The sequence below is a fragment of the Pristiophorus japonicus genome, unplaced genomic scaffold, assembly GCF_044704955.1.
Source record: "Pristiophorus japonicus isolate sPriJap1 unplaced genomic scaffold, sPriJap1.hap1 HAP1_SCAFFOLD_433, whole genome shotgun sequence".
Lineage (NCBI taxonomy): Eukaryota > Metazoa > Chordata > Chondrichthyes > Pristiophoridae > Pristiophorus > Pristiophorus japonicus.
The window spans coordinates 444,420-515,997 of NW_027254235.1; the positions used below are offsets into that span (position 1 = coordinate 444,420).

Here is a 71,578-nt window from a genome sequence, read left to right on the forward strand (position 1 = left end):
CGTTGCCCACTACCAGGGTGGAAACGGCGCAGCCCGCAGACCGGCTCATTGTTATGGAAGTGCTAGAAAGCGAGGGGTCAACCATAACGGCTCCGCAGTTCAGGACCTGGACCAGGACCAGCCAGGATCCCATGTTACTGCCTGCCAACGGCGAACCGCTGGATGGGATGTTGCAGCTTATCCATCGCAAAGACGAATTGCTCATCCCATCAGATTGCCCCCTGTGGGGAAACTCTGCATCGTTGCAAAGAAAGGCAGGGAGGCTACACACAGTCGGTGGATCGGGGCCTCCATACCATGGCCCAGGATCCATGGGGATCACGCGGCCTCCCGCCACTACTGAAAGTCTCAAAGCCATATCGACCATCCTTGGCTTGCCAGACCTTCGGGTCAGCGACAATAGTCCGGAGCGGGCAGCCCAAATCATAAAGCCAAGCACCACACGTGTCACGGTAGACTCCCTACAGACCCGGCTATCCCGGGTGCTACGCAGTCACCGGACTGAATCGCTCAGAACCGAGCCTTCCAGAGAATGTACCATGATCGTACGGCTCCCCCCCGTGACATCAGAATAAATGATGTAGACCGTGTTCAGGGCCCCAGATGGGCTGCTAGCACTGTATTAGCCAAAGAGGGGAATGGAGTGTTTGTGATGAGTGTTTGTTGTGAAACCATGTATTGGGTAAACGCAGAAAGCATTTGGACCAGACCAAACTGCGAACTACAGATAACCAGGAATCACTGTGAAAGGACCTGGCCCGCAGTGACCCACTAACACAATCGACCTCGCTGTCTACCACGAGGATGAACCCACCATACCCATCAGACCAACGATCCGACCAACTCACCCATGCCAGGACTTCAACCCAGGCGATCGAACCGGGAACGCAGAGCGCCAGATCGCCTCAACTTGTACATAAGACTTTGGGGGGGGGGGCGGGGGGGGGAGTGATGTTATGTATGTATGTAAACCTCACCAATATGTAAGACTTGCCACCAGGGGGCACACCTGTGGGAGACTTAAGAGTCACCTGTGCACTCTGGGCAATTAGGTATAAAAGGTAATCCACCATGCTGCTCCCTCACTCTGGAGTCTGAATAAAGAGACCAAGGTCACAACAGTTTGAGCTTACAATACAGTCTTGTGGAGTTATTCTGAACATAACAAGAATACTCTGCTGTCACTACTGAATCTGGACTTTCAGTCTCTGACATGGTCATCACCACTCCCATCAGATCGGTTACTCAGCCTCCAGTCATAACTGACTCAGAATGATCGCCCAGAACTGGAGTTGAACTGAGACGATTAACTCGTGAGCAGAAAGCCCCAGACAGTCTTTAATTTGTAAAGAGACTGATACTAAGATCTTGAAGGGGGATGTTGTTATGTATTGATGCTTAGGGTCACTAGACACCAGGGGGCGCCACTCTTGGAGGTCATTGGGCTGTACGCGCGTGTGCACGGGCCCTGGTATATAAGTGTGAGTACTATGTCATCTGTGCACTTTGGGCACGAATACAGTTGAACCAGGTTTACACCTGAGTGAGTTTACAGTTACAAGTCTTTTGAGTTATATACATAACACAACCCTTGTGAATCTTTCTCTTACGCGTCCTTCTACAAGGTGCAACCCCTGTGGCTTCAGCAGATGTAGAGGCAGCTGCTCACCTCCCTGCTGCGACTGCAGACCCTTTTGGCGGTCGACCTCTGTGTTTTGGAGCCTGTGATGGCCCCGCCAAAGTCTGCTCCTCCTGCAACTGTACAGGGGTAGACTTGGCCATTGTGTGCTCTGACTCCCTCCACAAACATATGGAGGGAGTCATCGGAGAACCTGGGTGCAGCCCTCTGCCTCTGTGTAGCCCTCTGTCCAGCTGTTTGGAGCAATGAAAACCTCCTAAATGAACCTTGAAATGCAATGTGGTCAAGGTCCTTTTAAATATATCAACAGAAAACATGTCATGGATGACATCATCAGACCCGCACCATTTAATTGGGCCGGGTAACACGCAGGGCGGGCTTAATAGGCCCCATTATCACAAAGTCATTTCTGCAGTGGATGGAAGCAGCAACAGGATCACGACCCTCCCACCCGCATCCGACCCGCGCAGGTTCAGAAAATTCTGGCCAAACTCTGACTATGGGGAGTAATAAATGATTGGAATGTTTACGGGAAGCACGACTCCATTGAGAGGAATCTGCTCGATACCATTCGGAATTGAATAGCAAAACAAGTAAGGACGGGCAGATGCTTCTCAGCATAATAAAATCTCCCAAAGCGCTTCACAGGAGGGTTATTAAAAAAAATTGACACCGAGCCATGTAAGGAGATGTTACGGCAGATGGCCAAAAGTTAATCAAAGAGGTAGGTATGAAGGAGGAAAGAGAAGAAGAGAGACCGAGAGATCTAGGGATCGAATTCCAGAGCTTAGGACCTAGCCAGCTGAAGGCCGGCCACCGATGGTGGAGCGATTATAATCAGGGATGCTCAAGAGGGCAGAATTAGAGGAACGTAGACATCTCGGTGGGTGTAGAACTGGGTTTAAGCAATAGATTCTTGGATGAGTGTAAATTAAAATCGTTCAGTGGGAGGGGGTTTCCATGGACACTAAGTAAAACCAAGAGGCAGAAAACCTTAAAAATAAATACTTGCACTTATATTGCACATTTCACAATCTCAGGACGTCCCAAAGTGCTTCACAGCCAATGAAATGTAGCATAGTCATTGTTGGAATGTAGCAGCCAAATTGTTCACAGCAAGGTCCCACAAAGAGCAATGTAACAATGACCAGATAAATCTGCTTTTTAGTGATGCTATCTGAGAGATAAAATATTCCTTTGAAATACTGCCATGGAATCATTCATGTCTACCTGAGCGGGCAGAAGGGGCCTCGGTTTAGCGCCTCATCCAAAAGACGGATGCTGCAGCTATTAAGAGCCAAGACTGAACGTCTGTGCTGCAGAACTGGACAATACAGGTGACTATCTGTCCACAGGCAATGGGATAATACATACTGCGAGAGTTGACCGAAGTACATGTGTCATAGAAAGGGTATGAAATAGAATGCAAGTCATCTTCTGTGTAATACTTCTGATGAGGAATAGCTTGGATTGGCAATGCTCCTGGTCCACGATGGGTATCCTATTTGTAAGTATAAGAAACATATTTGCTTGCTTGTAATCAATAGATTTGAAAGTTAACGTCTTTAGTCCGAGCCTTTTAGGACTGGAGCACTTGTCCTAATTGATAACAGTCTAATGCATGCTTGTACAGAATTGGAGAGCGAGAAGCAGCATTTCAGGCTGTGGATCGGGCAGCAGATTCCCCAGTATGTGTGTGGTCCACGTTATGACCGGCCTCTTCCTGTCAGATCTCCTCAATAATGTGAAACACAGAAGAGCTCTTTTTGCTGTGTACACAGCAACATTCACCGCTTGAAGGAGTGACGGCCGAGTGTAAGAATATTGCAGCACTGTGTGAAAGCAGATAAAGCTCCCTATGGTGAGCATTTCCCATCTTCACCTCCAAGCTCATCCTCTCCCACCGGTTCCCCTGTGCTTACTGACCTACATTGGCTCCTGGTCTGGAAACACCTCCAATTTAAAATTTTAATCCTTCTCTTCAAATCCCTCCATGGTCTTGTCCCTCCCTATCTGTGTAATCTCCTCCAACGCTATAATCGTCAAGATCTCTGCACTCCTCCAATTCTGGCCTCTTGTACATTCTCGATTTCCATCGCTCCACCATTGGTGGCCGTGCCTTCAGCTGCCTGGGCCCTGGGCTCTGGAATATCCTTGCAAACCTCTCTATCTCTCTCTCCACTTTTAAAACACTCCTTAAAACCTACCTCTTTGATCCCTTTTCCTCACTTGTCCCAATATCTGCTTATGTGGCTTGGTGTCAGTTTTTATCCAATTAATACTCTTGGGAAGCGCCTTGGAACAGCTGTACTGCGTTGAAGATGCTATGTAAATACAAGTAGTTGTTGTCTGCCCACAATCTGTTCTGTTTCCTCTTTACAGGTGCTCAGGGTTCCCAGCATGACTGCTCCTCTCCCGATTGTAATTTTGTGACACTGGTCATGGAACAGCTTTTCCCTGGGAGGGAGAGAGAATAATGTGAAGGGACATGTGAGGGGCAGGGACATGTTCCCCACATATGAGGGGAATGCATCTGATGATACGAGACCTGATGGCTTGCATCCTAGGGCCTTAAAAGAAGTGGCTGCAGAGATAGTGCATGCATTGGTTGTAATCTACCAAAATTCCCTGGATTCTGGAGAGGTCCCAGAGGATTGGAAAACCACAAATGTAACCCCTCCTATTTAACAAAGGAGGGAGACAGAAAGCTATGGACCAGTTAGCCTACATCTGTCATTGAGAAAATGCTGGAGTCCTTTATTAAGGAAGTAGTAGCAGGACATTTGGAAAAGCATAATACAATCAAGCAGAGTCAGCATGGTTTTATGAAAGGGAAATCATGTTTGACAAATTAGCTGGAGTTCTTTGAGCATATAACGAGCAGGGTAGATAACGGGGAACCAGTAGATGCCATATATTCGGATTTCCAGAAGGCATTCGCTAAGGTGCCATATAAAAGGTTACTGCACAAGAGCTCACGGGGTTGGGGGTAATATATTAGCATGGATAGAGGATTGACTAACGAACAAAACACAGAGTCAGGATAAATGGGTCATTTTCAGGTTGGCAAACTAAAGCGTGGGGTGCCACAGGGATCAGTGCTGCGGCCTCAACTATTTATAATCTATATTAATGACTTGGATGAAGGGAGTGAGTGTAATGTTGCCAAATTTGCTGATGATACAAAGATAGGTGGGAAAGCAAGTCGAAAGGAGGACTCTAAAAGAATCTGCAAAGGGATTTGGCTAGGCTAAGTGAGTGGGCAAAAATTTGGCAGATGGAGTATAATGTGGGAAATGTGAGGTTATCCACTTTGGTAGGAAAAATAAAAAAGCAAATTATTTTTTAATGGGGCGAGATTACAAAATGCTGCGGTACCGAGGGATCTGGGGGTCCTTGTACATGAAACACAAAAGTTAGTATGCAGGTACAGCAAGTGATTAGGAAGGCAAATGGAATGTTGGCCTTTATTGCAAGGGGGATGGAGTATAAAGTGGGGAAGTCCTGCTACAACTGTACAGGGTATTGGTGAGACTACACCTGGCGTACTGCGTATAGTTTTGGCCTCCTTATTTAGGGAGGGATCTACTTGCATGGGAGGCAATTCAGAGAAGGTTCACGAGCTTGATTCCTGAGATGAAGGGGTTGTCTTATGAAGCAAGGTTGAGCAGGTTGGACCTATACTCATTAGAGCTTAGAAGAAGCAGAGGTGATCTTATTGAAATGTATAAGATTCTGAGGGGGCTTGACAGGGTAGATGCAGAAAGAATGTTTCCCCTCATGGAGGAATCTAGAACTAGGGTCATATTTTAAGAATAAGGGGTCGCTCATTTAAAACAGAGATGAGGAGGAATTTCTTCTCTCAGAGAGTCATGATTGTGTAATGAGAGAGGATTAATTAGCAATCTCGTTGTGCGAGGCTCCTTGGGGAAGAGTGACCATAATATGGTGGAATTCTGCATTAGGATGGAGAATGAAACAGTTAATTCAGAGACCATGGTCCAGAACTTAAAGAAGGGTAACTTTGAAGGTATGAGGCGTGAATTGGCTAGGATAGATTGGCGAATGATACTTAAGGGGTTGACTGTGGATGGGCAATGGCAGACATTTAGAGACCGCATGGATGAACTACAACAATTGTACATTCCTGTCTGGCGTAAAAATAAAAAAGGGAAGGTGGCTCAACCGTGGCTATCAAGGGAAATCAGGGATAGTATTAAAGCCAAGGAAGTGGCATACAAATTGGCCAGAAATAGCAGCGAACCCGGGGACTGGGAGAAATTTAGAACTCAGCAGAGGAGGACAAAGGGTTTGATTAGGGCAGGGAAAATGGAGTACGAGAAGAAGCTTGCAGGGAACATTAAGACGGATTGCAAAAGTTTCTATAGATATGTAAAGAGAAAAAGGTTAGTAAAGACAAACGTAGGTCCCCTGCAGTCAGGATCAGAGGAAGTCATAACGGGGAACAAAGAAATGGCAGACCAATTGAACAAGTACTTTGTTTCAGTATTCACTAAGGAGGACACAAACAACCTTCCGGATATAAAAGGGGTCAGAGGGTCTAGTAAGGAGGAGGAACTGAGGGAAATCCTTATTAGTCGGGAAATTGTGTTGGGGAAATTGATGGGATTGAAGGCCGATAAATCCCCAGGACTTGATGGACTGCATCCCAGAGTACTTAAGGAGGTGGCCTTGGAAATAGCGGATGCATTGACAGTCATTTTCCAACATTCCATTGACTCTGGATCAGTTCCTATCGAGGGAAGGATAGCCAATGTAACCCCACTTTTAAAAAAAGGAGGGAGAGAGAAAACAGGGTATTATAGGCCGGTCAGCCTGACCTCAGTAGTGGGTAAAATGATGGAATCAATTATTAAGGATGTCATAGCAGTGCATTTGGAAAGAGGTGACATGATAGGTCCAAGTCAGCATGGATTTGTGAAAGGGAAATCATGCTTGACAAATCTTCTGGAATTTTTTGAGGATGTTTCCAGTAGAGTGGACAAGGGAGAACCAGTTGATGTGGTATATTTGGACTTTCAGAAGGCTTTCGACAAGGTCCTACACAAGAGATTAATGTGCAAAGTTAAAGCACATGGGATTGGGGGTAGTGTGCTGACATGGATTGAGAACTGGTTGTCAGACAGGAAGCAAAGAGTAGGAGTAAATGGGTACTTTTCAGAATGGCAGGCAGTGACTAGTGGGGTACCGCAAGGTTCTGTGCTGGGGCCCCAGCTGTTTACACTGTACATTAATGATTTAGACGAGGGGATTAAATGTAGTATCTCCAAATTTGCGGATGACACTAAGTTGGGTGGCAGTGTGAGCTGCGAGGAGGATGCTATGAGGCTGCAGAGTGACTTGGATAGGTTAGGTGAATGGGCAAATGCATGGCAGATGAAGTATAATGTGGATAAATTTGAGGTTATCCACTTTGGTGGTAAAAACAGAGAGACAGACTATTATCTGAATGGTGACAGATTAGGAAAAGGGGAGGTGCAACGAGACCTGGGTGTCATGGTACATCAGTCATTGAAGGTTGGCATGCAGGTACAGCAGGCGGTTAAGAAAGCAAATGGCATATTGGCCTTCATAGCGAGGGGATTTGAGTACAGGGGCAGGGAGGTGTTGCTACAGTTGTACAGGGCCTTGGTGAGGCCACACCTGGAGTATTGTGTACAGTTTTGGTCTCCTAACTTGAGGAAGGACATTCTTGCTATTGAGGGAGTGCAGCGAAGGTTCACCAGACTGATTCCCGGGATGGCGGGACTGACCTATCAAGAAAGACTGGATCAACTGGGCTTGTATTCACTGGAGTTCAGAAGAATGAGACGGGACCTCATAGAAACGTTTAAAATTCTGACGGGTTTAGACAGGTTAGATGCAGGAAGAATGTTCCCAATGTTGGGGAAGTCCAGAACCAGGGGACACAGTCTAAGGATAAGGGGTAAGCCATTTAGGACCGAGATGAGGAGAGACTTCTTCACCCAGAGAGTGGTGAACCTGTGGAATTCTCTACCACAGAACGTTGTTGAGGCCAATTCACTAATATATTCAAAAAGGAGTTAGATGAAGTCCTTACTACTAGGGGGATCAAGGGGTATGGCGAGAAAGCAGGAATGGGGTACTGAAGTTGCATGTTCAGCCATGAACTCATTGAATGGCGGTGCAGGCCAGAGAGCTGTGGAGGCTGAGTCATTGAATATATTTAAGCTGGAGATAGACAGATCTTTGAGCGATAAGGGAGTGAAGGGTTATGGGGAGCGGGCAGGGAAGTGGAGCTGAGTCCATGATCAGATCAGCCATGATCTTATTAAATGGCGGAGCAGGCTCGAGGGGCCGAATGGCCGACTCCTGCTCCTATTTCTTCTGTTCTTATGAGATGTGGAGGTACATTGCCATTTTAAACAATTGTGCTTAATGATTTGCAGCGGGTTAGAAGTACAGATTCATTAAAATGGAAGTGGTGGCCTGTGTAATATAGCACAGAATTTTTGTGCAAGATGAACCTGATGCATCCCATACGCCTCTAAGCTGCCCCCCCCCCGAAGCTAGCGAAATGTGACCTAGAGAAATGATCATTTAGGAGAATAAAAATCAGGCTTGGTGGGACCATCTCATCACTAAAAGTAGCGACACTAGTTAATAAGGCCAAAAATAGCAAACAAAGGGGTTAATTTCGAGGGATAGAATTAAAAAGCAGAGACAATATGTTAACCTTGTGTAGAACCTTGGTTAGACCACACGGAGTACTGTGAACAGTTTTGGTCTGCATATTATAAAAAGGATATGGAAGCACTGGAGAAGGTGCAGCAAAGACTTACGAGAATGATACCAGAACTGAGAGGTTATACCTATCAGGAAAGGCTGAACAGGCTGGGGCTCTTCTACCTAGAAAAGGGATGGCTGAGGGGTGACCTGATATAGGTCTTTAAGTTTTTGAAAGGGTTTGATAGGGTAGATGGTTACCAGTTACGGGCGAGATCAGAACTAGGGACCATAAATATAAGATTGTTACTAATAAACCAATAGAGAATTCAGGAGAAACGTATTCACCAAGAGAGCGTTTAGAATGTGCAACTCGCTACCACAGGGAGTGGTTGAGGCGAAGAGCATTGATGCATTTAAGGGGCGGCTGGATAAACATGAGGGAGAAGGGAATGGAAGGATATGTTGATGGGGTCAAAAACAACAGTTTGACACTAAGCCACAGAAGGAGAAATTAGGGCTGATGACTAAAAGCTTGGTAAGAGGGGTAGTTTTTAAGGAACGTCTTAAAGGAGAAGAGCGAGGTAGAGAGGCTTAGGAAGGGAATTCCAGATCTTCGGGCCCAGGCAGCTGAAGGCACGACCACCGATGGTGGAGCGATTATAATCGAGGATGCTCAAGAGGCCAGAATTGGAGGAGCGCAAACATCTCGGGGGGTTATAGAGCTGGAGGAGATTACAGAGATAGGGAGGGGTGAGGCCATGGAGGGATTTGAAAGGAAGGATGAGATTTTGTTAATCAAGTTGTTGCTTAACCAGGAGCACAGGGGGATGGGTGAACAGGACTTGGTGTGAGTTAGGACTCGGGCAGCCGAGTTTTGGATCACCTCTAGTCTATGTAGGGTGGAAGGTGGGAGGCCAGCCAGGAATAATCAGGTCTAGAGGTAACAAAGGCATGGATGAGCTGAGACGGGTGATGTTAGGGAGATGAAAATAGACGATCTTAGTTATGCTGCGGATATGTGGTCGGAAGCTCATTTCAGGGTCAAATATGACACCAAGGTTGCGAACAGTCTGGTTCAGCCTCAGACAGATGGAGTCGGTGACTAGGGAATGGAATTCGTGGCAGGAACTAAAAACAATGGCTTCTGTCTTCCCAATATTTAATTGGAGGAAATTTCAGCTCATCCAGAACTTGATGTTGCACAAGCAATCTAACAATTTAGAGACCGTGGAGGAGTCGAAAGAATTGGGGGTGAGGTAGAGCTGGGTGTCATCAGCATATATGTGGAAACTGATGCTGTGTTTCCGGATGATATCGCCAAGGGGCAGTATACAGATGAGAAATTGGAGGGGGCCAAGGACAGATCCTTGGGGGGACACCAGAGGCAACAATGCGGGGGCGGGAAGAGAAGCCATTGCAGGTGATTCTCTGGCTACGATTAGATAGATAAGAATGGAACCAGGCGAGCGCAGTCCCACCCAGCTGGACGATGGTGGAGAAGCTTTGGAGGGGGATGGAGTGGTGAACTGTATCAAAGGCTGCAGACAGATCCAGAAGGACGAGGATGGATAGTTTACCTTTGTCACAGTCACATAAGATGTCATTTGTAACTTTGATGACAGCCGTTTCGGTACTGTGGCAGACATGGAAACCTGATTTGAAGAATTCAAACATTGAGATCCAGGAAAGATGGTCACGGATTTGTATGGCGACAACACGTTCAAGGACTTTGGAGATGAAAGGGAGGTTAGAGATGGGGTGGGAGTTTGCAAGGACCGAGGGGTGAAGGGTTATTTTTGAGGAGAGGGGTGATGATGACAGATTTGAAGGAGAGTAGGAACAGTACCTGAGGAGAGGGAACAGTACCCGAGGAGAGAGAACCGTTAACAATATCAGCTAACATGGGAGCCGGAAAAGGAAGTTAGGTGGTCAGAAGTTTTGTGGGAAGAGGGATTTCCAAAAAGCTTTTGACAAGGTACCGCATAAGAGGCTTCTCTGTAAGATAGGAGCCTCTGGTATTAGTGGAAATATATTGAGCTGGATTCAGAACTGGCTGGCAGGACGCAGGCCAAGCGTAGTTATAGATGGATTTGGATCTGTTTGGAGACCGGTCATCAGTGGTGTCCTGCAGGGATCAGTGTTGGGATCGTTGCTTTTTACTATTTTTATTAATGATCTGGATTCGGGGGATGGTGGCACAATTGGCAAATGATACCAAAATCTGTGCGAGTGCTAGAACCGAAGAAGAGGCTCATCTGATTCAGGCCGATCTTAATGTGTTGGGAGATTGGGCTCAAGACTGGAAAATGATGTACCACTTAGATAAGTGCAGTGTTATGCATGTGGGCAGGGCAAATGCTCAACATTCATACACCCTCCAGGGAAAGGCATTAAAGATGGTGGAGATAGAAAGAGATTTGGGCATTCTAGTGCATACATCCTTAAAGGTACACGAGCAATGCTGTGCAGTGATAGCTAGAGCAAATAGGGTGTTGGGGTGTATCCATAGGACAGTTGAGTATAAGACGAGATGTACTGTTTTGTCCTTGTACAAGACCTTAGTCAGGCCGCACTTGGAATACTGTGTCCAGTTGTGGTCTCCTCACGTGGTGGATGATATTGAAGCTCTGGAAAGGGTGCAGAAGAGGCCACTAGACTCATTCCAAATCTAAAGCATCTTAGTTATCAAGATAGGTTAAAAGAGTTGGGACTCTATACTTTAGAGCAGTGTAGATTTAGGGGGATATGATTGAGGTTTATAAGATAATGAAGGGAATACATAGTGTTCCAGCTGACAGTTTATTTCAATTAAATGGGTTAGGCAGGACCAGGGGCCACAAATTTGGGGTTCGAATTTGGTGAAGACTCTCACCCGCCCAAGTGCCGCCAAAAGGACCACTGATGGCCGCCGAGGACCCTAATGGTTCTTTGGGCAGGGTTTTCATCAGCAAAGTCCCTCGAAGGTCGGTGGGCAGCAAAGCAGCGACGTATACCGCCATTCTGGGCAGGAGCCAGTGGGAGCTCTCATTCTTGGCGGCAGAGGCGCTTGCCGCCCAAGTGCCGCCGAGAATAGTCAGGCCCGCGGAGGGTCAAACACCTAAAAATAGAAACCATCAAACAAAAACATCTGACGACCTTCAGGGGACCCCATACAGGTAAGTCCCTGTAAATAAATAAATAAATATCACGAACCTGTTTTCCTCCATCTTCACACTTACCGTTGAGGACAGAGCTGCCTGCACTCTGCGGTTCACCGCCGTCCTCCAGCCGACTCCCACCCACATGAATATGGCATCTAGGCGGGCGGGAGTCTACTTACGCGCATCGGCCGTCCGTTGACGTCGGCGGGCGCTTCTTGGCGGCTCTCCCCTCCCGCCTGCTCCAGGCCATGTCGAAAATGGCACTGGGCGGATTGAGCAGAGGAATGTCGGTGGCAGTGGGCGGTGAGTGCATCAATTTCGGGCCCTTAAGTTGTATAAGGCTAGATCTAGGTTAGACGTCAGGAGGTGGTTCTTTACCCAAAGAATAGTAGACTCCTGGAACGAGCTGCCATTTCATGTGGTGGATGCAGACTCACTGAACTCCTTCAACATAGAAACACAGAAATTTACAGCACAGAAGGAGGCCACTCCGACCCATCATGTCCACGCCGGCCGACAAAGAGCCACACGGCCCTTGGTCAGCAGCCCTAAAGGTTACATATAAACCTATAAACCTACAAACAATGACGGAAAGGCAAAGAGCACCCAGCCCAACCAGTCCGCCCCACACAACTGCGACACCCCTTATACTGAAACATTCTACACTCCACCCCAACCGGAGCCATGTGATCTCCTGGGAGAGGCAAAAACCAGATAAAAACCCAGGCCAATTTAGGGAGAAAAAAAAAATCAGGGAAAATTCCTCTCCAACCCATCCAGGTGATCGAAACTAGTCCAGGAGATCACCCTGGCCGTATTCTATTCCCTGCAGTACTTATCATTATATATGCTCCGTCTAACAAAAAGTCATCCAGTCTAATCCCAATTACCAGCTCTAGGTCTGTAACCCTGCAGGTTTAAGTGCCCATCCAACCATCTCTTAAAAGTGGTGAGGGTTTCTGCATCCACCACTCTTCCAGGCAGCTAGTTCCAGATCCCCACAACCCTCTGCGTAAAGAAGCCCCCCCTCAAATCCCCGCTAAACCTTCCACCAATCACCTTAAAACTATGCCCCCTCGTAATAGACACCCCCCACCAATAGAAATAGACCCTTACTATCCACTATGTCCAGGCCCCTCAATATTTTGTACATCTTAATGAGGTCTCCTCTCAACCTCCTCTGTTCCAATGAGAACAAACCCAGCCTATCCAATCTATGCTCATAACTAAGATTCTCCATTCCAGGCAGCATCCTAGTAAATCTCTGCACCTTCTCTAGTGCAATCACGTCCTTCCTATAATACGGTGACCAGAACTGCACGCAATACTCCAGCTGTGGCCTAACCAAAGTATTGTACAATTTAAACATAACCTCCTTGCTCTTATATTCTATGCCTTGGCCAATAAAGACAAGCATTCCATATGCCTTCTTAACCATCTTATCCACCTGGCCTGCTACTTTCAGGGATCTGTGGACAAGCACTCCAAGGTCCCTTTGTTAATCTACACTATTAAGTGGCCTACCGCTTAATATGTATACCCTTTCCTTATTAGCCCTCCCAAAGTGCATCACCTCATACTTCTCTGTATTAAATTCCATTTGCCACTGCTCTTCCCACCTGACCAGTAGATTGATATCCTCCTGCAGCCCATGACTTTCCTCTTCATTATTAACCACACAGCCAATTTTAGTGTCGGCTGCAAAACTTCTTAATCATACTCCCTATATTCAAATCTAAATCATTGATATATACCACAAGAAGCAAGGGACCCAGTACTGAGCCCTGCGTAACTCCACTGGAAACATCCTTCCAGTCACAAAAACACCCATCAACGATTACCCTTTGCTTCCTACCTCTAAGCCAATTTTGGATCCAACTTGACACTTTGCCCTGTATCCCATGGGCTTTAACCTTCATGACCAGTCTACCATATGGGATCTTATCAAAAGCTTTGCTAAAGCCAGATATACGACATCATGCGCAATACCTTCATCGACCCTCTTGGTTACCTCCTCAAAAAATTCAATCAGGTTAGTCAGACACGACCGTCCCTTAACAAATCCATGCTGACTGTCCCTAATTAATCCTTGCCTTTCAAAATGCAGATTTATCCTGTCTTTCAGGATTTTTTCCCAATAATTTTCCCACCACTGAGATTAGGCTGACAGGCCTGTAATTACTCGGCCTATCCCTTTCTCCCTTCTTAAACAAGGGCTCTACGTTAGCAGTCCTCCGGCACCATGCCCCGATCCAAAGAGGACTGGAAAATGATGGTCAAGGCCTCTGCTATTTCCTCTTTCCGATTTCCCAAGTGAAAGCTGGGTTTGTTTCTGTCTGCAGCGGAGATCACTTCTTACAGAAGGTCAGTACTACAGGAAATTTAATGGCCAGAGTGATCTCCTGGACTAGTTTCGATTACCTAGATGGGTCGGAGACGAATTGCCCAGATTTTGCCCCCCAAATTGGCCTGGGTTTTTACATTTTTTTTTGCCTCTCCCAGGATATCACCTGGATTTGGGTGGGGTGGAGTGTATATGTTGTGATATACAAGGTATCACAATATTGTGGGACAGACTTGATGGACCAGATGGTCTTTACCTGTCCGTCATTGTTCGTATGTTCTTCCCCTCCCCTCCCTTGTTGTGTGACGGAGGAAGTGGGGAAGTGAGAGTTCAGGAGCCGGGTGGAGGATGCTCGGTCTCCCCTACAGGAGGGAGCGGGGCAGGTGAGACAGCAGCTGGGACCGGGCGGGTGGGGGAGAGTCAGGGGGCTGTGTGGGGGAGTATCAGGGGGCTGTGTGGGGGAGTATCAGGGGGCCGTGTGGGGGAGAGTCAGGCAGCCGCACAGGGGAGAGTCCAGGGGGCTGCGCGGGGAGAGTCATGGGGCCGGGGGAGAATCTGGGGACCAGGGTGGGGGAGAGTCAGGGGGCGGGTGGGGGAGAGTCAGGGGGTCGTATGGGGGAGAGTCTGGAGGCCGCGCGAAGGAGAGTCCAGGGAGCCGCGCGGGGGAGAGTCAGGGGGCCCGGGTGGGGGAGAGTCAGGGGGCCGGGGCCGGGGTGGGGGACAGTCAGGTGGCCGGGGTGGGGGAGAGTCAGGGGGCCGGGGTGGGGGAGAGTCAGGGGGCCGGGGCCGGCGTGGGGGACAGTCAGGTGGCCGGGGTGGGGGAGAGTCAGGGGGCCGGGGTGGGGGACAGTCAGGGGGCCAGAGGCGATGGAGAGTCAGGGGGTGGGGCGGTTTGCGGGAGAGTCAGGGGGCCGGGCGGGTGAGAGTCAGGGGGCCTGGGCGATTTGGGTGAGAGTCGGGGCCGGGGTGGGACAGAGTCAGGATGCCGTGCGGGGGAGAGTCAGGGGGCGGGGGCAGAGTCAGGGGGCCGGGGTGGGGGAGAGTCAGGGGGTGGAGCGGTTTGCGGGAGAGTCAGGGGGCCGGGCGGGGGGAGAGTCAGGAGGCGGTTGAAGGAGGGGGGAGAGTCAGGGGGCGGGTGGGGGAGGGGGGAGAGTCAGGAGGCCGCGCGGGGGAGAGTCAGGGGGCCTGGGCGATTTGGGTGAGAGTCGGGGCCGGGGTGGGACAGAGTCAGGATGCCGTGCGGGGGAGAGTCAGGGGGCGGGGGGAGAGTCAGGGGGCCGGGGTGGGCGACAGTCAGGGGGCCGGGGTGGGGGAGAGTCAGGGGGCCAGGGGCGATGGAGAGTCAGGGGGTGGAGCGGTTTGCGGGAGAGTCAGGGGGCCGGGCGGGGGGAGAGTCAGGAGGCGGTTGAGGGAGGGGGGAGAGTCAGGGGGCGGGTGGGGGAGGGGGGAGAGTCAGGAGGCCGCGCGGGGGAGAGTCAGGGGGCCTGGGCGATTTGGGTGAGAGTCGGGGCCGGGGTGGGACAGAGTCAGGATGCCGTGAGGGGGAGAGTCAGGGGGCGGGGGGAGAGTCAGGGGGCTGGGGTGGGCGACAGTCAGGGGGCCGGGGTGGGGGAGAGTCAGGGGGCCAGGGGCGATGGAGAGTCAGGGGGTGGAGCGGTTTGCGGGAGAGTCAGGGGGCCGGGCGGGGGGAGAGTCAGGAGGCGGTTGGGGGAGGGGGGAGAGTCAGGGGGCGGGTGGGAGAGGGGGGAGGGGGGAGTGTCAGGAGGTCGCGCGGGGGAGCGTGCAGGGGGCCGCGCGGGGGAGCGTGCAGGGGGCCGCGCGGGTGAGCGTGCAGGGGGCCGCGCGGGGGAGCGTGCAGGGGGCCGCGCGGGGGAGCGTCCAGGGGGCCGCGCGGGGGAGCGTCCAGGGGGCCGCGCGGGGGAGCGTCCAGGGGGCCGCGCGGGGGATAGTCAGGGGGCCTGGGCGATTTGGGTGAGAGTCGGGGCCGGGGTGGGATAGAGTCAGGATGCCGTGCAGGGGAGAGTCAGGGGGCCGGGGTGGGGGAGAGTCAGGTGGCCGGGGTGGGGGAGAGTCAAGGGGCCGGGGTGGGGGAGAGTCAGGGGGCCAGGGTGGGGGACAGTCAGGGGGCCAGGGGCGATGGAGAGTCAGGGGGTGGGGCGGTTTGCGGGAGAGTCAGGGGGCCGGGCGGGGGGAGAGTCAGGAGGTGGTTGGGGGAGGGGGGAGAGTTAGGAGGCTGCGTGGGGGAGAGTCAGGGGGCCTGGGCGATTTGGGTGAGAGTCGGGGCCGGGGTGGGACAGAGTCAGGATGCCGTGCGGGGGAGAGTCAGGGGGCCGGGGGAGAGTCAGGGGGCCCGGGCGGGGGAGAGTCAGGGGGCCGGAGTGGGGGACAGTCAGGTAGCCGGGGTGGGGCAGAGTCATGGGGCCGGAGTGGGGGAGAGTCAGGGGGTCGGGGTGGGGGAGAGTCAGGTGGCTGCGCGGAGAAGAGTCGGGGGGCCAGGGCGGGTTGGGGAAGAGTCAGGGGGCCGTGCAGGGGAGAGTCAGGGGGCTGGGCTGACCTGGGGTGGGGGAGAGTCAGGGGCCCGGGGCGGGGAAAAGTCAGGGGGCCTGGGTGGGGGAGAGTCAGGGGGCGGGGCGAGAGAGAGTCAGGGGGCGGGGCGAGGGAGAGTCAGGGGGCGGGGCGAGGGAGAGTCAGGGGGCCAGGGTGGGGGAGAGTCAGGGGGCCTGGGCGGGCGGTGAGTCGGGGCCAGGGTTGGGGAGTGTCTGGGGACCACGCGGGGGAGAGTCGGGGGGCCACGCGGGAGAAGAGTTGGGGGGCGGGGTAGAGTCGGGAGGTTGGGGCAAGAGAGAGTCAGGGGGCCGGGGTGGGGGAAGAGACAGGGGGCCGGGGTGGGGGAGAATTGGGGGGCTGGAGAAGGGGAGAGTCAGGGGGCCTGGGTGGGGGGGGAGTCTGGGGTCCGGGGAGGGGGAGAGTCATGGGGCCTGGGTGGGTTGGGGGAGAGTCAGGGGGTAGATGGGGGAGGGGGTAGAGTCAGGGGGCCTGGGCAGGGGAGAGTCAGGGGTCATGGGCAGGGGAGAGTCAGGGGGCTGGGAGGGGGGCGGGGGGGGAGTCAGAGGGCTGGGCGGGGGAGAGTCCAGGGGCCACGCGGGGGAGAGTCCGGGGGCCTGGGTTGGAGTGTGTCGGGTGCCGGAGTGGGGGAGTATCTGGAGGCCGTGCGGGGGAGAGTCAGGAGGCCGCGCGGGGGAGAGTCAGGGGGCGGGTGGGGGAGGGCGGAGAGTCGGTGGGCCGGGGCGAGGGAGAGTTAGAGGGCCGGGGTGAGGGAGAGTCTGCAGGCCGCGCAGGGGTTGTGGAGGAGAGAGAGAGTCGGGGGCTGGTTGGGCGGGGACAGAGTCAGGGGGCCTGGGCAGGAGGGGATAGAGTCAGAGGGCCTGGGTGGGCCGGGGAGACTCAGGGGGCCGGGGTGGGCGGTGGGCGGGGGAGAGAGAGAGAGTCAGGGGATGCGCGGATTGGGGGAAGAGTCTAAGGGCCTGGGCCTCCGGGCATTGTATGCTTGAGACATTGTGAATACCCGCTCACATCCTGCTGTGTGCAGCCCCAGATTGTCCTGTTTCCAGCCATCAAACGGTGACCAGGATGAGACTCCTGTCCTGTCCTGTCCTGGCCTCCAGCAGGTGCTTTCTCCCTGCTCAATCTTCAGTCCATGACATGGAGAGACTCCAGTCACTTGCAACAGGCTCCTCTCCTTGGCCCAACTGAGCTGCTTGACCCAGAGCTGGGCTTCAAATCCAACATCCAATTCATCACCCAACATTTCTCACTTCCACTTTAGCAAAGATGCTCGCCTCACCCCATCGCCAAACTTAAGCAACTCCTCAATCCGCCCCCACAGACTCAATCCTTGCCTGCTTCTAAATGTTCATCCTCCATCATCTCCAACTTGCCCAAGACCCCGCCGTCTGCAACCTCTTCCCCCCTGCCAGTCACTCCCAGCCTCACTGGCCTGTACATCTCCCTGGCCACCAACTTTAACATTGATATCCTCCTCTACACATTCCTCCATGTCTTTACCTGGACATCCTCTGCCAGCTTCGCCTCTCTCCTTGCCCTCGCACTCTCACCTGTTGGGCATCTGCCCCTCCCTCTGTTGAGGTTTTTTTGCTTCTCTCAGGAGATTGCCAGGTTTTCGGGTGGGGTGGGCAGTGTCTATGTTGCAATGCATAAGGTATCGAAATAGTGTGGGACGGGCGGGATGGACCTCATGGTCTCCACCTGTCCCTCATTGTTCGTATCTTCCAACAGTATTGATTCAGCCTTCACCTGCTGGGCATCTCCCGCTCCCTTTGTTCCAACATTCATGATTCAGCCTTCAAAGCTGGCGGTAATTGAGAGGAAACTCCAGCCGTTCTCCCTCCCTCTCTCAGCTCAATGCACTTTCTGAAGTTCTGGAGCACAGAACCAGCTCCCGCTGTGGTGAATAATCAGCACATTCACATTTTTTTCACAGAGTCGCACACTGACACAAACATACAGCCTTTCATTTTTTTGTTCAAACATCATTCAATAGAAAATTCACCTCAACAAAACTTTTGAAATTTGTCCTCTACGTTTGGAAAGTAACTGAGCCTAAACTGCTAGAAGCTAAAGGAAAATATTGCATCAATGTAGCTGACTGAACGGTACTAATGCATCTTTGGCGATTAGATACACCTCACGTGCTTTTGGGCTTAACTGTGTCCTTCAACTAAAGTTTAACAAAAGCATTACATGACAGCAAAGGCCATTTGATTGATACATTTCATCATTTTATTATAAAATACATGTTCCTTTATTTTGTTTAAACACTCATTTTGGAAAGTATTAAGAAATGGCATTCCAAAACTTTTTAGAACGTATTTAAACGTATGCAAGCTGATATATGATTTTTACTAGGCTCCAGATGAAGAAAGAAGCTGAAAAATCCAGAGAATATGTCTGATGAACCAGGAATAAAAGACGTTCATGCAGGAGCCACTGAAGGAATACCTATCACGTCACAGGGAGAGACAGTTGCTCAAGAGGAGGCAAGTTTAATTTGGCCGTGCTACCATTTTCGGAACCATTTTACTGATACGACAGCACACAGTGGGGCTCATCACTGAGACGCATGTTGTTCATTCCTTCAACACCCAGCCTGTAGCCTAATTTTCTGGGGTCACACAATCCCAAAGAGATCCTCGGGCTGGTCTGAAACTGCAGCCTTCATTAGTTTTAATGGAGATGGGAACATCACACCGATAACAGAAAGTGAAAATACAGACATAGGGAGACTGTCGTTTGAAAAAGAGATTTTTGAACAAAAGGTTCTGCTGGTGGTGAAAGGGAAAAGTAACTGGAGACAGTTGGTGCTGCAGTAGAGAAGCCAGGAGGACAGCTTTGCTCTCCAGTGGGTGGTTTTGACAGAGAAGAGCAAAGCCCAATAGTGTTTGTTGTCATTCAGCCAGATCTGGTGATGGATGGTGAAACCGTTTGTGCACCAGCCAGGTACACTCACGTTTGTGACCCTTGTACTCAAGGGGGTAAAGATGGGGGCTGTACCAGGGTAATGGCCAAGGTGGGAGAGAGTCAACGTTTTACTGGGGACAAAGACATCAAAGATAGACGAGAGCGAGAGAGTGGCTGAGGTAATTGGACAGCTGCAGAAGTATCTAACTAGACAGGCCGAGTCACATGGATTTGTGAAAGGGACATCATGCTTGACAAATCTTCTGGAATTTTTTGAGGATGTTTCCAGTAGAGTGGACAAGGGAGAACCAGTTGATGTGGTATATTTGGACTTTCAGAAGGCTTTCGACAAGGTCTCACACAAGAGATTAATGTGCAAAGTTAAAGCACATGGGATTGGGGGTAGTGTGCTGACATGGATTGAGAACTGGTTGTCAGACAGGAAGCAAAGAGTAGGAGTAAATGGGGACTTTTCAGAATGGCAGGCAGTGACTAGTGGGGTACCGCAAGGTTCTGTGCTGGGGCCCCAGCTGTTTACATTGTACATTAATGACTTAGACGAGGGGGTTAAATGTAGTATCTCCAAATTTGCGGATGACACTAAGTTGGGTGGCAGTGTGAGCTGCGAGGAGGATGCTATGAGGCTGCAGAGCGACTTGGATAGGTTAGGTGAGTGGGCAAATGAATGGCAGATGAAGTATAATGTGGATAAATGTGAGGTTATCCACTTTGGTGGTAAAAACAGAGAGACAGACTATTATCTGAATGGTGACAGATTAGGAAAAGGGGAGGTGCAACGAGACCTGGGTGTCATGGTACATCAGTCATTGAAGGTTGGCATGCAGGTATAGCAGACGGTTAAGAAAGCAAATGGCATGTTGGCCTTCATAGCGAGGAGATTTGAGTACAGGGGCAGGGAGGTGTTGCTACAGTTGTACAGGGCCTTGGTGAGGCCACACCTGGAGTATTGTATACAGTTTTGGTCTCCTAACCTGAGGAAGGACATTCTTGCTATTGAGGGAGTGCAGCGAAGGTTCACCAGACTGATTCCCGGGATGGCGGGACTGACCTATCAAGAAAGACTGGATCAACTGGGCTTGTATTCATTGGAGTTCAGAAGAATGAGAGGGGACCTCATAGAAATGTTTAAAATTCTGACGGGGTTAGGCAGATTAGATGCAGGAAGAATGTTCCCAATGTTAGGGAACTCCAGAACCAGGGGTCACAGTCTAAGGATAAGGGGTAAGCCATTTAGGACCGAGATGAGGAGAGACTTCTTCACCCAGAGAGTGGTGAACCTGTGGAATTCTCTACCACAGGAAGTTGTTGAGCCCAATTCACTAAGTATATTCAAAAGGGAGTCAGATGAAGTCCTTACTACTAGAGGGATCAAGGGGTATGGCGAGAAAGCAGGAATGGGGTACTGAAGTTTCATGTTCAACCATGAACTCATTGAATGGCGGTGCAGGCTACAAGGGCCGAATGGCCTACTCCTGCACCTATTTTCTATGTTTCTATGTTTTTATGGGCCCAAGTTTCCACATGATTTGCGCCTGATTTTTAGGAACAACTGGTGGAGAACGGACTATCTTAGAATTCGCAATTCTCCACATTTTTTTTTCTGCAGTTCTAGTCAGGTAGAACAGTTCTACTTTGGAACAGAATTTTTTCTTCAAAAGGGAGCGTGTCCGGCCACTGACGCCTGATTTGAAAGTTTCCACAGTGAAAATGTACTCCAAACTAAAGTAGAATGGAGCAAGTGAAGATTTTTGTAGAACTGAAAAAACCTTGTCTACACATTAAAAAATCAGATGCAGGTTACAAATCAGGCGTCCAGAACGAGGGGGGGGGGGAAGGGAACTCATTAAATTCGACAATAAATCCTTATTTATACTTATACAAATATTATACAAATAAATCCAACCTGAATAAACATTTATAAGCAAAGAAAAGATTAAATAAACCATCTTCCTACCTGTGTGAAAGTGCTTCAGCCAGGGAGAATGGTGCAGCAAGCCTCACAAAACGAGGGAGCCGACCGAACGCAGGGGAGGGAGGGAGCCGACCGAACGCGGGCCGGGGGCAGGGGGAGGAGGGAGCCGACCGAACCGGGGGGGGGGGGGGGGAAAGGGAAGGGAAGGGAGCCGACGAATGTGGGGGGGGAAGGGAAGGGAGCCGACGAACGCGGGGGGGGAGTGGGAAGTGAAGGGAGCCGACCGAACGCGGGGGGGGGGGGGGAGGGGGGCGGAAGGGAGCCAATGAACGCGGGGGGGGGGGGGCGGAAGGGAAGGGAGCCGACGAATGCGGGGGGGGGGGGGGGGCCGGGAAGGGAAGGGAGCCGACCGAACGCAGGGGGGTGGGGGGGGGAAGGGAAGGGAGCCGACGAACGCGAGGGGGGGGGGGGGGAAGGGCGGGAGCCGACCGAACGCGGGGGGGGGGGGGTGGGGGGGCGGAAGGGAATGGAGCCGTTCCAGACGGCTGGCGGGAAAGAGAGAAGGCTGCAGGAAGCCTCAGAAATTGAGAAGCCATTTCCCGACGGCAAAAGGGGGAGGTCGTCGGGAAACGGCTGCCTCAACTTTCTGAGGCTTCCTGCACCCTTCTCACTGCTACAAGAAGCCTCTGTGCTGATGGCAATGTACTTTTATTAAAAAATGTTAAAAAACTAAACAGCTACAAAGAACTACAAAGAACTACAAAAATGGCCGAGTGCCAATGTTTTTTTCACACTGAGCATGTGCGAACGCTCCAACGCGCACGTGCAGCGTTGTCGGCAGGAAAAAAACTAATTTAAATAGTACCCGCCCCCTCCCATTTACAAAATCGGCGCGAGTGTAGGCTCCGCCCCCGTGGGCGCCGCGCCAAGCAGACATGGAGCTGCAAAGCGCTCCAGAAGCGCTCGTTTTTTTTCCGGTGCCGTTTTAGGCACGAAAAACAGGCGCCCAGCTCGGAGGGGCGCCCGTTTTTTATCATGTGGAAACTTGGGCCCTATGTATCTCCACAAACATCCCACCCAGTTCCCACTGGTCTACAGACAAACCAAACCAAAACAACCGGTTAATGAGCAGAAAACACTTATAGACCGCTCAAAAATATTTACCAGACTCTGTCACCACAGAGCATGCAGAGGAGATTTGGTACCAGGGATGAGGGACTTTAGTTACGTGGTGAGACTGGAGAAGCTGGAGTTGTTCTCCTTAGAGCAGAGAAGGTTAAGGGGAGATTTAGTAGAGGTGGTCAAAATGATGTGATATTTAGATAGAGTAAATAAAGAGAAACTGTTACCACTGGCAGGAGAGCACAGATTGAAGGTAATTGCCAAAAACCAAGGGGTGAATGGAGAGGAGGAGAATGTATTTTTACACAGCAAGTTGGAACGCGCTGCCTGAAAGGGCGGTGGAAGCAGATTCAATCGTAACTTTCAAAAGGAAATTGGATAAATACTTGAAAAGGAAAAGGAGGAAAAAGAGCAGGAAGGAGTGGGACTAATTGGATCGTCCTTTCAAAGAGCCGGCATGGGCTTGATGGGCGGAATGACCTCCCTCTGTGCTGTAGGATTCTATGACTACATCTGCCATAAACGTGCATAGAATGGAAGTGTAAATACATCAGACCCTCACATACCAACCACTCCAAAACTGATTGTCTACTTTCAAACCCTAAATTAGAAGATAAAGGATTCTTATGTTGGGATCTTTAAAGTGGACTAAGCCAGCTACATGATACAGAAATAGGATTGATTACACTGTTACGGTTACAGACTTGGAGTACTGTGAACAATTCTGATCTCCATATTAGAAAAAGTAGCACTGGAGGTAGTGTAAATAAGATTCACAAGGATGATACCAGAACTGAGAGGTTATACCTATCAGGAAAGATGGAACAGGCTGGGGTTCTTTGCTCTAGAAAAGAGAAGGCTGAGGGGTGTCCTGATAGAGAGCTTCAAGATAATGAAGGGGTTTGATAGAGTAGATGTGAAGAAAATATTTCATTTGTGGGGAGACCGAATTAGAGGCTGTAAATATAAGATAGTCACTAATAAATCCAATGGGGAATTCAGGAGAAACTTCTTTACCCAGAGAGTGGTGAGAATGTGGAACTCGCTCCCACAGGGAGAGGTTGAGGTGAATAGTATCGATGCATTTAAGGGGAAGCTGGATAAACACATGAGGGAGAAAGGAATAGAAGTATATGGTGATAGGATGAGATGAAGAGGAGTGGGAGAAGGCTCGTGTGGTGCTTAAATGCTGGCATAAGCTAGTGGGCCGAATGACCTGTTTCATACAGTCATAGAAATACACAGCATGGAAGGAGGCCATTCCTTCCAGCCAACACAATGTTTCTGTGCTATAGTCATGAATGAGGTTAGGTTTGCCCATTACTGTGTCACTTTGATGTATTTGTCTATGTTTCTGACCATATTTTCCAGTGCATACAAAATGAGCACACATCTGGTCTGATCTATCGTGTCGCCTTTCCACTCATTCGCAACGGCAAACATGGTGCGCTCTTCCATCCCAGTTTCAGCTGACAGCTTTTGAAACTAAGGGAAAAAGTAATGATAAACTGGTCAAGGTGATTACATTTTTGAATCACAATTCTGAATCAACATTCAGTTTTAATATTTTTAATCTAATTGCTGATTGTGAGAACTTGCTGTGTACTAATTGGCCGCCCCGTTTCCTATATTACAACAGTGACTACACTTCATTTACTGTGAAGCGCTTTGGGACGTCCTGAGGTGGTGAAAGGCGTTGTATAAAGACCAGTCTATACAAATATGTGTCAGTCAGTTCGTGCACAGCAAGCTCCCACAAACAGCAAATACATAAATCACCCAATAATCTGCTTTTCGGTGTTCAGTGAGGGATTAATATTGGCCAAAACAATGCCATGGGATCTTCTACACCCACCGGAGAAGGAAGACAGGGCCTCAACTATACGTCTCATTCGAAAGGTGACATCCCGACAGTGCAGCACCCAACGTTTCCTATAAGCTGCTCAGCTCTCGGCCAGTCCCACGCAGCCCGGGACTTGCTTTTGCTATGTTAAAGTTCGCGCATGCGCAAAACTGTGAATGGGCTGTGCAGCCCCTTTAAAGGAGCCGCGCACCCAAAAACATTACCGGGAACGTTAGCAGCACTCCCTCAGTACGCCACTGGAGTGTCTGCCTGGATTTTAAGCTCAGGTCCCAGGAGTGGGCCTTCAGCTCACAACTCTCTGACTCAGGTGACCGTGCTGTCCACTGAGCCACGGGTCACACCCTTGAGAAGGCCATGCATGTTGTGTTGGCTGCCTGCGTTACCTCACTGTGATAGATCTCACAGATAAATTCAGCCTCCTGTAATTAATGCATTTCAGTGACCCTTCACTCTTACCCTGTCGCTCCCCAGAGATGCGCATCTCGTTAACTTTGGAGGATGGCGTGGGCAGAAGGCCCAGTCCAAAGTCTATACTTTGGTACTTACTGTATCAAAAACAAGCTGGTCCATTTTCAGTGAGTGAACCTTGTTTTTAATCCTACATGTACTGTCACTGAAAGCAGTCAACACCATCATCCATCAGACAAAAACTGTCACATTTAAAAACTAATTCTCCAGTGAGAATCAAAACATCCATTATTACTGGTATTCCTTCATTATCACTGGGACACAATCCTGGAACTCCCTACCTAACAGCTCTGTGGGAACATCTTCACCACACGGACTGCAGTGGTTCAAGGCGGCGGCTCACCACCACCTTCTCAAGGGGCGATTAGGGATGGGCAATAAATGCCAGCCTTGCCAGTGATGCCTGCATTCCAAACAAATTTTTAAAATAATTATATTAATCTACAAATTAACACATTCCTGTTACCTTCTTCTGTAGTTGCTTGTAATTATAAATGAGATGATAATATTTCTCTGGTACTCCTAAATGGTCAATGTTGGTCCCAATCACAATCCTGTAAACATCTGAAAAGAGACATTTCATAAAAATATCAATGTTAAACATAAAACTGAATGGCGACAAAGATTACGTAGGCAGAAAGAGAAAGAGATGTACTTTTCTGTGCCACAATGGTTTGTAGTTCCTGAAAGTGCTCAATCAAATGCATCGGAGTGTTGTCCAGGATGTTGATGTTAAAAATGAATGCGACTCCATGAATTTTGTTTTCTGGAATGACTGGATACTGACCATCGTCCAAATCAGGATTGAATTCCTTCAACTAAATTAGAGAAAAGTGAATGGGTTATACTAAAAGCTACCAGCGACACAATGTTTACATTTACTCAGCATTATGGTGAATGCTGACTGGAGGGGTTTCCAGTCCTATCAGACAAGATCCATCTATCTCATTCACCAATCCTACTGAGATCCAGAGGGGCCCCGACCTCGGTCTCGGGTTTTGGTGTCAGTAAGGGTCTCCCACTCTCCAGCTGTGTCTGTTCCTCTCCCCCTTTCTGTATTTTTCTCTGTTTCATTAACTTGCTCTGAGTATTTATCGCTTGGTTATGTTGTTCCTGTGTGTTATTCTTGGACTATTTTCGACGTCTCAGTTACTCTGTCCCTGTGTGTTATTGTTCGAATATTTTTAAGTGGCCCAAATGGCGCGGTGTCCAGATTTTCTTTGCTCCAGCACTTTAGCCAGAGCGTGAATGTGGAGAAAGGTGGGGTGCAGTGGTAGGGTGTGCCTGAATCTTGTCTGTGTGTGTGAACAAAAGAGAGTTTGGAAACTCAAAGACAGAATACTGAAATGATTAACACCCAGGTCAAGAAATGGCCCATACCTAGCTAAAGGACAAGTTTCTAGGAGACCCACTTACCTACCATGCACTGCCATAAGTGGGCTGGTATTATGATAACATGTAAAAATTCAGACACTTACAGATAAGAGGAGAGAACAATGACAAACCTGTAAGACTGTTGCCAAGCAGATTAGGATATTGCACAAACAGCTCAATGTAGTGTCAGTTTGGTGAGATAGTACTCGCAGCCCAAATTAGCCAAATAGTATCAGGGTAAAACCTGTTCCCTCCAAAAGTTAGAGCTTTCATGGACAATCAGAAAACCTTTTGTCTTAATGGTAGCCCACAAAGCTGCAAGTCTGATCAGCAGGAACTTTGTGGAGGAAACAGCTTGTATTAATTGCTGGCCCATTTAATGTAATACTGTAGAACAGTTGTATAAGAACAATATTGTTATTAGTCAATGTACGTTAAAACTGCTTGGCTATGACTCACGGAAACTATTGTTGCAGGACTAACAACCCTTAGTTGCGACCATAACAATGGGAAAAAAACGGCAACAGTTTCTCTGTTACTCTGTTCCTGTGTGTTACTCTTGGATTTCCCTCCCTATTTATCTGTTCCTCGATTAATGATTCTTCCTACCACTGACGTTAAGCTAATTGGTCTATAGTTCCCTGGACTTGTTCTATCTCTCTTTTTATATATAGGAATCACATTAGCTGTTCGCCAGTCCTCTGGCACTCGTCCCTTTTCCAATATATATATATATATATATATGTAATAGTGCCTCTGCTATCTCTCAATGTCATGTTCACCATGTTAATCTCCCTGGTAAATACTGAGGTAAAGTAATTACCTTATCCAGAACCCTCGGGACTTGGCCTGTTCAGGATAAAGGATTTTTCCGGACGAGGTGTGGTCATGTTAAATTGGATGGTACAGGTACTGAGCAAGGGGACATCTGGGTTGGCTGACTTGGGGCTGGGAGTGCGGCAGAGAGATCTTGGGGTGGGGGTGGGGGGGGGGGTGGCGGAGGGGCAAGAGGGAAGCGGTGGATCTCAGAGTCAGGCCAGCGATTGCGCGAGTCAGCAGCGAGGAAGGACTTCAATTTGTTCATGTCGGAGTTCTGCGCATGCGCCACCTGGTGGCCAGGAATGGTTCTGGACGAGGGATAGTTCCGGATAAGGAAGGTTCATCCTGTATTCACTATCACTGTCAATACCTGTAAATTTATCGTGTGTATCCAGCAGTGGCTCTATGGCTCTATTCCTATCCTGATTTTTCTTTGTTATGTATGAGCCTGTAGAATAATTTACTATTTCTTTTTATATTCCTTGATAATTTAATTTGGTAATTTCTTTTTGTCTTCTGAATTGTTTTTTTGACTTCTTTCCTAACCTTTTAATTCCCTATTGTCATCCTCTCCTTCGTAGTCTACTTAGTGTATGCTTTTTTTTTTAGTTTTAATGTTGCCCTTATTTCTTTATTCGTTCATGGTGTGTCATTACTGGGTAGTTGTTCTTGCTTTTTAGTGGGATATATTTCTCCTGGACGCTATTGATCATCGTTTTAAATTATTCCCACTGCTGCTCTATTTCTTTGTCAGTAAATCAGCTTTTTCCAATTTATTACTTTGGTCTTTGTCTTACTTATGTGGCCTTCTCAATCTTTATCTTCAACCTTATTGTGTTGTGATTGCTATTGCCTAGATGTTCTCCTATGCTTACTTCTTTTAAGCTGTTCTGGTTCATTTCCCATTACTAGGTTCAGCAGGACTCCCTCTCTTGTTGGGCTTTTTACATAGTGGGTAAGAAAGGAGTCCTGCACACATTGTAAAGACTCCATTCCCTCTACCCCTTTTGCTGCCTCCTGCCAGTTTATTTGCAGTAGTTAAAATCTCCCATGATTATTATTCTATGTCCTTTACTCATTTCACGTGTTACGCTTGGACATTTTTCTGTTTCTCAGTTACTCTGTCACTGTGTGTTACTCTTGGACTTTTCTGTATGTTTCACAATTTATATTGATAATTTAGACTTTGGAATCAAAAACACAATTTCTAAATTTGCGGATGACGCCAAACTCCGGCATAATCAACACTGAGGAGGACTGCAACAAATTACAGGAAGACATTAATAAACTTGCAGAATGCGCATAGAATTGGCAAATTAGTTTCAGCATAGATAAGGGTGAAGTATTACATTTTGGTGAGAAAAATAAGGAGGTCACATAGTACTTGGAAAATAAGAATCTAAATGGGGTAGAAGAGCAAAGGGATCTGGGCGTACAAATACACACATTACTAAAAGTAGCGATGCAGGTTAATAAGGCCATAAAAAAGCAAACCAAGCACTAAGGTTTATTTCTAGAAGGATAGAATTAAAAAGTAGAGAAGTTATGCTAAACTTGTATAGGACCTTGGTTAGACCACACTTGGAGTACTGCGTACAATTCTGGTGGCAATATTATAAAATGATATAGTTTGTAGCACTGATCTCAGTGCTAAACGCACTGCTGATTGGCTTAGCGCTGAACAGGGAGGGCAATATTGGGTGCAGCCTAGTGGCCAATGAAGTTTGGCCTAGGCTCTCTGCACTAATAAAGGGGAAGTGCTTTGTTGCAGAAACACCTCATAGTCATTGTGGAGAAAGCCACGGCCCAACAGCCAAGAGAAATGGGAAGGAGATTTTCTGATGTGGCACTGCAGGCCTGGTGTTGGAGGTTGAAAGATGTCCTGAGATCCTCCACCTGCAGCGGGGCAGGAGGCCTGTGGACACAAGAGGGCTGTAGGAGGAGACCGCTGAAGCCATCAGTGCGATGAGTGTTGTCTGCAGGTCCTGGATCCAGTGCCGCAAAAAGTTTAATTACCTCACACGACTGGTCAAGGTGATTGAATGCATCTTCAAATTCCATCTCCTACCATCTGCACCACTATCCTCACACACTGCTTAATGCACCACACCCCCATCACTCACCTCCCAACAATCTCTCGCTATCACCACTCATACCTCACAATCTTCACTTCACCCTCACAGTTACCACTGCTGCAAGACTCATGCTCACATCTCACACCTTGCACACACTGCCAGCTATTCAACTATGGCTGGCGCATCACCCAAACACAGTGCAGGCAAAGGTGGCACATAACCAGAGAGAGCAACAGCAGATGGATGGAGGGGGGGCCTGTCTGTAGAACCTGACTGAGCTGGAGAAAGCAGTGCTCGAGATCATTGGAGGGGCAGTGACCGAGTCCGTGACGAGTGGGGAAGTTGAAAGCATTGATGCTAAGGGTATGCTCATATTTAATCCTTCTTCTCACAGTCCACTTCCCCCTCATCACACAATTTCTTCTCACTAACAAGCTGCTGATGGTGTCTGCATAGATATCTTGCTTTTCCCCCCTCCCCTCACCGCAACTTTCCCCTTATGCCCTTTTCCTTTCAGATGCACAAGACGTCCCACCAGCATAACCAGTCCCCGAAATTATGGAGGAGGACAGTGAAGGAGAGGAAGACACACCTTCACTGCATTTGACACTCGCGGGCACCAGCTCAGAAACTGGCACTGTGCACATTTTAGAGGGCAGTATAAAGGCGGGATCTGCATGCGGTGAGTCACTGGGCACAAGTGGGCTGCAGCCAGGCCAGGGGGAAAAGGTTAGCTCGGGTGCCATCCCCCTGGAAGAAGAGTTCGGGCACGAGTTCTGCTGCACAGGACTCAGGTGATGCCCTCGACGGGGCAACCTTCAGAAGAAGGGTGATGGTCATGCACACACAAATGCTAGGTGTAATAGCAAGCCTGCCAGAGAGCCCCTTGTCAGTGTCAAGGAGCATGGAGGAGTCTGGCTCCAATATTGCACGGGGTTTTGCGTGGAGCTTGGAGCCCATGATTTCCAGGATGTAAATTAGAGACCATGTGGACCCAACCATGATGCTGGGTGCAATGGGCGATCTGTTTCCATTGCAGCACAGGTGGAAGCGACCCAACGTCTCAGTGCTGCCACGCAAGCTCAGACTGCTTTCCTGCAGTCTCAGCTTGCTGCCACGCAAGCTCAGACTGCTGCCATCTTGGCTGGGTTTACGAGTGTGAAAAAGGGCTTGCAGGGTGTCACAGCAGTCCAGCAATCTGCTCCAATAGATGGCTAATAATGCTGAGGCGCCGCCCCGGGGGAGTGGCAGTAGATCAGTGGAACAGGAACCTGCTGCCCTCTCTCAGGATGTTAGCATTCCTGCTCCTACCACTGCTACTCTGACAGTACCCTTGCAGCTACCTGTTCTCCAGCCAGCCCAGACTGCTGCCACCCATGCCAACATCGTGCAGTCTACAGCCCGGCCTTCTAGGGCCAGAGCTGCTCGAGGTCATAGATAGAGTGGAGAGGAGGGACCTATTTCCCTTAGCAGAGGGGTCAATAACCAAGGGGCATAGATTCAAAGTAATTGGTAGGAGGCTTAAAGGGGATTTGAAGGGACATATCTTCACCTCATCATCATAGGCAGTCCCTCAAAATTGAGGAAGACTTGCTTCCACTTGAAAAGTGATGTGCGGCCCTGGACTTTCACACTTCGGGAGCCTATTATCAGCAAGGGCAGACATCGACAACGAGGTTCAACATCATCTCCAGTGCGCCAGCGCAGCCTTTGGCCACCTGAGGAAGATCAAGCCCTCAAATCTGGCACCAAGCTTATGGTCTATAGGGCTGTAGTGATATCCACCCTCCTGTATGGCTCAGAGACGTGGACCATGTACAGTAGACAACTCAAAGTGCTGAAGAAATACCACCAGCGCTGCCTCCGCAAGATCCTGCAAATCCCCTGGGAGGACAGATGCACCAACGTCAGTGTCCTCGACTAGGCCAACATCCCCAGCATCGAAGCACTGACCACACTCAACCAGATTCTTCACCTAGAGGGTGGTGGGGGTCTGGAACCCTCTGCCAGAAAGGGTGGTAGAGGCAGAAACCATCATAGTATTTTTTTAAAAAAGCAAAATACTGTGTATGCTGGAATCTGCAATAAAAACAGAAAATGCTGGAAATCTCAGCAGGGCAAGGAGCATCTGTGGCGAGAAACAGAGTTAATGTTTCAGGTCTCTGACCCTTCATCAGAATAGTATTTAAAAAGTACTTGGATGTGCACTTGAGGTGCCGTAACCTACAGGGCTGCGGCCCAAGAACTAGAAAGTGGGATTAGGCTGGACAGCTCTTTGTCGGCCAGCACAGACACGATGGGCCGAATGGCCTCCTGTGCTGTATTTTTTTTGATTCTATGAATCATTCTGGAAGGCAAATTGCAGTCTCCCCCACTGACAGTCAGCAGCCTTCCACCAGCCATGCTGCAGTCACTGGCGGATCAGGTCGTAGGAGCACTAGAGCAGCAAAAGGCACACGATGGACAGACACTAAGGGAATGCTCAAGGGCGATTAGTTGATTGTGTTCTTTTGATTTGAATTTAATAAATTTATAAATTATGCTTGCAATGCATGGTGGCTCTCATTTCAGCTTTGTGCCCAGGAAGGCGCTAGGATGTTCTGTGACAGAGGGATGGTAAGATGGAGAAGTGGTGAGCAACGGAGATCTGGGCTTTCATTCACTGGAACCGAAACCTGATGAGGTGCTCACGGACAGCCTGTCTCGAATGGGGATGTGCTGCCTTCCTCTTCCTCCTGCTCCTCCTGAGGTGGTCCCGAAACCTGTGGTGGCAAGGACTGGGCCTTTATGATGGCCAAGGTGTGGAGCATTCAGCAGGCCACCAGCAGGTCCAGTGAGTACTGGAGGCTCCTCCCGAGCAGTCAAGGCAATGAAATCGTTGCTTCAGCATCCCGATGGTCTGCTCGATGAGGTTCTTCATGGACCTTTCACTACACTTCCAGGTTACTCTCTCCCTGAGTGCAGAGGCTAATTATGACAAGTAGTTCAAATTTCAAAAAATAGCGATATGGAAGATAGTTTAGTGGTATTATGGGTTCTGTGTTTCCCAATTGTTTACGCAGCATTTCTTTACACATAATTTTCCACTGATACAGATTTATATTTCAAATTCGAACTTGGAATTAAACAATTTTACTGAAATCCGTTATAACTCGCCTTTAATATGGAAGCTCACAAGATCATTTTAGTTCCAGTCATTTTATCCTATAATCTAGAGATGAAGGCCTAGAAATTGGACAACGTGCTGCTGACTGGCTGTGCTTAGCAGGAGCCAATGTTCTTGGTGTTCGAGCGAGACTAGCTTTACTTAAAACTAACCTGCTGCTCTTAAAGGCCATCTGCACCTCATAAAGGTGAGCTGCCTGCTGCAGATGAAAAATGATAAATGATAAATGTGCTTCAGCACAAATGGCTCAACTGGCCAGGGAAAGGGCACCCAGGGTCTCGGATGCAACCCTCGAGCTTTGTGCAGGGAGTAAACACTGCAAGAGGCCTTCTATCCACAGGGGCCAGGAGGCCCCCCAGAAAGGAGGATGTGGGACCAGATCACCAAGAAAACATTGCCAGCAATGTTGCCCCCACCACCTGGCTCCAAAGACCAAAGAAGCTTCATAACCTCAGACGAGTGGAGGAGACGGTGCTGGTCATTGTTGGCAGGGGCATAGCTGAGCCCTTGGCCAGTGGCGATGCTGAAAGAATACAAGATGCTGGTATCCTCAAACATTATCCTCCTTCTCACATCCCACTTCCGCCTCATCTCACAATATATTCTGATTTACAAGCTGCATTTGATGTAAGCATGCACCTCTTGTTTTAAACCCTTCCCCTCACCACAACCCTTCCCTTGTGCCTTTCTCATTTCAGACAGCCAAGAAATTTAGCCTGCCCAGCCAGTAGTTGACCAAGAAGAGGAAAAGGAGAGTGAAGAGGACAAAGAAACACCGTCACTCGATTTCACACTCCCAGCCACCAGGTCCTCAAGGTCATCTTGCAATGCTATTTGTAGTATCCCCCACTGAAAGTCAACAGCCTTCCACCAGCCATGCTGCAGCCATTGTGGTAGCACTGCGTTAGAGAAGCTACAAATCAAAGTTCACCAGTAGGTTTCCTGGATTCCATGTTGCAGAAACACCTGCAAATAAACCAAACATTTGAGGAACTAAGACTTATGACTCAAGGCACTGAGAATAAACTAAGAAAACTACAACATACCCAAGAATATTTTATCATTCAATATCAAAAAAATCTATGCATACAAGCTCAGATTGCCCAGCTTGCACAGCTCAGTCCACAAGACCAGAACCGTATCTTGCAAGAGCAAAGCTTACAACAAAAACTCACGTCAGTGAAGAATTGGTTACAACGAGAAGCCCAGACACTACAGCAATACAGACTGCACTCTTATCATACTTTGGAGGGATCAGCGTACGGTGGCCCGGCCTGGAAATCGGTGCGGTCCCGGCCTACGAGACCATCAGCAGGCCGGGCCCATTGGAGGGAGCAGCATGCAGCGGCATACCACTGCAGGGAGCAGCAGGTGCTGCTGCAGGAGGGTGACAGATACAAAGCCAGGTCGCTGATTGCAGCGAGAGGCGGCGGCAGATTGGAGGCAGGAGTTCGAGATGCGGGGTGAGGCTTACAAAAGGCCCAGCTTGTGCAGCTTCAGCAGGGAGAGAAAACAAAAAAGAAGTAGAAAGAAATCAAAAGGTGACGTCACAGCCAAGAGGGTAAGTGATTGGCTGGTGATTGGTAAGTAGTTTTTCTTTTTCTTTTTATATCAGTAAGTAACCTGTTAACATTGTTGTTGCCAAATTAAGTGTATCTCAGGGTTAAGTCATGGCAGGAGAGCTCGGACACGTGATATGCTCCTCCTGTACTGTGTGGGAACTCAGGGACACTTCCAGCGTCCCTGACGACTATGTCTGCGGGAAGTGTATCGGCCTCCAGCTCCTGACGGATTGCATTGCGGAATTGGAGCTGAAGGTGGATTGACTCTGGAGCATCCGCGATGCTGAGGAATGATGTGAATAGCACGTGTAGCGAGTTGGTCTTACCACAGGTAAAGGGTCCACCGCCAGATAGGGAATGGAAGACCAACAGGAAGAGCAGTGCAAGGAAGGTAGTGCAGGGGTCCCCTGCGGTCATCCCCCTGCAAAACAGATACACCGCTTTGGGTACTGTTGAGGGGGATGACTCATCGGGGAGGGCAGCAGCAGCCAAGTTCATGGCACCGTGGCTGGCTCTGCTGCACAGGAGAGCAGGAAAAAGAGTGGGAGAGCGATAGTGATAGGTGATTCAATTGTAAGGGGAATAGATAGGCGTTTCTGCGGCTGCAACCGAGACTCCAGGATGGTATGTTGCCTCCCTGGTCAAAGGGTCAAGGATGTCTCGGAGCGGGTGCAGGACATTCTGAAAAGGGAGGGAGAATTGCCAGTTGTCGTGGTGCACATTGGTACCAACGATATAGGTAAAAAACGGGATGAGGTCCTACGAGACGAATTTAAGGAGCTAGGAGCTAAATTAAAAAGTAGGACCTCAAAAGTAGTAATCTCGGGATTGCTACCAGTGCCACGTGCTAGTCAGAGTAGGAATCGCAGAATAGCTCAGATGAATACGTGGCTTGAGCAGTGGTGCAGCAGGGAGGGATTCATATTCCTGGGGCATTGGAATCGGTTCTGTGGGAGGTGGGATCAGTACAAACCGGACGGTCTGCACCTGGGCAGGACTGGAACCAATGTCCTAGGGGGCATGTTTGCTCGTGCTGTGGGGAAGGAGTTAAACTAATATGGCAAGGGGATGGGAACCTATGCAGGGAGGCAGAGGGAAACAAGAGGGAGACAGAGGCAAAAGATAGAAAGGAGAATAGTAAAAGTGGAGGACAGAGAATCCCAAGGCAAAAAACAAAAAGGGCCACATTACAGAAAAATTCTAAAGGGGCAAGATGTGTTAAAAAGACAAGCCTGAAGGCTCTGTGCCTCAAAGCGAGGAGTGTTCGGAATAAGGTGGACGAATTAACTGCGCAGATAGCAGTTAATGAATATGATGTAATTGGCATCACGGAGACATGGCTCCAGGGTGACCAAGGCTGGGAACTCAACATCCAGGGGTATTCAACATTTAGGAGGGATAGACAGAGAGGAAAAGGAGGCAGGGTGGCGTTGCTGGTTAAAGAGGAAATTAATGCAATAGTAAGGAAAGACATTGGCTTGGATGATGTGGAATCGGTATGGGTGGAGCTGCGGAATACCAAAGGGCAGAAAACGTTGGTGGGAGTTGTGTACAGGCCACCAAACAGTAGTAGTGAGGTTGGGGACAGCATCAAACAAGAAACAAGGGATGTGTTCAATAAAGGTACAGCAGTTATCATGGACGACTTTAATTTACATATAGATTGGGCTAATCAAACTGGCAACAATGCGGTGGAGGAGGATTTCCTGGAGTGTATTAGAGATGGTTTTCTTGACCAATATGTCGAGGAACCAAGTAAAGAGGTGGCCATCCTAGACTGGGTGATGTGTAACGAGAAGGGAATAATTAGCAAATCTTGTTTTGCGATGCCTCTTGGGGAAGAGTGACCATAATATGGTAGAATTCTTTATTAAGATGGAGAGTGACACAGTTAATTCAGAAACTAGGGTCCTAAACTTAAGGAAAGGCAACTTCAACGGCACGAGGCGCGAATTGGCTAGTATAGACTGGCAAATGTTACTTAAAGGGTTGACGGTGGATAGGCAATGGCAAACATTTCTAGATCACATGGATGAACTTCAACATTTGTACATCCCTGTCTGGAGTAAAAATAAAACAGGGAAGATGGCTCAACCGTGGCTAACAAGGGAAATTAAGGATAGTGTTAGATCCAAGGAAGAGACAGATAAATTGGCCAGAAAAAGCAGCAAACTTGAGGACTGGGAGAAATTTGGAATTCAGCAGAGGAGGACAAAGGGTTTAATTAGGAGGGGGAAAATAGAGTACGAGAGGAAGCTTGCCGTGAACATAAAAACTGACTGCAAAAGCTTCTATAGATATGTGAAGAGACAAAAGATTAGTGAAGACGAACGTAGGTCCCTTGCAGTCAGACTCAGGTGAATTTATAATGGGGAACAAAGAAATGGCAGACCAATTGAACAAATACTTTGGTTCTGTCTTCACGAAGGAAGACACAAATGACCTTCCGGATGTACGAGGGGACCGGGGGTCGAGTGAGAAGGGGAAACTGACGGATATGCTTATTAGGCGGAAAATTGTGTTGAGGAAATTGATGGGATTGAAGGCCAATAAATCCCCGGGGCCTGATTGTCTGCATCCCAGAGTACTAAAGGAAGTGGCCCGAGAAATAGTAGATGCATTGGTGATCATTTTCCAACAGTCTATCGACTCTGGATCAGTTCCTATGGACTGGAGGGTAGCAAATGTAACACCACTTTTTAAAAAAGAAGGGAGAGAGAAAATGGGTAATTATAGACCGGTTAATCTGACATCAGTAGTGGGGAAAATATTGGAGTCAATTATTAAGGATGAAATAGCAGCACATTTGGAGAGCAGTGACAGGATTGGTCCAAGTCAGCATGGATTTGTGAAAGGGAAATCATGCTTGACAAATCTTCTGGAATTTTTTGAGGATGTAACTAGTAGAGTGGACAAGGGAGAACCAGTGCATGTGGTGTATTTGGACTTTCAAAAGGCTTTTGACAAGGTCCCACACAAGAGATTGGTGTGGAAAATCAAAGCACATGGTATTGGGGGTAATGTACTGGTGTGGATAGAGAATTGGTTGGCAGACAGGAAGCAGAGAGTCGGGATAAACGGGTCCTTTTCGGAATGGGAGGCAGTGACTAGTGGAGTGCCACAGGGCTCAGTGCTGGGACCCCAGTTCTTTACATTATACATTAATGATTTGGATGAAGGAATTGAGTGTAATATCTCGAAGTTTGCAGATGACACTAAACTGAGTGATGGTGTGAGCTGTGAGGAGGATGCTAAGAGGCTGCAGGGTGATTGGACAGGTTGGGTGAGTGGGCAAATGCATGGCAGATGCAGTATAATGTGGATAAATGTGAGGTTATCCACTTTGGTGGCAGAAACACGAGGACAGAGTATTATCTGAATGGTGGCAGATTAGGAAAAGGGGAGGTGCAATGAGACCTGGATGTCATGGTTCATCAGTCATTGAAAGTTGGCATGCAGGTGCAGCAGGCGGCGAAGAAGGCAAATGGCATGTTGGCCTTCATAGCTAGGGGATTTGAGTATAGGAGCAAGGAGGTCTTATTGCAATTGTACAGGGCCTTGGTGAGGCCTCACCTGGAATATTGTGTTCAGTTTTGGTCTCCTAATCTGAGGAAGGATGTTCTTGATTCCAGGGATGGCTGGACTGACATATGAGGAGAGACTGGATCAACTGGGCCTTTATATACTGGAGTTTTGAAGGATGAGAGGGGATCTCATAGAAACGTATAAGATTCTGACGGGACGGGACAGGTTAGATGCGGGAAGAATGTTCCCGATGTTGGGGAAGTCCAGAACCAGGGGACACAGTCTTAGAATAAGGGGTAGGCCATTTAGCACGGAGATGAGGAGAAACTTCTTCACTCAGAGAGTTGTTAACCTGTGGAATTCCCTACCGCAGAGAGTCGTTGATGCCAGTTCATTGGGTGTATTCAAGAGGGAGTTAGATATAGCCCTTACGGCTAAAGGGATCAAGGGGTATGGCGAGAAAGCGGGAAAGGGGTACTGAGGTAAATGATCAGCCATGATCATATTGAATGGTGGTGCAGGCTCGAAGGGCCGAATGGCTCTATCTTTCTGTGCAGTGCGGGCAGACACAGCAGGAGGGGTGAAGGAGCGGCAAGAGTCCGTAGAGGGAAGTGACCGGGGCCCAGGAGAGGCGTGAATCTGGGGCCCAGAAGAGGCGAGGGCCCAGGGGCAACACGGACCAGCCCACACTGCGATATGTGTGCGCGCTCGGTCTGTGCAACAGATCTGGTCTCCAGTTAGTCTTGGGTAATCCTTGCCACTGGACCAAGACCTAGCTCTGTCAAGCCCGTGTGGTGGCTGGTGTGCAATGGTCACCCCACGTTAAAAAATCCATGCCCAGGCATCTTCCACCCTTCACGATGTAGTTCGGGACCTGGAATATTAGGTCTTTCATTGAAACACCTGTGAACTCATCCCTTTTTGGCATAGAAGCTTCGAGGGACTGCCTATGATGATGATGAGCACTGCGTTAGAGCACTAGGATAGGCAAAGGCACTCACTAAGGGAATGCACAAGGGTGATTAGTTGATTTCTTGATATTATATTGGAAGTATATATTGAGAAATTGGATTGGAAAGTTTGCTTTGTGCTGGCATTTATTTTTGCATTGTGGCCAAGAGGACACTGTGATGTCAGTAACAGAGGAAAGGTAAGGTATGGGACAAATGTTGAAAGGGGATTTGGGGATGTGGTCACTGGTACGGCAGGCAATGATTCCATCTTGGCCAGAAAGGGGCTGTCTGAAGGGGCTCCTTCCTTCCGCTTCCTCCTCTACGCTCTGCGAGCTGCTTGTCCCCATCATACTGCTGCATGCCGTTGTGCCGTGGAAAGAGTGTCAAAAGGAGCTGTGATGTCCAAAGTACCAGATTGTGCGCCATCTCTATGTCATGCTGCAGCCCAAGGGGGAGTGCAACTAGAGCCCCCAGGACTGGGAGCAAGTTGAGTTCCTTGAAGAGCCAAAGCTTTGCAAACGTCCAGCAGCACTCCCTTCATACTTTGACAACTTTTCAAATGTCTAACGCTAAGACACTACTCCAATAAAGTGGAAAACAACCAACACAAAAGCAAAAATCTGAACTGACCTGAAAGTTGCGTGTGTCCCTTTAAGAACCGTTAGTAGGGGATCCAGTATACTACTGCATGCACGTTGTGCCGTGGAGAGTGTCAAAAAGAGCTGTGACGTCCAAAATACCAGATTGTGCGTCAATTCAGTGTTGCACGTTGATTGATGTCACAATCTGGTTCATCTAAATATCTGGAGTAAGCGTTGATGTTTTGCACGCAGACACAATTTTCACACAGCAAGATCACACAAATGATGATCGACCAAATAATCTGAGTTGTTTTGCTGATGTTAGATTACGGTGGAATCTTTGCCCATGACCCTGCTTTTCTTCAAAGAGTTCTGTGGGATCTTTAATCCACTGGTCAGGCCAGAAAAAGTTGGATTCTTAAAGCAAGATCAATGTTCCCAGAATTAAATCAAAACTGGTGGGGGTTTTGGAGGAGGAAGCTAGCAATATTTGGTTGCATTTATTTCCCTGTATTAGTTTGTTTAGTAGCGGCCTCCATTATACGTATTTGCACTATTTTGTTTCCTGCGAATAGGAACATAGAAACAGGTGTGGGCTGTTTCCTTCTGGAAACATGCAGCACAGAAGGAGGTCCCTCCCTAACAGCACTGTGGGAGTACCATCACCATACGGACTGAAGCGATTCAAGAAGGCGGCTCACCACCACCTTCTCAAGGGGCAATTAGGGAAGGGCAATAAATGCCGGCCTTGCCAGCGACGCCCACATCCCGTGAACGAATAAAAAAAAAGACCATTCAACTTATCATGCCCGTGCCAGCTCCCTGAGAGCTTTCCAATTAGTCCCACTCCCCTACTCTCTCCCAACAGATGTACAAAGTTTCCTTTTTTAGGCAGCGACCTAATTCCCTTTTGATAGTTATTATTGAATCACCTTCCACCGCCCTTTCAGCAGCGCAGACCAGATCATAACAACTCGCTCCTAACGGGTAGCACTCTCAACTCTGAGTCAGAAGGTTGTGAGTTCATAGTCTCACTCCAGAGACATGAGCCCAAACATAAGCAATATCCAGGCTGAGACTCCAGTACAGTACTGAGGGAGCGCCAGACTGTCGGAGGGGAGTACAGAGGGAGCGCCGCAATGTTGGAGGGGCAGTACTGAGGGAGGGCTGCACTGTCAGAGGGGCAGTACTGAGGGAGGGCTGCACTGTCGGAGGGGCAGTACTGAGGGAGCATCGCACTGTTGGAGGGGCAGTACTGAGCGAGCGCCGCACTGTCGGAGGGGCAGTACTGAGGTAGCGCTGCAATGTCGGAGGGCCAGTACTGAGGGAGCGGCGCACTGTCTGAGGGCCAGTACCGAGGGAGTGCTGCAATGTCGGAGGGGCAGTACTGAGGGACCGCCGCAGTTTCGGAGGGCCAGTACTGAAGGAGGGCTGCACTGTCGTAGGGGCAGAACTGACGGAGCGTTGCACTGTTGGAGGGGCAGTACTGAGGGAGCGCTGCACTGTTGGAGGGGCAGCACAGAGGGAGAGGTGCACTATTGGAGGGGCAGTACTGAGGGAGCACCGCACTTTTGGAGGGGCAGTACTGTGGAAGAGCTGCCGTATCAGAGGGGCAGTACTGAGGGAACGGCGCATTGTCGGAGGGGCGGTATTGAAAGATTGCCGTTCTGTTGGAGGAGCAGTACTGAGGAAGCGCCGCACTGTCCGAGGGGCAGTACTGAGAGAGCGCTGCTATGTTGGAGAGGCTGTATTGAGGGAATGCTGCACCTTTGGAGGGGCAGTACTTGGGGAGCGCCGCACTGTTGGAGGAGCAGCACTGAGTGAGCGCCACAGTTTCGGAGGGGCAGTACTGAATGAGGACTGCACTGTCGGAGGGGCAATACTGAGGGAGCGCTGCACAATTGAAGGGGCAGTACTGAGGGAGCGCCGCAGTTTCGGAGGGGCAGTACTGAATGAGAGCTGCACTGTCGGAGGGACAATACTGAGGGAGTGCCGCACTGTCGGAGGGGCAGAACTGCGGGAGCGCTGCACTATTGGAGGGACAGTACTGAGGGAGCACTGCACTGTCGCAGGGGCAGTACTGAAGAAGCGCTGCAATGTCTGAGGGGCAGTACTGAGGTAACCCTGCAATGTCGGAGGGGCAATACTGAGGGGAGGCTGCACAGTCAGAGGACAGTACCGAGAGAGCCGCACTGTCGGAGGGTCAAAACTGAGGACACACTGCACTGTCAAAGGGGTGGTTCTGTGGGAGCTCCGCAATGTCCGAGGGGCAGTACTGAGGGAGGGCTGCACTGTCGGAGTGGCAGTATTGAAGGAGTGACGCAGTATCAGAGGGCAATACTGGGGGAGCGCCGCACTGTCGGAGGGGCGGTACTGAAGGATCACCTCACTGTTAGAGTGGCAGTACTGAGGGAGCACTGCACTGTCAGAGGGTCAGTCCTGAGGGAGAGGCGCACTGTTGGAGGGGCAGTACTGAGAGAGAGGCGGAATGTTGGAGGGGCTGTACTTGGGGAGTGCCGCACTGTGGGAGAGGCGGTATTGAGGGAGTGCTGCCCTGTCGGAGGGGCAGTACTGAGGGAGAGGCACACTGTCAGAGGGGCAGTACTGAGGGAGCACTGCACTGTTTGAGGGGCTGCACTAAGGGAGTGCTGCACTGTCGGAGAGGCGTTACTGAGGTAGTGCCGCACTGTCGGAGCGTCAATACTGACGAAATGCCGCACTGTCGGAGGGGCAGTATTGAGGAAGCGCCGCACTGTAGGAGGGGCAGTACAGAGGGAGTGCCATACTGTCAGAAGGGCAGTACTGAGGGAGCGCCGTACTGTCGGAGGGGCAGTACTGAGGGAGCGCTGCACTGTCGGAGGGGCAGTACTGAGGGAGAGGCACACTGTCAGAGGGGCAGTACTGAGGGAGCATTGCACTGTTTGAGGGGCTGCACTAAGGGAGTGCTGCACTGTCGGAGAGGCGTTACTGAGGTAGTGCCGCACTGTCGGAGGGTCAATACTGACGAAATGCCGCACTGTCGGAGGGGCAGTATTGAGGGAGCACCGCACTGTAGGAGGGGCAGTACAGAGGGAGTGCCATACTGTCAGAAGGGCAGTACTGAGGGAGCGCCGTACTGTCGGAGGGGCAGTACTGAGGGAGCGCTGCACTGTCGGAGGGGCAGTACTGAGGGAGCGCTGCACTGTTGGAGAGGAAACATTGAGCGAGTGCTGCACTGTCGGAGGGTCAGTACTAAGGGGGCGTGCAATGTCGGAGGGGTGTTACTGAGAGAGTGCAGCACTGTCAGAGGGGCAGTAGTGAGGGAGTGCCGCACTGTCGGAGGGGCAGTACTGAGGGAGCACCGCACTGTCGGTGTGGCTGTATTGAGGGAGCGCCGCACTGTCGGAGGGGCAGTACAGAGGGAGTGCCATACTGTCAGAAGGGCAGTACTGAGGGAGCGCCGTACTGTCGGAGGGGCAGTACTGAGGGAGCGCCGTACTGTCGGAGGGGCAGGTACTGAGGGAGCGCCGCACTGTCGATGTGGCTGTATTGAGGGAGCGGCGCACTGTCAGAGGGGCAGTACAGAGGGAGCGCCGCACTGTCGGAGGGGCAGTACTGAGGGAGCGCTGCACTGTCGGAGGGGAAACATTGAGCGAGTGCTGCACTGTCGGAGGGTCAGTACTAAGGAGGCGTGCAATGTCGGAGGGGTGTTACTGAGAGAGTGCAGCACTGTCAGAGGGGCAGTAGTGAGGGAGTGCCGCACTGTCGGAGGGGCAGTACTGAGGGAGTGCCGCACTGTCGGAGGGGCAGTACTGAAGGAGCGCCGCACTGTCGGAGGGGCAATACTGTAGGAGTGCCACACTTTCGAAGGAGCAGTATTGAGGGAGTGCCGCACTGTCGAGGCAGTACTGAGGGAGTGCTGCAATGTTGGAGGGCAGTACTGAAGGAGGGCTGCAGTGTCGGAGGAGCAGTACTGAGGGAGTGCCGCACTGTCGGGGCAGTACCCAGTGAGTGTTGCAATGTCGGAGGGGCAGTACTGAGGGAGGGCTGCACTGTTGGAGGGGCAATACCGAGGGAGGGCTGCACTGCCGGAGGGGCAGTACTGAGGGAGCGCCACACTGTCGGAGCGGCAGTACTGAGGGAGCGCAGCACTAACGGAGGGGGAGTACTGATGGGGCGCCGAAATGTTGGAGGGGCAGTAGTGAGGGAGTGCCGCACTGTTGGGAGTGCTGCACTATCGGAGGGGCAGGACCGAAGGAGGGCTGCACTGTTGGAGGGGCAGTACTGAGGGAGCGCAGTACTGAAGGAGCGTCGCACTGTTGGAGGGGCAGTACTGAGGGAGTGCCGCACTGTCGGAGGGGTAGTACTGAGTGAGCACCGCAATGTCGGGAGGGCAGTACTGAGGGAGTGTCGCACTGTCGAGGCAGTACAGAGGTATTGCCGCAATGTCGGAGGGGCAGTCCTGAGGGAGCACTGCTCTATCGGAGGGCCAGTACTGAGGGATTGCTGTAATATCGGAGGGGCAGTAACTGAGGGAGCACCGCAGTGTCGGAGGGGCAGTACTGAGGGAGGGCTGCAGTCGGAGGGGCAGTATTTAGAGAGAGCTGCACTGTTGGAGGGGCAATACAGAGGGAGTGTCGCACTGTCAGAGGCGCAGTGGTGAGTGGGCGCCACACTGTCGGAGGGGCAGTACTGAGGCAGCACTGCAATGTCGGAGGGGTAGTACTGAGGGAGAGGCGCACTGTCGGAAGGGCTGTGCTGAGGGAGCGCTGCACTGTCGGAGGAGCAGTATAGAAGGGACGCCGCACTGTCGGAGCGGCAGTACTGAGGGAGCACTGCACTGTCGGAGGGTCAGTACTGAGGGAGTGCGGCACTGTTTGAGGGGCTGCATTGAGGGAATGCCGCACTGTCGGAGGGTCAATACTGACGAAATGCCACACTGTCAGAGGGGCAGTACTGAGGGAGCGCTGCACTGTCGGAGGGGCAGTGCTGAGGGAGCGCCGCAATGTCGGAGGGGCAGTATTGAGGGAGCCCCGCAATATCGGAGTGGCAGTATTGGGGGAGCGCCGCACTGTCGGAGGGGCAGTCCTGAAGGAGGTCTGCACTGTCGGAGCGGCAGTACTGAGGGAGCGCTGCAGTGTCGGAGGGGCAGTACTGAGAGAGCGCCGCATCGTCAGAGGCTCAGTACTGAGGAAGCACTGCTGTATCAGAGGGCCAGTACTGAGCGTGGGTTGCACTGTCGGAGGGGCAGTACTGAGGAAGCACCGCACTGTTGGAGGGGCAGTACTGAAGGAGCACTGCACTATCGAAGGGCCAGAACTGAGGGAGCGCTGCACTGTCGGAGGGGCTGTACTGCAGGAGTGCCGCACTTTCGAAGCAGCAGTACTGAGGGAGTGTCGCACTGTCGGAGCAGTATTGAGGAGTGCTGCACTGTCAGAGGGACAGGACTGTGCGAGCGCCGCACTGTAGGAGGTGGAGTATTGAGGGAGCACCACACTGTCGGAGCGGCTGTAGTGAGAGAGCACCGTACTGTTGGAGGGGCAGTACTGAGGGAGCGCTGCACTGTCGGAGCGGCAGTATTGAGAGAGTGACACAGTATCAGAGGGTAGTACTGGGTGAACGCCGCACTGTCAGGAGTGCCGCACTTTCGGAAGGACAGTACTGAGGGAGCACTGCAGCGTCGGAGGGGCGATACTGAGAAAGTGCCGCACTGTCGGAGGCTCAGTACTGAGGAAGCGCTGCTGTATCAGAGGGCCAGTACTGAGCAAGCGTTGCACTGTCGGAGGGGGCAGTACTGAGGAAACACCACACTGTCGGAGGGGCAGTACTGAGGAGGCACTGAACTGTCGGAGGAGCAGTACTGAGAGAGCGCCGCATTGTCAGAGGGGCAGTACTGAGAGAGCACCGCACCGTCGGAGGCTCAGTACTGAGGAAGCACTGCTGTATCGGAGGGCCAGTACTGAGCGAACGTTGCACTGTCGGAGGGGCAGTACTAAGGAAGCACCGCATTGTCTGAGGGGCAGTACTGAGGGAGCGCTGCACTGTCGGAGGGTCAGTACTGAGGGAGCGCTGCACTGTTTGAGGGGCTACACTGAGGGAGTGCCGCACTGTCGGAGGGGCGTTACTGAGAGAATGCTTTCCCTAGTTAGCCACGGTTGAGCCACCTTCCCCGTTCTATTTTTACTCCAGACAGGGATGTACAATTGCTGAAGTTCATCCATGTGATCTTTAAATGTTTGCCATTGCTTATCCATCATCAACTCTTTAAGTATCCTTTGCCAGTGTATTCTAGCCAAATCACGCCTCACAACGTCGAAGTTACCTTTCCTTAAGTTCAGGACCCTAGTTTCCGAATTAACTTTGTCACTCTCCATCTTAATAAAGAATTCTACCACATTATGGTCACTCTTCCCCAAAGGGCCTCGCACAACACGATTGTTAATTAGCCCCTTCTCATTACACATCACCCAGTCTAGGATGGTCAGCTCTCTAGTTGGTTCCTCGACATATTGGTCTAGAAAACCATCCCTAATAGACTCCAGGAACTCCTCCTCCACCACATTGCTACCAGTTTGGTTAGCCTAATCTATATGTAGAATAAGTCGCCCATGATAACTGCTGTACCTTTATTGCACACATCCCTTATTTCTTGTTTGATGCTGTCCCCAACCTCACTACTACTGTTTGGTGGTCTGTACACAACTCCCACTAACGTTTTCTGCCCTTTGGAATTCCGCAGCTCCACCCATACCGATTCCACATCATCCAGGCTAATGAACCTCCTTACTATTGCATTAATTTCCTCTGTAACCAGCAATGCCACCCCGCCTCCTTTTCCTCTCTGTCTATCCTTCCGAAATGTTGAATACCCCTGGATGTTGAGTTCCCAGCCTTGGTCACCCTGGAGCCATGTCTCCGTGATGCCAATTACACCATATCCGTTAACTGCTGTCTGCGCAGTTATTTCGTCCACCTTATTCCGAATGCTCCTCGCATTGAGGCACAGAACCTTCAGACTTGTCTTTTTAACACACTTTGCCCCTTTAGAATTTTTCTGTAATGTGGCCCTTTTTGTTTTTTGCCTTGGGTTTCTCTGCCCTCCACTTTTACTATTCTCCTTTCTATCTTTTGCTTCTGCCTGCATTTTATTTCCCTCTGTCTCCCTGCATAGGTTCCCATTCTCCTGCCATGTTAGTTTAACTCCTCCCCAACAGCACGAGCAAACACTCCCCCTAGGACATTGGTTCCGGTCCTGCCCAGCTGCAGACCGTCCGATTTGTACTGGTCCCACCTCCCGCAGAACCGGTTCCAATGTCCCAGGAATTTGAATCCTTCCCTCTTGCACCAGTCCTCAAGCCACGTTTTCATCTGAGCTATCCTGCGATTCCTACTCTGACTAGCATGTGGCACTGGTAGCAATCCTGAGATTACTACTTTTGAGGTCCTACTTTTTAATTTAGCTCCTAGCTCCCTAAATTCGTCTCGGAGGACCTCATCCTGTTTCTTACATATATCGTCGGTACCTATATGCACCACGACAACTGGCTGTTCACCCTCTCTTTTCAGAATACCCTGCAGCCACTCCGAGACATCCTTGACCCTTGCACCAGGGAGGCAACATACCATCCTGCAGTCTCGGTTGCGGCCGCAGAAACGCCCATCTATTCCCCTTACAATAGAATTCCCTATCACTATAGCTCTCCCACTTTTTTTCCTGCCCACCTTGCAGCAGATCCACCCACGGTGCCATGAACTTGGCTGCTGCTGCTCCCTGAAGGAGGACTGCACTGTCTGTGGGGCAAAACGGAAGGAACGCCGTACTGTCGGCATGGCAATAGTGAGGGAGCGCCACAATATCTGAAGGGCAGTACTGAAGGAGCGCCGTGCTTTCGGAGGGGCAGTACTGAGGGAGAGGCGCAATGACCAAGGGGTGATACTGAGGGAGCTCTGCTATGTCGGAGTGGCGGTACTGAGAAAGTCCCGCACTGTCGGAGTGGCAGGAGTGAGGGAGCACCGCACTGTCGGAGGGGGAGTATTGAGGGAGCGCCACACTGCCAGAGGGGCAGGACTGAGGGAGCGCCGCACTGTGGGAGAGGCAGTACTGAGGGAGTGCTGCACTGTCGGAGGGGCAGTACTGAGGGAGAGGCGCACTGTCGAAGGGGCAGTACAGAAGGGATGTCGCCCTGTCGGAGGGCAGTACTGAGGGAGAGGTGCACTGTCGGAGGGGCAGTACTGAGGGAGCACTGCATTGTCAGAGGAGCATTACTGAGGGAGTGTTGCAATGTCGGAGGGGCGGTACTGAGTGAGCACTACACTGCTAGAGGGCAGTACTGAGGGAGCGCCGCAGTGTCAGAGGGGCAATACTGAGGGAGCACCGCAATGTCGGAGAGTACTGTGGGAGCGCCACACTTTCAAAGGAGCAGTCTTGAGGGAGTGCCGTACTGTCGAGGCAGTAGTGAGGGAGTGCTGCACTGTCAGAGGGGCAGTACTGCAGGAGCACTGCACTTTCAAAGGAGCAATACTGAGGGAGTGCCGCACTGTTGATGGGGCAGGAGAGTGGGAGCGCAGCACTTTTGAAGAAGCAGTACTGAGGGAGTGCCGCACTGTCGGGGCAGTATTGAGGAGTGCCGCATTGTCGGCGTGGCAGTAGTGAGGGAGCACCGCACTGTCGGAGGAGCAGTACTAAGGGAGCACTGCACAATTGGAGGGTCAGTACTGAGAGAGAGGCGCACTGTCGGAGGGGCGGTACTGAGTGAGCACTACACTGTTGGAGGGCAGTATTGAGGGAGTGCCGCAGTGTCGGACGGGCAGTACTGAGAGAGCACTGCATTGTCAGAGGGTCAGTACTGACGGAGCCCCACACTGTCAGAGGGACAGTACTGAGGGAGCGTTGCACTGTCAGAAGGGCAGTATTGAGGGAGCGTGCACTTTTGGAGGGGCAGTACTGAGAGAGCGGCACACTATCGGAGGGGCAGTACTGAGAGAGCGCCGCATTGTCAGAGGGTCAGTACTGACGGAGCCCCACACTGTCAGAGGGGCAGTACTGAGGGAGCGCTGCACTGTCGGAGGGGCAGTACTGAGGGAGCGCCGCACTGTCGGAGGGGCAGTACTGAGGGAGTGCCGCACTGTCGGAGGGGCGGTACTGAGGGAGCGCTGCACTGTCGGAGGGACGGTACTGAGGGAGCGCCGCACTGTCGGAGGGGTGGTACTGAACCACAGCTGAAGTATAGGAAGATTTTTCCAGTAAATCTTGCTCCATTTTTACTCCAAAGGGTTTTTTCAGTTTATTGAGACTCTCTAAAATGGTACATTTTAAAATTGTAAAATAGTTGAGGAAACTCACGTTGGTTTGTGCTGGCACCCTTCCTTCCAAGATCATCGTTAACAATTTCTTTTTCTGAGCTGCATCCTTCGGCGTATTCCAACCAGACGAATCCCAAAACCTTAATGAGTTTGAACTGTAGAATTCGAGCTGTTAATTAAAAACAATGTATATACCCAAGTTAAAGTGACCATGAATCTGTCAGATTGTCCCAAAAACCCAACTGACTCACTATTTAGAGAACATAAGAACAGGAGCAGAAGTCGGCCATTCAGCCCCTCGAGCCTGCTCCACCATTCAGTAAGATCATGATCATGGACTCACTCCACTTCCCCGCCCGCTCCCCATAACTCCATATCCTCATAAGTCAACCTCCTCATCTTGGGAATCAACCTAATGAACCTTCTCTGAACAACCTCCAATGCAACTATATCCCTCCTTAAATACGGAGAAGGAAACCTGCTGTCTTTACCCGGTCTGAGCCTATAACTGACTCCAGTCCCACACTGGTTTGGTTGATTCTTAACTGCCCTCAGAAGTGGCCTAGCAAGCCACTCCGTTGTATCAAATCTGCGACCAGTGTTTCAAGAAGATGGTCCACCATCACTTTCTCAGGGCAACTAGGGATGGGCAATAAATACCAGCCTTGCCAGTGACGCCCACATCCCAAGAATGAATTTTAAGAAAAAAGACAGGTAGAAGGTACCTTGAGTGTGAGTGAATCGGGATTAATCCCAGTTGTGACACAATTTATTGTTCTTCTTTCTTGATCCAGAGCTGAGAGGATTGTATTAATGGTGGCTGATTTACCAGCCTCACACATGCCGAAGAGCAAGATGTTTATATGGTCCATGTGGCCTCTGGGAGGGTTGTAGTCTAAGAGGTAGTTCCTCAGAGATCTCAGGGCACTGCCAAAGAACAGGAAGGGAGGAAAGAGTTAGATCTCAAGGTGAAATTTGTTTTTAGAAAACAATCCTTTACATACCGGTGTGTCTGTCCGGAAACAGACTTCCTGATCAAGACAGCTTACCGTCCGTCGACATTTGGAGAGTGAATGGCGTTCTGCTTCGAATAACCTGAAATGAAAGTTGAAAGCATTCAATGATATATTTTTTTTAAATACAAGACTGGGATCAGAGTAGCAGTGTAAAGTTGCAAGCTTACCGTCTCCCATGACCGGATTCACAGTGCAGTTGTAAACCTTGCGAGAAATAAACAAACTGTCGGGTTTGGAAATCCCCCAAGATTATCTCTTACTTCCTCTTCCTGCTTTTCAGTGATGGGTGTGATCACAGAACAAAACTAAACATGTTGAGTCGAGAGAGGCAGGAAAGGAGAAATGGTTTAATTTTTGTGTTCATTACGTCACTAATATTACTCACTGTCTGGCATCTTTACCCAGGTCTCAAACATTAAGGGGCCAAATTTGGTGCAGGTTGTGGCCGCAGCCGCCGAGGATCCGCTGGAAATGTGTGTTTTCTGGGCGATTCCTCTCTGCATCCATCTTGTCGAGCCCCATCTGCTGTCCAGGTTCCGCCCGGCGCGAGATTGGTCATGGAGGGATCTGCCGGCGTGACGTCATGCCGCCTCCCATACCGGATGCTACAAATTGGCCATTTTGGTCAGGGATGGTGGCCTCAGATTGACCTGCCGCCCACCAGAAGGACCGCTGGCAAAAAGCCGGTCTGAGCTGGCCGTGAGTCGGGTGTCAGGGAGAAGGGCTCCGAGTGCTGCAGCGCTGCACATCGCGGCTATAGTGCAGATTGATGGACCATTATGAGTGGGACTGCTGGAAAAAAGTTAGGTGGCTGTTGCTTTACTTTATTGCTGATGGTCATGTTTAATTTGAATGTGATAAAAGCGACTGAAATGTGTCTAAGCTGATGGAAACTTTTTTCTTTGATCTTGCTGACAGACCTTCATTGAGAAGCCCAATGGCAAAGGTAAAATAATTATGATTAAGTGAAAAGTCACATTTTGTCCATCCAAGCTGATTAATTCTGTGACACAGTCCTTCAAGAAGTTCTCAGGGAAGCACTACATATCACACAGAGGGTGAGAGGGTTAGGGTTAGAATGATCTACTGTAAGCCTGAGACCGCTGCAGACTCTGACAACATTTGTATGGGAGGAAAAGGGTATAAAGTTACAGCTTTAGGGGCAGCGTGATTACAGACCAAACTGAGGAAGGACTACAGTCAATAGAACACAGCAAGAGACAAGCGTCGCCATGACTCATTGGCCTACCAATGAAGTTTCAAAGACTAGACTGTCACTATCGCCTCGTTAATGTATCTTTCTTTGTACTGCAAGGAAACTACTTCATAAAATCTGTTCTGATTCATCACAAAAGACCTGTACCCAGCGTGCCTTGTTGTGATGACGGACATAAGTCTGTTCAGAGAGATGTAATTAATCTGACACATCGAATAATCCTCACAGCACATAAAACATGTTGCATTGGCCTGATGACCGTACCCATTATACAGTGCAGTCCTATGTGAATGGGAAGATATTCCTGATAAAGCAGATGACCTGAGGGACAGATGTGTGTTTCTCTTAGGGCACCACACATGATATTAAAATCAGACACTCATCAACAATGTGAGTGTATTTACAAGTGCTCAATAACAAGGGTTACATAACATTATTGCATTTACAAACATTTACACCAACACCCACCCCTCTACCTGGCACCACCACCTCTCTTCCCCCTCATGAAGCCATGCCCAAGCCCCTGTTCCTCGCCCCGCCTACACCACGGCGTGCCTCTCCCCTGCCCCTCACTGCCTCTGGTTGACGAGGTTGTGCAGGAGGGCAGCGGGATGTCTGCAGACATGTGCGTCGTAGTGAGAAGGCAGGAGGCACGACCGAAAGTGCCAGGATCTCCTGCTCCTCCAGATCTGGCTGCCTTGGAGGTTGTGGGCTCGGGGGCTTGAACTGTGCGTCCAGAAGCCATCTCTTGCCTCATCGCCTCAACGGTCTCGGTTGTGCGCTCCAGCACAGTGATGAGCCGGTCCATCTTGTCATCGTGCTGCTTGGTGAAGGTGGCCATGCTGTCAGTTATCCCAGCCATGGTCTGGAGCATATCGCGACCTATCTGCACACTTGTCTGTGATAGCTGGACCATCACCAGAATTGCAGAGAGCCCTGGTGGATCCTCAGGTGGTTACTCGCTCCTGGTGGGTTCTGGCAACTTGCTTGCCTTCGCGCCACGGCCTCTGCGCTTGGTAGAGCTTGCCAGTGTGGAGTCCATTCCAAACCCCAGGAATTCGGAGGCCGACGCCGAGGTTCTGCTGACTCACATGGCAGGAGGCTGCTGTCATCCTGTTCCTGCTCCTGGAGCTCAAGGGACTCAAAGACAGGACGAAGATTACGGAGACATGGCTCCAGGGTGACCAAGGCTGGAAACTCAACATCCAGGGGTATTCAGCATTCAGGAAGGATAGACAGAAAGGAAAAGGTGAGGTAGCATTGCTGGTTAAAGAGGAAATTAACGCAATAGTAAGGATGGACATTAGCTTGGATAATGTAGAATCTGTAAGGGTAGAGCAGCGGAATACCAAAGGGCAGAAAACGCTAGTGGGAGTTGTGTATAGACCACGAAACAGTAGTAGTGAGGTTGGGGACAGCATCAAACAAGAAATTAGGGATGTGTGCAATAAGTAGTTATCGTGGGCGACTTTAATCTACATATAGATTGGGCTAACCAAACTGGTAGCAATATGGTGGAGGAGGATTTCCTGGAGTATATTAGGGATGGTTTTCTAGACCAATATGTCGAGGAACTAACTAGAGGGCTGGCCATCCTAGACTGGGTGATGTGTAATGAGAAAGGGCTAATTAGCAATTTTGTTGTTCGAGGCTCCTTTGAAGAAGAGTGACCATAATATGGTCGAATTCTTTATTAAGATGGAGAGTGACACAGTTAATTCAGAGGGTCCTGATCTTAAGGAAAGGTAACTTCGATGGTATGAGACATGAATTGGCTAGAATAGACTGGTGAATGATACTTAAAGGGTTGACAGTGGATAGGCAATGGCAAACATTTAAAGATCACATGGATGAACTTCAACAATTGTACATCCCTGCCTGGAGTTAAAAAAAACGGGGAAGGTGGCTTAACCATGGCTAACGAGAGAAATTAAGGATAGTGTTAAATCCAAGGAAGAGGCATATAAATTGGCCAGAAAAAGCAGCAAACCTGAGGACTGGGAGACATTTAGAATTCAACAGAGGAGGACAAAAGGTTTAATTAGGAGGGGAAAGATAGAGTATGAGAGGAAGCTTGTTGGGAACATAAAAACTGACTGCAAAAGCTTCTATAGATATGTGAAGAGAAAAAGATTAGTGAAGACAAATGTAGGTCCCTTGCAGTCAGAATCAGGTGAATTTGTAATGGGGAACAAAGAAATGGCAGACCAATTGAACAAATACTTTGGTTTTGTCTTCACGAAGGAAGACACAAATAACCTTCCGGAAATACTAGGGGACCGAGGGTCTAGTAAGAAGGAGGAACTGAAGGAAATCCTTATTAGTCAGGAAATTGTGTTCGTGAAATTGATGGGATTGAAGGCCGATAAATCCCCAGGGCTTGATAGTCTGCATCCCAGAGTACTTAAGGAAGTGGCCCTAGAAATAGTGAATGCATTGATGATCATTTTCCAACAGTCTATCTGGATCAGTTCCTATGGACTGGAGGGTAGATAATGTAACACCAATTTTTAGAAAAGGAGGGAGAGAGAAAACGGGTAATTATAGACCGGTTAGCCTGACATCAGTAGTGGGGAAAATGTTGGAATCAATTATTAAATAGCAGCGTATTTGGAAAGCAGTGACACGATCTGTCCAAGTTCCCCTTCCTCTTCCACCCTTCTGCTCCCCCTTTCTCTTCCCCCCACTTCCTCTCCCCCTTCCTCTTCTCTCTCTTCCCCTCTTAGTCTCTTCCACTTCCTCTCTTCCCCTTCTTCCTCTCTTACCCCCTCTTCTCTCACCCCTTCCTCTCTCCCCCCTTCCTTTCTTCCTCTCCCCCCTTCTCCCTCATCTTCTCCCCCCTTTTTCCTTTCCCCCTTCCACACTTCCCCCTCCCTCTCTACCCCAACTTCCTCTTTCCCCACTTCCTCTTTTCTCCCTTCCTCTCTCCTTCCTCTTCCCCTTTCTCCCTCTTCTCTCTTCCCTTCCTCTTCCTCTCTCTCCCCCCTCTTCCTCTCCACCCTCCCCCCTTTCTCTCTATCATGTTTCCGACATGGTTACTGCTTATACTATTACAAGGTGTGCCACCAGAGGGCACTGCAGTGGGAGACTTGTAGGTTACCTGTACAGGTGTGCCAAGCCCAATTATAAAAGGCTGGAGTTACATTAAATGGACTAAGGTCACTACAGTTGAAGCACAACACATTGTCCCGTGGAGTCATTATTAGAGCATCTGAAGACATAACAATTGGCGACGAGATTACTGACCATCACGCGAAAATGGCCAACCTTTGTACGTTGCAGCAGTTTGCCGATGGTGATGATTGGGAAGCCTTTGTGGAGAGGCTCGACCATTTCTAGTCGGGAGCAGCAGCGGGAGCGGGCGGACCTGTGAGGGAAGCGGCAGTAGCGGAGCGCGGCAATAAAGCCCGAGGCTCGAGGCCCAGTCCGAGCTAGTCGGGAGCAGCAGCAGGAGCGGGCGGACCTGTGAGGGAAGCGACAGCAGCGGGCTCAAAAGTAAGAGTGAAGTAAAAATTAATTAAAGTGTGACGTCACAGCCAAGAGGGTAAGTGATTGGCTGGTTGAGTGGTGAGTAGTTTTCTTTTTCTTTCTCTTTATCCTTTTTCTTGTTCTTAGCAGTAAGAAGCCTTGTCATTGTTGCCAAATTAAGTAATTTAAGGGTTAAGTCATGGCAGGAGAGCCCAGACCCATGTCATGCTCCTCCTGTGCTCTGTGGGAAGACAGGGAAGCTTCCAGTGTCCCTGATGACTACATGTGCAGGAAGTGCATCCTGCTGCAGCTCCTGACAGATCGCATTGCGGCACTGGAGCTGCGCATGGATTCACTCTGGAGCATCCACGATGCTGAGGATGTCGTGAATAGCACGTTTAGTGAGTTAGTCACACCGCAGGCAAAGGTTACACAGGCAGATAAGGAATGGGTGACCATCAGGAAGAGCACTGGAAGGAAAGTAGTGCAGGGGTCCCCTGCGGTCACCTCCCTCCAAAACAGATACACCGTTTTGGATACTGTTGGGGGAGATGACTCATCAGGGGAAGGCAGCAGCAGCCAAGTTCATGGCACCATGGGTGGCTCTGCTGCACAAGCGGGCAGGAAAAAGAGTGGGAGAGCTATAGTGATGGCGGATTCTATTGTAAGGGAAATAGATAGGCGTTTCTGGGGCCGTAATCGAGACTCCAGGATGGTATGTTGCCTCCCTGGTGCAAGGGTCAAGGATGTCTCGGAGCACCTGCAGCGCATTCTGGAGGGGGAGGGTGAACAGCCAGCTGTCGTGGTACATATAGGTACCAACGATATAGGTAAAAAACGGGATGAGATCCTACAAGCTGAGTTTAGGGAGCTAGGAGTTAAATTAAAGAATAGGACCTCAAAGGTAGTAATCTCAGGATTGCTACCAGTGCCACGTGGTAGTCAGAGTAGGGATTGCAGGATAGCTAAGATGAATACGTGACTTGAGGGGTGGTGTAGCAGGGAGGGATTCAAATTCCATGGGACATTGGAACCGGTTCTGGGGGAGGTGGGACCAGTACAAACCTGATGGTCTGCACCTGGGCAGGACTGGAACCAATGTCCTGGGGGAGTGTTTGCTAGTGCTGTTGGGGAGAGGTTAAACTAATATGGCAGGGAGATGGGAACCTATGCAGGGAAACAAGGGGAAGTAAAATGGGGGCAGAAGCAAAAGATAGAAAGAAGAAAAGTAAAAGTGGAGTGCAGAGAAATCCAAGGCAAAAATCAAAAAGGGCCACATTACAGAAAAATTCTAAAGGGACAAAGTGTGTTAAAAAGACAACCCTGAAGGCTCTGTGCCTCAATGTGAGGTCGTATTCGTAATAAGGTGGACGAATTAACTGCGTAGGCAGCTATTAACGAATATGATGTAATTGGGATTACGGAGACATGGCTCCAGGGTGACCAAGGCTGGGAACTCAACATCCAGGGGTATTCAACATTCAGGAAGGATAGACAGAAAGGAAAAGGAGGTGGGGTAGCATTGCTGGTTAAAGAGGAAATTAAAGCAATAGTAAGGAAGGACATTAGCTTGGATAATGTGGAATCTGTATAGGTAGGGCTGCGGAATACCAAAGGGCAGAAAACGCTAGTGGGAGTTGTGTACAGACCACCAAACAGTAGTAGGGAGGTTGGGGACAGCATCAAACAAAAAATTAGGGATGTGTGCAATAAAGGTACAGCAGTTATCATGGGCGACTTTAATCTACATATAGATTGGGCTAACCAAACTGGTAGCAATACGGTGGCGGAGGATTTCCTGGAGTGTATTAGGGATGGTTTTCTAGACCAATATGTCGAGGAACCAACCAGAGGGCTGGCCATTCTAGACTGGGTGATGTGTAATGAGAAAGGGCCAATTAGCAATCATGTTATGCGAGGCCCCTTGGGGAAGAGTGACCATAATATGGTAGAATTCTTTATTAAGATGGAGAGTGACACAGTTAATTCAGAGACTAGGGTCCTGAACTTAAGGAAAGGTAACTTCGATGGTATGAGACGTGATTTAGCTAAAATAGAGTGGCGAACGATACATAAAGGGTTGACGATGGATAGGCAATGTAAACCTTTAAGGATCACATGGGTGAACTTCAACAATTGTACATCCCTGTCTGGAGTAAAAATAAAACTGGGAAGGTGGCTCAACTGTGGTTAACAAGGGAAATTAGGGATAGTGTTAAATCCAAGGAAGAGGCATATAAATTGGCCAGAAAAAGCAGCAAACCTGAGGACTGGAAGAAATTTAAAATTCAGCAGAGGAGGACAAAGGGTTTAATTATGAGGGGGGAAGTAGAGAGGAAGCTTGCAGGGAACATAAAAACTGACTGCAAAAGCTTCTATAGATATGTGAAGAGAAAAAGATTAGTGAAGACAAATGTAGGTCCCTTGCAGTCAGAATCAGGTGAATTTATAATGGGGAACAAGGAAATGGCAGACCAATTGAACAAATACTTTGGTTCTATCTTCACGAAAGAAGACACATATAACCTTCCGGAAATACTAGAGGACCGAGGGTCTAGCAAGAAGGAGGAATTGAAGGAAAACCTTATTAGTCAGGAAATTGTGTTAGGGAAATTGATGGGATTGAAGGCTGATAAATCACCAAGGCCTGATAGTCTGCACCCAGAGTACTTAAGGAAGTGGCCCTAGAAATAGTGGATGCACTGGTGATCATTTTCCAACGGTCTATCGACTCTGGATCAGTTCCTATGGACTGGAGGGTAGCTAATGTAACACCACTTTTTAAAAAAGGAGGGAGAGAAAATGGGGAATTATAGACCGGTTAGCCTGACATCGGTAGTGGGGAAAATGTTGGAATCAATTATTAAAGATGAAATAGCAGCGCATTTGGAAAGCAGTGACAGGAGCGGTCCAAGTCAGCATGGATTTATGAAAGGGAAATCATGCTTGGCAAATCTTCTAGAATTTTTTGAGGATGTAACTAGTAGAGTGGACAAGGGAGAACCAGTGGATGTGGTGTATTTGGACTTTCAAAAGGATTTTGACAAGGTCCCACACAAGAGATTGGTGTGCAAAATTTAAGTACATGGTATTGGGGGTAATGTATTGACGTGGATAGAGAACTGGTTGGCAGACAGGAAGCAGAGAATCGGAATAAACAGGTCCTTTTCAGAATGGCAAGCAGTGACTAGTGGGGTGCTGCAGGGCTCAGTGCTGGGAACCCAGCTATTTACAATATACATCAATGATTTAGATGAAGGAATTGAGTGTAATATCTCCAAGTTTGCAGATGACACTAAGCTGGGTGACTGTGTGAGCTGTGAGGAGGATGCTAAGAGGCTGCAGTGTGACTTAGACAGGTTAGGTGAGTGGGCAAATGCATGGCAGATGCAGTATAATGTGGATAAATGTGAGGTTATCCACTTTGGTGGCAAAAACATGAAGGCAGAATACTATCTGAATGGCGGCACATTAGGAAAAGGGGAGGTGCAACGTGACCTGGTGTCATGGTATATCAGTCATTGAAAGTTGGCATTCAGGTACAGCAGGCGGTGAAGGCGGCAAATGGCATGTTGGCCTTCATAGCTAGGGGATTTGAGTATAGGAGCAGGGAGGTCTTGATGCAGTTGTACAGGGCCTTGCTGAGGCCTCACCTGGAATATTGTGTTCAGTTTTGGTCTCCTAATCTGAGGAAGGACGTTCTTGCTATTGAGGGAATGCAGCGAAGGTTCACCAGACTGATTCCCGGGATGGCAGGACTGACATATGAGGAGAGACTAGATCGACTGGGCCTGTATTAACTGGAGTTGAGAAGAATGAGAGGGGATCTCATAGAAACATAAAATTCTGACGGGATTAGACAGGTTAGATGCAGGAAGAATGTTCCCGATGTTGGGGAAGTCCAGAACCAGGGGTCACAGTCTAAGGTTAAGGGTTAAGCCAGTTAGGACCGAGATGAGGAGAAACTTCTTCACTCAGAGAGTTGTTAACCAGTGGAATTCTCTACCGCAGAGAGTTATTGATGCCAGTTCATTAGATATATTCAAGAGGGAGTTAGATCTGGCCCTGACTGCTAAAGGGATCAAGGGGTATGGAGAGACAGCAGGAAAGGGATACTGAGGTGAATGATCAGCCATGATCTTATTGAATGGTGGTGCAGGCTCGAAGGGCCGAATGGCCTACTCCTGCACCTATTTTCTATGTTTCTATGTTTCTTCACAGCAAATGACCTGGCATGTGATAATCGGCCACACTGGCTGATAAGCGCAGAGCTATCCTGCTGACCAGTTGAGGGCCCACCATCTATGACCTTGTCGGACTTGCTGGCACCAGCGAAGACAATGACCAAGACGTACGAGGAGCTTGTAACGCTGATCCAAGAACAACTCAAGCCCAAAGAGAGCATCCTCACAGCCACACACCGACGGCCCAAAGGCCAGGAAATCGCGAAACATGCTGCAGACCTCAGGAGGCTGGCGGCACAGTGTGATTTTGGCGACCACCTCACCGAAGCGCTGTGAGATATCTTTGTCATCGGAATCGGCCATGAGGGCCTTCTTCATAAGCTACTATCTGCGGATACCACAGTCACACTGCAGAAGGCCATCTCCGTGAGCCAAGCATTCATGACCTCGACCTCTAGGCAGATGACTTATCCTCAGGACTCAAGACCGGCAAGTACTGTGCACAGAGTGTCACCTTTTAGAGGCTGGACTGTAGAACGTGAATCCTCTCACGGGAGAGAGACCAGGCCCCCGAGTCCCTTAACTCAGAGTCTGCCAAGGGGGACTAATCGAGTAGCACCATGCTGGCATTGCAGAGGGAATCACAGGGCTCACCAGTGCCGTTTTAAAGACTATGTATGTAAAGGCTGCAGCACAAAGGGCCACCTCCAGTGAATGTGTAAAAGAAATATGACTCACTGTGCTGATGAAGAGTCTGCAGGTGGCCATGACTCCAGCATGGATTATGAAGCGATAGTCAGAGAGGCAGCTCAGCCCCATGATGTGGTATATAGCATATTTACCTGCACCACCGAGTGTTCCCCGTTGAGGATGGAAGTTGAGATAAATGGTGTTCCAGTCTTCACGGAGGTGGACATGGGGACGAGTCAGTCAGTAATGAATCAAGAAGCCTTTGAGAGGCTATGGGACAAATCAGGCTGAACGACCCAAGTTGGTCCCAGTTCAGGCAAAGCTGCGCACCTACGCCAATGAACTTATCCCAGTCGTTGGTAGTGTGGATGTAAAGTTACTCCATGATGGCGCAGTGCACAAGTTACCTCTGTAGATTGTTGCAGGTGATGGACCGACGCTACTCGGAAGAAGGTGGATGGAGAAGATCCATTGGAGCTGAGAAGATTTCATCCCTCCAGCGATCGATGTCCCCCGCGCTCAGAGGCAAAGCAAATCCCCACCTGAGGTTGGGTCCGGCACCAGAGAGCAGGCCAGCACAGCACCCGAGGCACAGACAGCTCAGCACGACTGCGTGGAGATGATCCAGCTGAGACAACCCGAATGCACCTTCCAGGCTCCAGTGGCAGGAATCCGGAGGAAGAAAATCGGACCCAGAGGCCAGTTTCCCAGCTTCGGTGGTGGAACCCGGTGGGAGAGGATCACAGCAATCGACATCATGGATGGAAGAAAGGTGGCACCCAAACCATGAGGTGAGGCGCTGAAGAAAAAGATGGCGGCGGCCAGACCACGAGGTATAGTGCTGGCACCAAGCGAAGAAGAGGACTGAGGTAAAGATAGCAAGGCTCTCTTAAAGGAGGCCTCCAACTCACCACACTTAAAGGGACAGTTCCACACTCTCAATCAATGTAACAGCAACTGTGAGTTAGATGTAAAATGGGTAATTGATGATCAGAGTTGTGTACATGCAATAAGCAAGGAAAAGTCACGCGATTACATCAAGTTATTCACAATAAGTAATGAAACGTTGGGCGACGTAGGATTTCAACTGCATACAGTCATTGGGAGCACACAGCTACCCAACGCTGTAGCCTGCGACGCTGGGACCATAGTGATGCACCACAGAGTGTGGCCAGAAGCAGCTAATATGTACAAGCTGCAGAGCAAGCGATCTCAGGAGGGCAACTGCAACGGTATTGATACCCTGGCCCCCAATCAGCTCCACCTCTCAGGCACCCAATGGCACCAACCGCCATGAGCCTGAAAGAGCAAACTGCGCTAAGGCACAGCCCCCAGACCCTATCGCTACCAAGGCTATACCCGGGAACGAAGAGTCACCCGCAACGGTTCTCCCAAATGGGACTGGGACCAGCCAGGATGCCAAATCAAATAACGCCCAGGCAAGCGAGTCAGCAGTTCCCTGTGCACTGCTAGACGACTGCTCCTCAGGGAGCAGCAGTGACCCGGGGCGCAAGGAGAGGACAGGGAGGTCACAGGCATCTGTGAACCTGCCCGACGCTAGAAGCAACGGCAAAAGCCCCGAGAGCAGGCAACTTGAGCCAACCGGGTTCCCACTGCCAGCACTGGGGACCGCGCCACCACCAGACTACCTGGACACCACCCAGCAGCTCTGGCACTAGTTTGTCCTCACACACCGGTGCTAAACCCAGCACTGACTCCAAGTATGTACCTCACCATGGAACAACGAATGCAATATGGTAAATGCATTTTTTTTTTGACTTGAATGTATATGAATGTAATGAGCCAACGACACAATCTGTATGTGTGGGGGTGGCGGGAGGCGGGGCGGGGAGAGAGAATGGAATGGTCATGGATGCACCAGCAACTCCAATGCCAACGAAACACCACCTACTCACCCAAGATGGAAACAACCCTCTAAGGGTCAATCAGATAGAGCTAAGCCCAGAGCACAGTCAGTGCAAAAGCGATTTGCACTAAAAACTTGGGGAGAGTGATGTCATGTATCCTACATGGTTACTGTTTGTACTATTACAAGATGTTAAAATACAGGGAGAGGTGTGCCTCATTTTAAAAGCTCCCTCTGCTCACCTAACGAGGCCATTAAGAACTTGAGGCCTGAGACTTGGGGTGAGTGTAGCCCTTAAAGGGACCCTGTTATAGTGAGTCCATTTTCGCTGGTGGCGGGGCCAGCCCAGACCTATGCATGCGAGGCAGCAAAAGCCACGGCAGCTGCTGTTGTTCCATCATTTTTTAAATGACTAACCAAGAAACATGGGATAAAGAACTACACTCACCCCACCATGACCATTGAGGAGTGTGTGAGGGCAATAGCTGAGGTTGTCGGCCCCTCGGTCATTGTCATCACCTCCAAGATGTACGGGAAGGCTGTGTTCTTCCTGGGGTCGGAGCGGGCGGTGTCCCTGGCCCTTAATAAGGGGCTCACGGTGGGCGAACCTTCCTGCTGGTGGATCCTCTCGAGGCCACCTCGCAGAGGATTGTTATTTCCAATGTCCCACCTTTGTTCCCAGTGAGCTATTTTGCTAGCCCCACATTTTCAGCCGGAGATCTTGGGGGTCAAGGAGCCTTTGCCAGGCCGCTTGCTCCATGTCATTGTTCGCTTGGAGGACGTACCGCTCCACTTAGTAAAGGTGTACGCCTCTCAGCCCGGTCCACAGCAAGTGCGCTTCTTCGAAAAGGTGTCCACTCTTTTAGGCTCCATCGGCGGCTGCATTGTCCTCGGGTGAGATTTTAGCTGCACCCTCGAGGAGATGGAGAAGTTGAGGGACCTGGTCGAGTCCTTCGACTTGATGGACATCTGGTGAAATCTCCATCCCGACTCCAGCGCCTTCACTTGTGTAGCTGCATGCCACCTTCGCCTCTGTGCCCACTTCTTCAGTCAGGAGCTAATCCTTTCTCCCATTTTCAGAATTCTCACCCCACCTGGACCCCTTCCTCTGGCCTCTTATCCTCTCTAGATCTCTTCATTATGAGCTACTGACGGGACATCGGCTGTCTCAATTTCTCTCCTCCCCTTACTCACTTCAACCTACCTCCCTCTGAATTTGCAACACTCCGCTCTCTCAGATCCAACCCCAACCTTGTCATCAAACCTGCTGACAAGTGTGGTGGTGTTGTTGTTTGGCGAACCGACCTCTACCTTGTAGAAGCTGATCTCCAACTCTCTGATACCTCCTCTGATACCTCCCCCTGGACCATGACCCCACTACTGAACATCAAGCCATAATTTCCCAGACTGTCACTGACCTCATCTCCTCTGGAGATCTTTCCTCCATAGCCACCAACCTCATGGTTCCCCAACCCCACATAGCCCGCTTCTACCTCCTTCCCAAGATCCATAAACAGGACTGGCCCGGTAGACCAATCGTTTCAGCCTGTTCTTGCCCCACAGAACTTATTTCTTCCTATCACAACTCTTTTTTCTCCCCTTGTCCACTCTCTTCCCACCAACATCCGTGACTCCTCCGACGGCCTCCAGTATTTTAACAGTTTCCAGTTTCCTGGCCCCAACGTATTCTTTTCACCATGAACGTCCAATCCCTCTACACTTCCATCCCCCACCAGGATGACCAGAGGGCGCTCCGTTCTTTCTCGAGCAGGAGCCCAACCAGTCCGCATCCATCACCACCACCCCCCGCCTGGCTGAACTTGTTTTCACATTGAACAACTTCTCCTTTAACTCCATTCACCTTTCTCCAAATTAAAGGTGTTGCTATGAGAACCTGCATGGGTCCTGGCTATGCCTACCTTTTCGTGGGATATGTGGAACATTCTTTGTTTCAGTCCTACTCGGATCCCCTCCCTCACCGCTTTTTCCAGTACATTGATGACTGTATTGGTGCCGTTTCCTGCTCTCGTCCTCAACTAGAAAATGTCATTCTCTTTGCATCCAATTTCCACCCTTCTCTCACCTTCACATGGTCCATCTCCGACTCTACCCTTTCCCTTCCTCGACTTCTCTGTTGTCATTTCTGGGGACAGGCTATTGACAAACATTCACTATAAGCCCACTGACTCCCACAGCTGCCTGTACTACAATTCCTCCCACCCCGCATCCTGTAAGGACTCCATTTCACTCCCCAGTTTCTCCATCTCAGTCGCATCTGCTCTGACAACGCCACCTTCTACACTAGTGCCTCTGACATGTCTTCCTTTTTCCTCAACTGATGATTCCCCTTCACCGTGGTTAACATGGCCCTCGACCGTGTCCATTCTATTTCCTGCAGCTCTGCTCTCACCCCTTCCCATCCCCCTCATCACCATGACAGGCTTCCCCTTGTCCTCACTTTTCAGCCCACCTGCCTCCACGTTCAACAGATCATCCTCTGCCATTTCCACCACCTCCCGTGTGATCCCACTACCAATCACATCTTCCCCTCCCACCGTCCCCTCCGCCACCCAACCTCAGCATTCGGAAGGGACCGCACCCTCCGTGACACCCTGGTCCATTCCGCAGTCACCCCCAGCACATCCTCCCCTTCCCATGGCACCTTTCTGTGCAAGCACAGGAGATGCAACACCTTCCCTTTGACCGCCTCCCTTACCACTATCCAGGGCCCCAAATAGTCCTTCCAGGTGAAACAGCAATTTACTTGTATTTCTTTCAATTTAGTATACTGTATTCGCTGCTCACAATGTGGTCTCCTCTACATTGGGGAGACCAAGCGTAGATTGGGTGACCGCTTTGCGGGAAACCTCTGTTCAGTCCGTGAGCGTGACCCCGAGCTTCCAGTCGCCTGTCACATTAATTCCCCCCTCCATTCCCACTCTGGCCTCTCCGTCCTCGGCCTCCTACACTGTTCCAATGAAGCTCAACGCAAGCTCGAGGAACAGCACCTCATCTTTCATTTAAGCACTTTACAGCCTTCTGGGCTCAACATCGAGTTCAACAATTTCAGGCCATAACCTCTGCCCCTATTTTACTCTGATGTATTTTTTCTCTCCCTTTGTTTCCCATGGCAACTGATAATTATCCTGCCATTCACACCCTATCTAAACTAATCTTTTTCTAACTTCTGCGATTACCATCTCAAGCCCATCATTCCTTTTGTCTCTCAAATCTCTCCTGCCTTCTACCCCATCACCGACCTTCCCTTTTGTTCTTTCCTCACCTCCCCCTTTCAGTGCACCTTAACAATTTGTTCATTTCGAACATTCGCCAGTTCTGACAAAGGGTTGTCGACACCAAACGTTAACTCTGCTTCTCTCTCCAGAGATGCTGCCTGACCTGCTGAGATTTCCAGCATTTTCCAGCTGACATGGGTAAACTTGCAGAATGGGCATATAATTGACAAATGAATTTCAACACAGATACTTGTGAGGCATTACATTTTGGTCAGAAAAATAGAGGTCACATATTACTTGTAAAATAAGAATCTAAATGGGGTAGAGGAGCAAAAGGATCTGGGAGTACAAATACACACATCACTAGAAGTAGTGACTCAGGTTAATAAGAGCACTAAAAAAAAACAAGAACTAGGGTTAATTAACAGTCTTGTTGTGTGGGGTCCTTTAGGGAAGAGTGACCATAATATGAATTAATTCTTTATTAAGATGGAAAGTGAAGTAGTCCAATCCAAAACAAGTGTCTTAAATCTAAACAAAGGAAACTACGAAAGTATGCTGACGATACAAAGATGGGAGGAAAAGCAATGTGTGAGGAGGACACAAAATGTCTGCAAAAGGACAGACTAAGTGAGTGGGCAAAAATTTGGCAGATGGAGTATAATGTTGGAAAGTGTGAGGTCATTCACTTTGGCAGAAAAAAATCAAAGAGCAAGTTATTATTTAAATGGAGAAAGATTGCAAAGTGTTGCAGTACAGTGGGACCTGGGGGTACATGTGCATGAAACACAAAAGGATAGTATGCAAGTACAGCAAGTAATCAGGAAGGCCAATGTAATCTTTGCCTATATTGCAATGGGGATGGAGTATAAAAGCAGGGAAATCTTGCTACAGCTATACAGGGTATTGGTGAGGCCACACTTGTAGTACTGCATGCAATTTTGGTTTCCATATTTACGAAACGATATATTTGCTTTGGAGGCAGTTCAGAGAAGGTTCACTAGGTTGATTCCGGGGATGAGAGGCTTGATTTATGGGGAAAGATTAAATAGGTTGGGCCTCTACTCATTGGAATCAGAAGAATGAGAGGTGATCTAATCGAAATGTATAAGATTATGAGGGGGCTTGACAAGGTGGATGCAGAGAGGATGTTTCCACTGATGGGGGAGACTAGAACTAGAGGGCACAATCTTAGAATAAGGGACCACCCATTTAAAACTGAGATGGGGAGAAATTTATTTTCTGAGGGTTGTAAATCTGTGGAATTCGCTGCCTCAGAGAGCTGTGGATGCTGGGACATTGAATATATTTGAGGCAGAAATAGACAGTTTCTTAAACGATAAGGGGATAAGGGGTTATGGGGAACGGGCAGGGAAATGGAGCTGAGTCCATGATAGGATCAGCCATGATCGTATTAAATGGCAGAGCAGGCTCGAGGGGCTGTGTGGCTGACTTCTGCTCCTATTTCTTATGTTCTTAAATTGACTATGATAGATTGGGAAGATTCATTAAATAGCATGACGGTGGATAGGCAATGCCTAATATTTAAGGATCGAATGCATGAATTGCAACAATTATATATTCCTTTCAGGTGTAAAAATACAAAAGGAAAAGTGGCCCAACCATGGCTAACAAAAGAAATTAAGGATAGTAATAGATCCAAAGAGGAGTTATACAAAGTTGCCAGAAAAAGTAGCAAGCCTGAGGATTGGGAGCAGTTTAGAATTCAGCAACAAAGGACCAAGAGATTGATTGAGGGGAAAAATAGAGTATGAGAGTAAACTTGCAAGGAACATAAAAATCGACTGCAAACGTTTCTACAAGTACGTAAAAAGAAAAAGATTAGTGAAGGCAAATGTAGGTCCTTTACAGACAGAAACGGGAGAATTTGTAATAGGGAACAAGGAAATGGCAGTACAATTAAATAAATACTTTGGTTCTGTCTTCATGGAAGAGGACACAAATAACATCCCAGAAATGCTAGGGAAAAAAGGGTCTAGTGAGCAAGAGGAATTAAAGGAAATGATTATTAGTAAGAAAATAGTGCTGGAGAAACTAATGGGACTGAAGGCAGATAAATCCCCAGGGCCTGATGATCTGCATCCCAGAGTATTAAAAGAGGTAGCTATGGAAATAGTAGACACATTGGTTGTCATCTTCCAAAATTCTATAGATTATGGAACAGTTCCTGCAGATTGGAGGGTGGCAAATGTAAACCCACTATTTAAAAAAGGAAGGAGAGAGAAAATAGGGAACTACAGCCCGGTTAGCCGAACATCAGTAGTAGGGAAAATGCTGGAGTCTATTATAAAGGATGTGATAACAGCACACTTAGATAATATCAACGGGATTAAACAAAGTCAATATGGATTTATGAAAGGAAAATCATGTTTGACAAACCTACTTGAGTTTTTTGAGGATGTAATTGATAGAATAGATCAGGGAAAACCAGTGGATGTAGTGTATATGGATTTTCAGAAGGCCTTTGATAAAGTCCCACATAAGAGGTTTGCAGCGTGACAACTGCAGGAACAATGGGTAACAGCGCCAGCCCTTATACATGGCCTTCTTTGACCTTACAAAGGCCTTTGACACTGTCAACCGCGAGGGTCTATGGAGCGTCCTCTTCCATTTCGGATGCCCCCAAAAGTACGTCACCATCCTCCGCCTGCTCCACGACGACATGCAGGCCGTGATCCTTACCAATGGATCCATCACAGACCCAATCCACATCCGGACCGGGGTCAAACAAGGTTGCGTCATCACCCCAACCCTCTTCTCAATCTTCCTCGTGCTCCACCTCAGTTGACAAGCTCCCCGCTGGAGTGGAACTAAACTACAGAACCAGTGGGAACCTGTTCAATCTTTGCCAGGTCTAAGACCATCCCAACATCTGTCATTAAGCTACAATACGTGGACGACGCCTGTGTCTGCGCACACACTGAACTCCAGGACATAGTCAACGTATTTACTGAGGCGTACGAAAGCATGGGCCTTACGTGAAACATCAGTAAGACAAAGGTCCTCCATCAGCCTGTCCTCGCCGCACAGCACTCCCCCCCCAGCCATCAAGATCCACGGCGTGGCCCTGGGCAACGTGGATCATTTCACATATCTCAGAAGCCTCCTATCAACAAGAGCAGGCATTGACGACGAGATCCAACACCGCCTCCAGTGCAGCCTTTGGCTGCCTGATCAAAAGACTGTTTGAAGACCAGGCCCTCAAAACTGCCACCAAGCTCATGGTCTACAGGGCTGTAGTAATACCCACTCTCCTGTCTGACTCAGAAACATGGACCATGTACAGTAGACACCTCAAGTCGCTGGAGAAATACCACCAATGATGTCTCCGCAAAATCCTACAAATCCCCTGGGAAGACAGACGCACCAACATTAGCATCCTCGACCAGGCCAACATCCCCAGCATTGAAGCATTGACCACACTTGATCAGCTCCGCTGGGCAGGCCACATAGTTCGCATGCCAGACACGAGACTCTCAAAGCAAGCGCTCTATTCGGAACTCCTTCATGGCAAACGAGCCAAAGGTGGGCAGTGGAAATGTTACAAGGACACCCTCAAAACCTCCCTGATAAATTGCAACATCCCTACTGACACCTGGGAGTCCCTGGCCAAAGATTGCCCTAAGTGGAGGAAGTATATCTGCGAGGGCGCCGAGCACCTCGAGACCCATCGCCGAGAGTATGCAGAAATCAAGCGCAGACAACGGAAAGAACATGCGGCAAACCAGTCCCACCCACCCTTTCCCTCAACAACTATCTGTCCCACCTGTGACAGAGACTGTGGTTCTCATATTGGACAGCTCAGCCACCTAAGAACTCATGTTAAGAGTGGAAGCAAGTCTTCCTCGATGCCGAGGGACTGCCTATGATGATGACAAAAGAGGTTAGTGTGCAAAATTAAAGCACATAGGATTATGGTAATGTATTGGCATGGATTGAAAATTAGCTAACTGACAGAAAACAGAGAGTGGGAATTGTTATGCTCATAATAAAGTGTTACAACTGAGTACTGTATGCAATGAGTAAATGTGACCTTAGCTTCTTTAATTAAACTCTAGAGTGTTGGTACAGCATGGGAGGCCTGCTTATATACAGTGTTCCCAAGGGCTGCTGGAATCCCTTGGGACTCCAACAGGTAGGCCCTCTGGTGGTGCTATGATACAGGTTGCCAAGGGTTACATAGATAACATCACTCCCTCCCAAAGTCAATAGTACACTTATTTACAGGGTGAGATGATCTGGGGCTTATGGCTCCCTTGTCGGATCGTCTGGGTACAAATACAGGTGTGGGTGAGTTGGTTGGTTCTTCACTGGGCTGCTGGGCAGCTGGCCTTGCCGGGCTACTGGGGATGGTGAGTTCAGCTTCGTGGTCAACCGTGATGTTGGTTGCCACTTGTGTGTGTGTTGGAGTGTCGAAGTTGGTGGTGTCCTCTTCGGGTTGCTCGTGGTTGTTTGTGAATCGCAATTTGGTTTGGTCCAAATGCTTTCTGCACGTTAGTGCATTGGCCAATTTGATCTGAAACAACCTACTCCCTTCTTTGGCTATGACCGTGCCAGCAAGCCATTTGGGACCATGTCCATAGTGGAGTACAAATACAGGATCATTGACTTCAATATCGCATGACAAGTTTGCGCGATCATGGTACATGCTTTGTTGATGCCGCCTGTCCTCGACGTGATCATGGAGATCAGGGTGGACAAGAGAGAGCCTTATTTTGAGCGCCCTTTTCATGAGCAGCTCGGCTGGGGGAACCCTGGTGAGCGAGTGGGGTCTGGTGCGGGACAGGCGAGTCTGCAGGGAGTCTTCCGACACATGTTTCAAGCTTTGCTTAATGGTTTGGACTGCCCGTTCTGCCTGGCCATTTGATGTGGGCTTGAACGGGGCAGATGTGACGTGCTTGATCCCATTGCGGGTCATGAATTCGTTGAATTCAGCACTGGTGAAACACGGCCCATTATTACTGACAAGGACGTCAGGAAGGCCGTGTGTGGCAAACATGGCTCATAGGCTTTTGATGGTGGCAGTGGATGTGCTTACAGACATTATTACACCTTCAATCCATTTTGAATAAGCATCCTCAACAACCAAGAACATTTTGCCTAGGAATGGACCCGCAAACTCAACATGGATCCTAGACCACGGTTTGGAGGGCCACGACGACAAATTTAGCGGTGCCTCTCTGGGTGCATTGCTCAGTTGAGAGCAAGCGTTGCATTGGCGCACGCATGACTCTATGTTTGAGTCGATGCCAGGCCACCACACATGGGATCTGGCTATAGTTTTCATCATTACAATGCCTGGGTGGGTACTGTGTAGGTCGTGTATGAATGTTTCCCTGCCTTTCTTAGGCAAAACCAGGTGATTATCCCACAAAAGATAGTCCACCTGTATGGACATTTCGTCTTTGTGCTGCTGAAACAGCTTGATCTCTTCATGCATCTCCGCTGGGACGCTGGACCAGCTCCCATGGAGGACACAGTTTTTTTTAACCAAGGACAGTAAAGGATCCTGGCTGGTCTAGGTCCTGATCTGGCGGGCCTTAACGGGTGACTTTTCATTTTCGAATGCATCCATCACCAAGAGCAAATATGCAGGCTGTGCCATTTCCACCCCGGTGGTGGGCAATGGTAGCCAACTGAGAGCATCAGCGCAGTTCTCTGCCTGGTCCATGGCAGATTACATATTTGTACACAAACAGCGTGAGTGCCCATCTTTGGATGCGGGTAGAAGCATTGGTGTTAATCCCTTTGCTCTCTGAGCATAGCGATATGAGTGGCTTATGGTCAGTTTCTAGCTCAAACTTGAGACCAAACAGATACTGGTACATTTTTTTCACCCCGTAAACGCATGCCAGAGCTTCTTTTTCAATCATGCTGTTGACCCTTTTGACCTTCGACAAGCTCCTGGATGCATAGGCGACCGGTTTGCAATTTCCCGATTTGTTAGCCTGTTGTAACACACATCCGACCTCATATGACGATGCATCACAAACTAGCACTAATCGTTTTCATTGGTAATACAGAACAAGCACTTTGTTGGAACATAACAGATTTCTGGCTTTCTCAAAAGCAGCCTCTTGTGATTTCCCCCATACCCAGTCGTCTCCCTTGCGCAGTAGCACATGTAGGGATTCTAGCAAGGTGCTTAACCCGGGTAGGAAATTACCGAAATAGTTGAGGAGTCCCAGGGGCGACCGCAGCTCCATCACGTTCTGTGGTCTCGGCGCGTTCTTGATGGCCTCCATCTTGGCATCAGTGGGTCTGATGCCGTCTGCCGCGATTCTTCTTCCTAAGAACTCGACCTCTGGCGCCAGGAAAGCACACTTCGAGCGTTTCAACCTGAGCTCCACACGATCCAGCTGACTTAAAACCTCTTCCAGATTCTGCAAGTGTTCGATGGTGTCCCGACCCGTGACCATATGTCGTCCTGGAAGACCACGATGCGCGGAACCGACTTTAGCAGGCTCTCCAAATTCCGTTGGAAAATTTCCGAACGAATCCCAAACAGGCATCTGTTGTAGATGAACAGACCTTTGTGAGTGTTGTTGCAGGTAAGGACTTTCGAAGATTCTTCCAGCTCCTGCGTCATGTAGACCAAGGTCAGGTCCAATTTGGTGAACATCTTTCCTCCAGCCAGGGTCGCAAATAGGTCATCTGCCTTGGGTAGCGGGTATTGGTCCTGTAGCAAAAAACGGTTAATCGTTACTTTATAGTCCTGACCGTGCCATCACCTTTGAGAACCGGAACAATCGGACTGGCCCACTTGTTGAACTCCACCGGCGTGATGATGCCTTCTCACTGCAGCCTGTCCAGCTCAATTTCCACTTTCTCTTGCATCATATATGGCACCGCCCGTGCCTTGTGGCGGATGGGCCGTGTACCGGGAACCAAGTGGATCTGCATCTTCGCCCCCGAGAAACTTCCAATGCCTGGCTCAAACACGACGGGAACCTGCTCAGAACCTGGGCACGTGAAGCGTTGTCGACGGATGAAAGTGCTTGGATGTCGTCCCAGTTCCAGCGGATTTTTCACAGCCAGCTTCTGCCAAACAGTGTAGGGCCATCTCCTGGCACAATCCATAGTGGGAGTTCATGCACTGCCCCACCATAGGAGACTTTTACTTCTGCGCTGCCAATAACAGGGATCAGCTCTTTGGTGTAAGATCTTAGCTTGGTGTGAATGGGGCTAAGCTTGGGCCTGTGTGCCTTGTTGCACCACAGCCTGTTGAAGGCCTTTTTCCTCATGATAGATTGACTCGCACCTGTGTTAAGTTCCATGGATACTGGAATTCCGTTCAGTTCAACTTTTAACATGATCGGTGGACATTTCGTGGTGAAGCTGTGTATCCCGTACACTTCTGCCTCTTCGGTTCGAGTCTCTAGTTCAGCCTGATCCATCATGGATCGATCTTCCTCTGCAACGTGGTGGTTTGCAGGGTTTGCAGCTCGTCTGCACATTCGTTGGAGGTGTCCTACTGTTCCACAACCTTTGCACACATAGTGTTTGAAGCGGCATTGATGGGATCGATGATCACCTCCACAGCGCCAACAAGGTGTTAACAGCCTCGCATTAATGATGATTGGGGCATCTGAGGACGTGCAGCTGCTGACATGTATGTTCTGCCATATGCATTCCTGCCTGAAAATGGCGTTACTTTGTGTACTGTACTAGCCGAAACCTCTTTATGCTGCGAAATTTGTTTGGTGTTATCGCTGGTGGACATAAATGCCTGGGCTATCATTATGGCTTTGCTCAGATTCGGTGTTTCAACAGTTAATAGTTTGCGAAGGATAACCTTATGGCCAATGCCAAGCACAAAAAAATCTCTCAGCATTTGCTGAAGG

At 49.6% G+C, this 71,578-nt stretch overlaps 2 protein-coding genes across 2 annotated transcripts in view; one reads left to right on the top strand and one right to left on the bottom strand.

Annotated features, from left to right (window-relative positions):
- LOC139251723 (uncharacterized) overlaps positions 1 to 19,589 on the top strand; it is a 128,983-nt gene extending 109,394 nt beyond the window's left edge. The window contains exon 7 of the transcript XR_011591407.1: positions 18,761 to 19,589. The gene's annotated coding sequence lies outside the window, so the exon portion shown is untranslated. The remainder of the gene's footprint in view (positions 1 to 18,760) is intronic.
- A 2,073-nt stretch (positions 19,590 to 21,662) lies between these two features.
- LOC139251721 (interferon-induced protein 44-like) lies at positions 21,663 to 49,306 on the bottom strand. The gene is made up of 7 exons (XM_070873270.1): positions 49,220 to 49,306; positions 49,086 to 49,131; positions 48,762 to 48,963; positions 48,077 to 48,205; positions 25,355 to 25,517; positions 25,166 to 25,263; positions 21,663 to 23,852 (listed from the first exon to the last, which is right to left on the bottom strand). Exons 1-7 carry the CDS (start codon positions 49,227 to 49,229, stop codon positions 23,688 to 23,690), a joined length of 813 nt encoding a protein of 270 aa, XP_070729371.1. The 5' UTR covers positions 49,230 to 49,306; the 3' UTR covers positions 21,663 to 23,687.
- Positions 49,307 to 71,578: the final 22,272 nt, after the last annotated feature.

Coding starts and splice junctions, on each gene's coding strand:
- LOC139251721 (XM_070873270.1), bottom strand. Junction 48,964..49,085: donor TCTCCAAATGTCGACGGACG/GTAAGCTGTCTT, acceptor GTTCTTTGGCAG/TGCCCTGAGATCTCTGAGGA. Junction 23,853..25,165: donor ACAAGCAACTACAGAAGAAG/GTAACAGGAATG, acceptor TTTTTCCCTTAG/TTTCAAAAGCTGTCAGCTGA.